We start from the raw sequence: 72,089 nt of genomic DNA on the forward strand, positions 1-72,089 counted from the left end.
CCTTTTGTACTGCTGCAGGAGCCTGCTCCAAGGACCTGGCTGGTATATTCAGGATGTAGCAATGTCCACGTTGCCTCACCTCTCTGCAGCCACAATCTGTTGCTGATTCCAATTCAGGTCAGTTGGTGGGCAGAAGCCAAGTCCTACAACATTCCAGAAATGCTGCTAATTCGATGTGCACAGCTGCAGACTGGGACCATAAGGTTTTCCTGAAAATGTAACCCAAAATTCCAACCTATTGCCTATTTTACACTAAATTTTCAGAAATCATCCTGAGGTGTCTAAACACAATGATGGTTTGTGAAATGAGAGGTGGCTAGGGCATGGGTGGGAAATAATTAGTGTCAGGGAGGAGGGGAAAGGACCACTATTGCTTTACAGAAAGAAGCAGAAAGATTTTAAAATGACCTGTATATTGGGATTTGGAGAAAAGATCCAGGTGAGAAAAGTCTGATGCCCAGTGGCAGAGAAAGGGAAGAGGGCTTTAGGGATGGCACTAAGAGCTCCATTTTGTCTGCATTAAGCTTACACTGATGGCTTCAAATGCATAATTGCTTCTAAAATAGTCAAAAAAATGCATTATGAATACATTATCTCCTGCATTTTGATCGCTTTTTCTGCTGACAATTCACAAAACAATCCAGATTTCTGCAAATGTACCCACTCAAAGCTTAGCAATTGGTCTAAAAACAGATCTTTACAGCACAAGGAGAAACCCCTCAGCCATCTATCAGATGGATAGATCTTCCATTAGACAGTCATTCTCTCTCACACACATACATGCACATAAGTCAGGACATACTATCCAGCTTCTATATTATGGCAGCCTCCTAAACGTTTCTCAGCTTACAAGAGCAATTGCCATGGAAATGTTGTGACAATCCCCTCAAGGCAAGTGAGTGGTCTACACAACAGCATTTCTGAGCTCAAGAGGTCCCTTTTCAAGGCTATGTTGAATTGAGTAAGTCACACCATTACTGAGGCAGTCTCAAGACTGGCAGTGCAAAACTATACAGTGATCTGCCAGCCTTAATCGCTTTTCAGCTCTATGCAGCAGCTCTCTGGAAGTCCTGAGACATGCTTTTCCAACACTTCCACACTATAACTGAAGCATCCATTGTTAAGGAGCTGTTTTCAATTTTTCTTAGCAGTCCCTTTTGTGGCAGGGTCAGCGCTTTTTAAGGACGGCTAGCACTCCTTTAGTGTCAAAAGGACCCCAGTTTCCAAGAAAAAGATCCCACAAATTAAAAAGAATTAAACAGATTATTTAAATAACCTAATACTGTATTATCACAGCTCAGATTATTTCTGTCCTCATTCTTCAGCACAGCTAACCTCCTCTATCATTTCATATAGCTTTCAGGTATGAGCCTTTTAGGGGTTTAGGATTTGCTTTATTCTTTCCATTCTTTACCTCTTTACATCTTTTCTTCGCTCAAGGTTTCTCTCTCCTGTCATTTGTGATACATAGGTGTTAAAAATTAGTGCATGCTGTGCACCATCATCTTCCCACTGCCCTACAGCTGTGGTAACCTACCCCAGATCAGAATATTTTCTTATGTCTTTTATATAAGAGAGACTTCAGTTTTCAGTTGTTGCTTCTAACCAATACTTCTTCCAGATCAAAGGTCAGGAGCACTTGAACTGGGGAAGGGGAGCATGCCAGATATATAGACCCAATTGCAAGATCTAAGGTCCTGTTTGCTTATGCTCCTATCTGGGGTCTGGTTCAGTGCCATCTCTCTCTGTAAGGGGAATAACTGCTCACTAGAATTGCAAGAATGACAATCTGGGAATTTAGGAGGCTTGCTCAGGGACAGAAATGACGTAGCATAAGAACAGGACAAGGACTTTAGTTCATGGTGTGTGTCAACACTGAGTTTGAGAAAACATACCCATAGGAGTAATAGACATTCACTCTTCCCTGATGTGTTTGCTGATGTGCCCAACAGTGCAAAGCACTACAGGGACAATGCTGATGTGGAGATAACCTTTCTTCTAAGAGCCAGGCTGAAAAATAATTCATTTCCCGTAAGCTGCCAAATGGCCTTTTCCACACTCACAGCCCATGGTATGTAGATGGAGGCTTTTGTATTCAATCTGCCCTTACAGACATCCTGCTCAGCCCTGTTAGAAATACATATTCTCTTAAGGAGAGGAATAATGATGATGACCACAAATGTGAGTAACCTGCCCACAAGGAATTGGTTCTCATAATTCACTCCTTGAACCTGCCTCCTGCACTGTCACCAGATCAGTCCCTCCTCACCAAAGGGCAACGACTTTCAACGTCATCGCCCAAGCAGAAGCTCCCTCCCTCTTAACAGTTATGCTCACCCCTCCAGTGTCTACACAGCTTGTGTTTACCCACCTCGAGATGGGCAGACCTGATCACAAGCTCCGTGATCCATGTGCCCTCCACCCCCACACACAGAGATGGTCTCAGCTCAGCATGTCCACCAGCACCCAAATCCAAGCATCCCTTATTTCTCCAAGCTGTCATATGCCTGGTCCCACTGTAGCCATACTCATGAGGAAGGTGCGGGTCCATCCTAAAGTCAGGAGCCTGCTCAGCTGTGCCTTCCCAGAGAAATGTATAGCTCTGCTTCCTAATTATAAATAACAGGCATGGAAAGGGAAGTGGAAACTTTTGTGACCAAACTTGGACCTGTTTCAAATTTGCCTTGCCTGCCCAAATGCAGTACTGTTTTTCTTGAAAGACTCATTGCTAATATTATAATTCACACTGGCAAATAAATGTACACATCTCATTGATTCTAGAATGAGTGAAATGAAATTACTTCCTCACGTCTTTCTGTCGTCTTTCTTATCTCTGCACATGTAATTTTCCACTCTATTGTACTTGCTCTGAACTCTGCTTTGAAGAGTTTTTCCATTTACTGAAATACTAAACAGTCACAACAATTTATTTGCACTTCTATTGTGCCTGCCTCCCCTCAGAGAATATCAACACAAATTACAAACATCAGTGATTTTAGCCTCCATCCAGCAATATAATCCCCAGCCTACAGATGAGGAAACTAAAGCGTGACTTGTCCAAAGTCATATAGGAAACTCACTCCAGAAATCCGTGGTGTCTTAAGGATGCTGGAGGCCATGGGTACTGTGAGCATGTGCATCAGAGACACTCTCTGTACGTGCAGTGAGACCAGCTCCCTGAGCAGGAGGTGTGGATTCACTCCATCTGAGTCTCCAGTCTTGCAGTTCTACTCCCCAGATAATCTGACCTTTTTGGGAGTCAGGCTGCTTTTGAAGGAGAGACACAAAATCTGGGCCTTATGGTATCATAATCTAAGAAATCACTGCTAAAAATAAGAACCTAGTTCTTGCACAGGTCCCTGCCTGCTGAAGTTTTAGGCCACACTTAAGAAAGTGATGTGCACATCAGCAGAAACTTCATTCCACTTTCTTTTCTTCCTGTAGGTGTCTATAGTCCTTCTATCCCTAACCCTCACCAGTGGTCTGGAAATAATGTCATTCAACAATTAGAACAGAATCCAGCTCAATGATCTTGGCTCCTATGTTGAGCTTTATGAGGCTTATGATGAGGCAGGTCTCCTAACTTAATTGTTTCAGTCCCTAAATAGCAAATATGGAAAAGTGAAGACTTCAATAGAGAGGTTTTGTTCCCAAATCAAGTGACCAAATATAGATGGACTACACAACTTTTTAGAGTTTTTCAAAAACATTTATCATTCCCAAACATCTACATAGAAGACAGCCTTATAAATACTTATGTAATTACTATAATAATAGTATTCTATTTTAAGCAGCAGCTTAAAATATAATCTAAAGTTAAATACATAAAGTAGAAAAACTAGACCTTATCTTCATCTTGTTTTTGTTTCCAATTCAAGCAAAAACACAGACAAAAATTATTTCCTTAGAAGTCAAAATTATTTCCTTAGAAATCAAAATTATTTTCCATTCATAATCTGTTCAGTAAAAATCATTATATAGCCAACCTTTTCAAAAAAATACCATTGGAGTTGAATTTTCAGTCATTCTTTTACAGCGTAGAGAGTCACAGGGAATAAGTTGTCATCTTCCTCTTACAAGTGAATTCACACTGTGCTAGTTTTTAAGTTGCTTGCTCACACATCAGACATGAATCTATCCTGAAAATATAGGTGAATAATAGATTTGATAAAATATGTTGTTTTCACATGATAGAAACTGTGTAAATTTGATTTGCATTTATTTGACATTTCATTTGAAAAAAACAGGAATCAACTTTCAAAATGGCACATTTCATTTCAACACTTTCAAAAGGAATCTTTTGCATTTTTTATTTCAAAATGGCTTTTTCATATCAAAATTGACCTCATTTAAAAATAAGAGGATTCAACTATATAGGAAGTTGGTGGTTTTAGTTAGCTACACATTTTCATTATGCCACTATGAAGCAAATCATACTGGTTTGGGGTCCTGCATCTTCCCCCCCAGTTTCATGTGAGTTGAGCTAGCTTTTTTTTCTCACAGTTTTTTGTCTCAACCTTGGGTCATATTCATCTCATTCAACTTAATTTCCCCCAAATGCAAGAGTGGAATGCAGATATTTGCGTGTAGATGTCCAGGGTGCAGGTCTCTGCATATGAGATGAGTTTCATCCAAGAGCTAAGGAGAGTAGAACCAACAGAAACTATGAAGGTACTGAGCACAACCCAGAGTAAACATGTACACCTGACTAGGAAGGAAATCTCCAATTTCATTGACCATGACAGCTGAGGGACATTTGTTCAGGTGTTCAGTTGTCCCACCCTGTAAGCACCTCGGGCAGTTTGAGGTGCCCTGAAAGAGGCATCTGTGACAGGGGCTATGGGAAATGCATCTCACTAGGCCAGATAGAGGCAAGGCAGTATACCCTAGGGCACTTCAAACTGCCCTAAAAATAACAGGGTGGGACACAGAATTAAAACCCACATGTTTAATCTAACCCACCTAACATGGAAAAACACTCCAGAGTGCTATCTGGCCTACCTATTTTGGCTATTTCATGTTTTCCTCAAGGACAAGGTCAATCAGTTGGGCAGTGTCTAGCTCTTTCTATGGATAGGGCCTATTCAACTAGCCTAGAGCAATACATGTTTTAGATTGATAAAGGGGTATAAAATAAATTTGTCTCCATTTGATTCATGTGGCTTTGCAGTACAATAACAAGTGTGAACTTTGAATATTCACAGCAAACTCATCACACTGAGAGGACCATGAATGTTGCTCAACTGGTCACAACAAGCACTTCATGAGCTATTCATTAATATTTAGCAAAGAGGAAAAGTGGGTTCGGTTTTATAATTAAAGCATCCATGCCAAACCATTTGTTGTATTGTAAGAAAACTACTCATTATAGAGTCATAACAGCACTTAGTTTCATTTGTGGACGCCTAGGCACTGTTCTAAGTGGCACTTGGGGGATTCATATTGCCAGCTTTAGGCATCCCAGTGAAGCACCTAAATTAGGGGGCCAGTTTCCCTGGGCTCCTTGCAAAATCCACAGAGAAAAAACAAATGGAACCAGTCTCCCTGTAGGACCTCAATCTCAAACACCAATCCATTCTGCAGGCTTTGGAGCCCTTCTAGCCCTATAGATGATTAAAATCGTTAATAAATTAGTTTGTGGTTATTCTCACGTGGGTATTTAGGACCTTGCAACATACCCTGGGGTGTCATGGCTCTCAGATAGGAAGCACAGACCCCTCTGGAATGGCTGTGGGGGCCAGGCACAGCATCTCAGACAGCTCTAGACCTAAACTACATTAAAGTCTAAGTGACTTCCCACTTCACCTCAAAATTCCAAGAAGTTTATCCTTAATTACTCATGCACACTAAAAAGGAACTCTGTTAGGAGACTAAGTATTTATTGACTGCCTAAAATTCTATTGCAGTCTGGGATTAGGAAGACAAGTGACATTCAGGAGACTAAGTCCCTTGGAAAAGCTCAGTGTATACTGGTCTGGCAGAAATTCTATGGGAAGCCAAATGTCCCTCTTGCTGAAAAGGCTCTTTGGTGGCAGATGAAAAAGTAAATGTAACGATTTAAAGGTAATATTTGAAATTCACTTCACTGTGTTTAGACTTGTTCCCTCCACAATCACCTCCCCCTTGTCTGGGCTGAACAATCCCCGTGATGTAACTATGGAGGTCCTTGAGATGTGCACCATATTTGGGACAAAACAATGCTATTATCATACAAATGATGCTGAGGAGCTGCCTCTTGTGCAGGCTACACTTAAAAATGAATGAAAAAAAGATTAGATTCTGTGAGATCCTTCCTTGCAGGAACAATGTATTGTAAAGCAGATCTGCTTCATTTCCTTCAAAATCCCTCCGATAATGCAGGACACGCTTTTCAATGGTTCCCACTATAAGCACTGCGTGTCTGAGTAAATGAGAACATGGTACACTTCAGAAATCATTGTAAAGAATTACTGTTTATCTGGATAAGGAAGGGTAGTCTTAAGACCTGATTATGCCTACTGATCCAAATGCATTGAAAACTGTTCTCATTTTCACATTCCTCAAGTAGCAAAACTTGACATCTGTGCAAAAACTGTCCCGCCAAACAAAAAATATGGCTGCTAGTGCAGCTAAAAGGGCTAGAGTTTGTTGCTAATGAAACTTTCACCACATTTCTATCTGTCCTTCAGAGGAGTTGTGGTTATTGTTTTTTTAAAGTTCCCACAGGAAATCTCTGCGGTTTTATCTGCACTTTGAGGGTCATGTAAAAGGTTGGGGCATGTTTGAATGCTGAAGAAATTATTTAGAATGCAGATTTGTAAACGAGGGTGGTTATTTACTCAGAACAATTGAGCCTGGGCATAAAAGCCAGGAAGCACATATACAGTGAGAGGGCTAGATGCCAGCTCTGTGTGCTCACTGTGGTTCTGAGCAGCACTGAGTATCTCTCAGTCAGTGACACTAATAAGGGATGAGGATTTTCAGCATCTCACAGGCTCTGACTGCTCCAGGGCTGTTTGCATGGACCATTCCAGGGTTTGCATGCCTGCTACAGTTCATGGGAATATGGCAGTGGGGATATATCAGCTTGCACCTGGACTTCTGCTCTAGCTTTAAACACATGGCACTGGTTCTGAATGCTGGTATTTGTTCATCTCTTTAACACTAGAACTGCCATAGTCACAGTTATCCTCTGTAACTTGATAGTATCCTGGCAACAGTTTTAATTAAAGTACATCACCAAGTATTCCTAAACAGTCTTTCCATCCTGTAAAACACAGCTGATATATCCCTGAAAGATTTGTATCTGTTTCATGGAGAGAAATGCTGAAATCAATCATTTGGTCATTTGTGTAGTGAAATCATTTGTCTACTGTAGTAGGGAAGCAGGCTGCAAACGGTGCTGATTTCATTATGCACAAAGAGCAGGTATTGAAATGATGCAGCATTCAGGCTCTCCCTCCTAAAGATTGCCCACCACACAAAGCAGAGTAATATAATTGTTAAAAACGGAGGGGTACATTTTCAGAGTGCTTTGCTCAGCAGTTTATTCTCCTGACTCTGATGAAAATTAATGGGAGTCATGCAGCTGAAACCCCATGGATTGCTCATGGTTTGATGACACAATACAGTTGCAAACGAAGGCAGGATTGTGAAGAGTCAGGTACAAAATGGCAATTTTTTCTCCATTTAACCATAATCTCTTTTCCAGCTCTCAGCACATTAACCACTTTTCTGCTGATCATGTCTAAACCAAGTGCTGCTCTTTAGAATGACCTATTTCATCAGTAAAACTGAGACCTTGTCAATACAGCCACTAGTACCTATGGTAACACCTATCTTGTTATTTGTTCCCCAAAGTAGAAGGAATTTTACTATGTGGATTGATACAGGATGCTTTTCACCCGGTTGCAGTCTGCTAATAATTCCTTACCAAGATACATGAAGGATTAACTCCTGGGAATGCTCCACAGGTGCTACTGCCTAATCCTGTTTAGTACATTGCTCAATTAACAGGATTTTTCACTTTATGAAATAAACTTGTGTGATTTGTGGATACAGAATAATTCTTGGCCAAAAGTACATTGTGAATGTTGTGAACAAGCTATAAACACACTATTTAAAGGTGAAATATGTGAAGACCTACTTGATAAAGTACTTAACTACCAGGATATTTTGGTTAAGCATTCTCTTGAAAACTGAAAGTCCAGAAACCCTGTGGTCTGTTCTTGTAATTTGTTCACCCCCAAAACTTTTTCAAAGCCAAATCATTCAAAGCCCTTCTTCCGATTTTGATAACAAACCTGTATCTTCCAGTTTCACTTTTGTCCTGCAAATATCATTTTCAGACTATCTTGGGCACACCACTTAGGATACTCAGCCCAAACCCCACCATAGGCTGGCAGTGGAAAAATTTCTTGTTCATGTTTTACAGACACATTTCATGTGGAACTCTGTTTCCCAAGCTGGGGAAAAAAAAAAAAAAGAAAAAGAAGAAGAAAAAAAATGTATCCATATGATCCATATGATATCCTGTGAGTCATAGAACTCCCAATGCTGGAAGCTGAAGCTATGCACTAACAGAAAATCTGTACTCGTAAATATCCAAGGATGAGGAACCATGCTGCACTGCTGATCATCCACACAGTGTTTCCTCACTCACTGTCTCTGCTCTCCAAGCAGATTTCTTCAAAAATTAGCTATGAAGGAGCTGGGATCTCTCACCAGTATATCAGTCTGTGTCACTGGGATTCAGCCCTATTCTTCTTGCAATATACATAGTGCCAATTTTTTTTCTGAGGGTTGCAAAAATGGATTTCTGTGATCTGCTTATGAATCCACCTCCATTCCCAGGAGGAATAAGTGCACTTAAAAACCCATCTATTTATGAATATAACTATACTCAAATGCTTTTAGGAAGGTTGCTTTGCAACACAAAGAAGTTCCTTGCTCATATTTCTCCATGTAGAAACATGAAGGACTAACACTGGATAAAAATAAAAATAAAAATAAAAATAAAAATAAAAATAAAAATAAAAATAAAAATAAAAATAAAAATAAAAATAAAAATAAAAATAAAAATAAAAATAAAAATAAAAATAAAATAAAAATAAAAATAAAAATAAAAATTAAAAAAAAAATAAAAATAAAATAAAAATAAAAATAAAAATCAAGAGCTGATTCTTTTGTCTTGAGGCTCTTATGCCATGACCATCACTCCAGATTCCAGACATCACTCCAGGGATCAGAATAAGAAAAACTATTGCCAACCTCCTTGAGCCTTTTTCTGTGCTACAGACGCACATCTGAATCTCTCTGGGCCGCTTCTCTTACAGCTGATACAAAGGGAAAAGCAGGAATTATTCTGAGCTACGGAAAAGAGAAAATACTTCCCATCTCCAGCAGAGAACAGACACACAGTTAAAGCCCCCGGGCCCTCAATAAGAAGACATCAAAGAATCACTTCCAAAACATAATCTGGTTGCCAAAGATTTGCACTAAGAAATCCCTGCAGGAGCTGGTGATGCCAGAAACAGTACCATTCCCCATCCTGGTTCCTGTCCTGAGTGGCAGAACATAGTGTGAAGCTGCACAGTCTGCACCCCCAAGTTTTTAAGGGAGTCATATTGGTCGAAGGGAAAAAAAATCTCAGTTGTCTGCAGACAAAAGCCCAGGTGCACATGCTTCTTTTGTCCTACAGAAACCTGGCTATCCTCCATTCTGGAAAGCTGCAGATTCTTCAAAGGAAGAAAAGCTATAAAAGGAATGTTTTTCAGATAAAGAGATCTTTCACAACTTCCAGCTGACTATTCCCTCCTTCCCCATTTTTAAAGGCATGGAATTTTGAATTAATATGAGGATTATTATTATATCTTCCCTTCCTCACATTGAGGTTTCCAAGTTAAATTACTGTTAGTGAAAGACTGGGTGGCCCACAGAGAAAAACCACTATATAAAGAGCTAACCATTATTATTCCCATTTAAAAATCCAAACTAATCTTTTCCTTTTTCCTAATCTTTAAAATAGACCAAAATGGAGATGCAGAAAATCTTAAATCAAGGTGCATTTTATCACTCCAAACTTTCCTGAGTTCCAAAGATTCGGCATCTTTAACATCACTGTTTCTTGGGGGTATTTTTCATCACAATAAAACAATTCAGCAGAGAATGTTTCCATTCAAAATGTTTCAAATTGCATTCCTGTCAAATGTATAAAATGTCCTGCATTATGCATAAGAAGGATTTGTACCTCAGCTTTGCTAACATAAAACAGTATTTCCAGCAGAGGCAACTAATAGAACAGGTTAATGCTCTGGGATCTATTCATAATACAGATGGTAATGATTTGAGCAGCTCGTGTATGTGCTTCCCACATAAACATCAAGAACCTGAGCTTTTTTTGTCAATCTTTCCAACAATGATCTTCCATCACACGGGCAATGGCAGCAATCTTCCATCACCTTGGTCTTTCCAGAATATTCTTTGGCCCTCCCTGATTACAGATCAGGAGCTAATTAATTCACACAGATGCATGTAAAATTAGCCAAGAACCCAGTAGGTTGACAAAACTACAGCTCGCTAGGTAAAGGCACAAAATCCATTCCCACACCCAGTTGCAGAGACTGAAGAAGCCTCCTGTCAATGTACCCATGGCACACTGCACTGAGGGGCTCGTCAGGAATTTCTAAACAAGCTGGGTCATTTCCATGGCAGAGTGCTTGCACTCTGGAAGCCAGTTAGCCACATTAGCATAGCCTGCTAGCCAAGTGCTCATGTTAGCATCTGCTAAAACAGCTATCCTGTTTTTCAGCTTCAAGAATATGTCTATACTGCCAAGTGAAAGACAGCAAAGAGGATTCTGTCCTTGGTCCAAGAGGCACTGGCAACTTTGCATCATCACAGCTTAGTGACTCAAGTGTCACTGTAAGGACTTGCACTGCAGGGTACAGGCAGATCCACAGTTCCCCACGTAATACTGTGAGAGACCTGAGCTTCTCAGAGGAGGATGCAGAACAACCAGCACACTGAGCCAGCCAGAAGGAAATGCCAAAGAATGAAATCTCCCAGTAAGCTGGCACTGCGACACTAGGAGTCAGAGCCAAACCCCATACAAATCCACATATCCTTCAACTCTCAGCACAGCAGGGAATAATATAGGGGCTGGGGTTTGGGTGCAAATTCTCCATTCCCCCTCTGAAAACTGTATAACCATGCAAGCAAGAGCACAATGTCCCTGGGCCCTAAGGGAGCATGACTGCCCAATTCCTCTGCGCTTCTCTGAGGAAGAAGTGCTAGGGCTGGTTCCTCTACAGGACAGCTTCTGCCTATCTCATGCACACCATTCATGAGCATCCAGTGCAGGAGGCAGGCCATGGGACTCTCCACGTTCAGGATGTTGCTTGGGCTAGGGTATTAACCCTATCTTCTTGTTTCTTCTCTTCGTGGCTCCTTAGTCCTTTCCTTTCAAACCAGATTGGGCTAAAACTCATCAGCAATAGAAAAGATTGTGCCAGTTCAAAGTGTTATACACTATGAGATTTACAGCTAACCAGTCCATCCTCCTGAAAGATGATTAAAGGAGTTGTAGGTCAACTGAAATGAGAGATCACCACAAATTTTATAAGGTTTAGAAAACTTGACCAAGGAGGAAGGGGCAGGAATATGAACTTTCTTTATCTAGAAAAAAGAAGGCATTGTAGCTGTATGAAAAGCATCATCCACTACACAAATGGTTCTTACACAGAAGAGAGTTAACTGTGCTTTGAATCCCTTGCAGACAGACCAACAAAACATTCCCAAACTTAAAGCTACAGAAGTCCAGTGGCAGGATTATCACTACATTGTTGTCCTGCTGCTACGTGTTTCTGTGAAGCCTCTGCTATCGGCCACAGCTATGTAGAGATGCTGGGGCAGCTGAGCCTTTGGTCTCAGCAACATAGTCATGCTTATCTACTTAAATCCACTTAATTTTCAGCAGACAAGGTTTATGAAAAATTTTCTACTTGTGAGGGTAGTGCCAAAAGTGCCAAAAGAGGCCACTAGGGAGACCGTGAAATCTCCATCATTAAAGATTTTAAAGAACAGATTTCACTAACAGCTGTCAAAGGCAGCTCAGACATACATGTTCCTGCCTTCAAACAGAGGGGTGGACAAGGAGACCTTCTGGGATCTGAGTCTAGGATTCTACCCCTCTTTTACACAGCTCCAGCCAAAAGCAGTATGCTTGGATATCTTCTTCCAGTGAGAGTTCCCATCATTGGTGGATCCACCAGCTGTATAGCACTGCTGTCCAACACCTCTCTCCAGCATAACACATGACCCAAGGCAGAGAGATGTATGTGGGATATGGCCATGTCCAGTTACTCTGTAGGAACCACACTCAGCAGGCTGAAGTTAAAGAAGTTTAGGAGCTGCAGAGCTGGATACTGGGCCACCAATTTCCAACCTCACTGCTGAGGAAGAGCAATGGTTTAAAGCCAGATTTGCCTTCACATATGTTCCAAGGACAAGTACAGCTGACCTGGCCAAACATACTGGAGAATGTAGGCCAGTGACAGGACCCATTCCCTGAAGGCCTGAAAGAAGGGTTGCCCATGCAGCTTCCTTCACTTCATTTGCTTCCCTGTACATGGCTGACAGCTTGCAAACTGGCAGCAACCCAGACAGCAGAGGGGAAGACGCACATTCACCCTCGCACGTGCTCACTTTTACAAACCGTCATGTGTGAGTCCTTAATTCTCATCTCTCCAAACTCAACTCACCAACAAAACAAGCATTTTGTACGATTAGGAGAACTCCTAGTCCTGCAGGATGACAGGTTGTTTGGCAGCATGAAACAGGTTGTGGCTGCAGACTGTACACATGGCTCGCATTTGTGCCATTGGTCTGTGGCTTTCAGGGAGCAACTGTTCTGCAGTGACAAAAACGCAAAGAAAGAAGGGAAATAAACCAAATATTTACAGGAGAAGAAGTGATTCTACCCCACATGGTACAAATTTAGGGATGCATTGTAGCTACATTATGTGCGTATAGCTACTGAAACAGTTTCCAACAGAATGTTTACACTGTTGTCTGGAAGCATATTGTTTGCCTACTTTTCAAAGCCAATTTATATGCAGCACACATCGCAGCATGCACGAAAATTCAGACAAAAACACAGATGCATGCAACAATCTGTGGCCAGCTCTTGTTGTTCCTTATTGCTTGTTTCTCAGAAGTACCTAGGAAAGAGGAGGAAGACAGCAGCCCATTATGCTGGGTGCTGTACTACCCTAAACTTAAAGACAGGTATTTCACTTGAGGAACATGCAGTCTCTGTTTAAGACAAGATACAACAAGTGAATGTAACAGAGAGTGAGGGAGTGACATACGGGAATGAATAATAAGAGAGTTTATGTGTGCCAGCTTCATGTGCTCATGTGCCAGCTAATTGAATACATGAAGAATATAAATACCAGTCTCCTACTGAAGGCAAAAACTTAACTGTAGCCAGCTAGCAATTTATCAGGAGCTTCACAGAGAAATAAGTGAGAAATCTGAAGGAGTCCAGGGAAGGGCATCCCAGAGAAAAGTGTCAGGTGGGATAGATAGAAGGGCATGTAACAAGGCAGCAGGAGGATGAAGGAGGTTGGCATTGTTGTGTTGTTTAGGCAGCAAAGCAAGGAGGCTTGGGTAGCTTGGTTGCTGAGAGGAAAGGATGTGAAAGTCCTGGATCAAAGAATAGAGGGTTTATATCTAACTTATTAAGGAAATAGTGGGACCAAGGAGGACTGCAAAAGGTGAAAGAGGATGTCATTGCACTTTGAATAGACCAGGCAGAACAAGGTCAATGAGTGTAGGAATGTCTGAGTGAAAAGTGTCAGAGTGCAACTTACGTCACTGCAGGCAAAAGCCCTCTGAAGAAACAGTGTAGAGCCACCAAACTACTAAGAGTCCATGCTGGGAAATGTAGGGTAAGGTCTTCTCCACATCCAAGGAGGAAGAAAAGGAGGGAACACTCCCCAGACAAAGCAGAGGTAGCACCAGCAACAGGAGAGGGGGCAGCAGGGACAGCAAGTGAAGCCCGCCCAAGGTTGTGTGCCATGGCCAGCTCAAGAACATGCTTTAATTTTAACAGACAGCTCTACTGAACCACCTTCAGCAAAGGCCTGAAAGGACAAGTCTGAGAAGTGAAAAGATGTATTACTCCCACTTCTTGAAGTGCTCCTTTGCAGAAGATCCCTCTCTCCCTACATGCCATCAAAGCATGGATCAGAGCCAAGTCTCCCACCTTAGGTGTCTTGAGATAGGTGGTGTGAAAACCACTCATCAGCAAAATTGCCTCAAAGTCCCTGTACTGCAGTTCCCTGTGTCACCACGCAGACAGATGTCCTCTCCACCTACCTCTGTGGCAGGAACTATTTATGTTCAATATTGTTTATAGACCCCAAAACCTCCATGGGGAGATGCCAAGTCAATAGGCTAAGAGCTGAAATAAAGTCATTTTGTGCCTTTATTTTTTCTGCTTTTAAAAAGACAGTGATCTTTTTTACAGTTCTGCAACCTCTTATTAACAGAACTGCCAGTGCCCCAGGGGCATTTATGTACCTCATTGCCCACTGTGCCCACCTGCTGTGGCTCCCCCCATTCTGCCCAGGACCCCATGTCAGCCCCCAGGGCCATCAGCCCCTAACCAGTGATGCCACATGCAACTCCCCACAGCCCTGACCAGCCATGAACCCCATGGAACCTGGCCCACTCATGGGCCCATGTCCCAACCCAGCCTTGGACTGTCCCCAGGGGGGTGCCCAATGCCTGGGGCTTCCCTGGTGCCCCCTGGCTGCCCTGATCCTAGCAGGGGCAGTGGGATGGTCTCTGGCTGCCAGGCCTGCCCTGACAGATCCATGGGGAGTCCCCCCTGCACACTGGCATCTGCTGCCTGAAAAATATTAGCACAGAATAAAAATCAAAGGACAAGCTCAGCCTTGCCAGCACTGAAACATCCTGACCCAGCCCCTCTACACGAGATATTTAAAAGTCTTGAAACTGCGGAGATGTTTCTGCTTTCCTTCTGGCACTGAGCTACCAAGGTCCAAACCGGTTGTGCTTTATCTTCTCTGCAGTGACATTGAGCCATTGACTGAAGAGATGGCTGCTGTCACAATCTTCCCACCTCAGTGGTCACAGCTGGAGCCTGGTGCCAAGTGACACAGGGTTCAGGCCACACCGCAATTGAACATGGTGGGCAGCCAGAGCATCCCCACCTCCCCTTCACCATAGAAGCCTCCAGTCCAGGACAAATGTGGTTTCCAAAGGGGAGAAATCTGTCCCCAGGAATCATAGAACTGTAGAAGCATAGAATGGTTTGGGTTGGAAGGGACTTTAAGATCCTCTAGTTCCAACCCCCCTGCCATGGGCAAGGACACCTTCTACTGGACAGCCTTGCTCAAAGCCCCATCTGACCTGGCCTGGAACACTGCCAGGGATGGGGCATCTACAGCTTTTCGGGGAAACCTGTACCAGTGTCTTACCACCCTCACATAAAGAATTTCTTCCTAGTACCTAACCTTAATCCATGCTTCTTCAGCTTAAAGCCATTGAAACATTAAAGACATTGAAGGAAGGACTCGAGAACTGCAGGCAATTCACCAGAATCTATTACTTTCATGCTAACATCAACTCCCTCCTAAAAGGTGGTGAGCTGAGGAGCCTCAAGGCCCATGCTGATGGCATTTCTTGATAACAAGTGGAGAGCTGCTCACCTTCCTTGACACACACACAGATGAAGAGGGAAAAAAAACTTTTGCAGTGTTTTCTTCTTCCTTTCTCAGCCAAATCCTTATTTGGTCTGTTGCAAATTATTCACACAACAGCCCTGCCTGTACTGCCTGATCTGATTACTGCACCAACACCTCCATGGCTTTCAAATTCATTTCACAGGTTTCCAAGAAACAGATGCTGATACCTGATAAGTGGCAGCACCTGGATCCAAAACATGTTATCAGTTCATCTGCTTCCAATATCTTGAGTAGCATCTCAGCTTGGTGGAGAAGTGTTGCCCTAACCAGCTAACATATTTCCGTGCAGGGAAATAAAGCTCCCCTTCTGTACTTGTTGACATACAGATTCACACCTTTGTGTTGTTCCTACTTAAGCACACAGAGTCCAAGTGAGTGCAGTGATCCTCTTTCAAATATTTGGTGCCCAGGCTTCCCATTGCATCCCAGAAGTTACCTATTTGACACAAGCAGCTTTAAATGGCTTTATAGAACAACTGAGATTCTTTCAATTTTTTTATTAAAACAAAAGCAATCATTTGCATACATGTTGATTTTGATTATCAGAGGACACAGACACAGTTGCATATGTAACAGAAGAAAATGAACCACATGAACTGCTTTCTTTGTCATTTCAGGGCTCTGAATTTCAGTTGTTTAGCTTGCTTTCTGACACGATGAAAATAAGGCATTGTTACAGTGCACATATTCAGAAACTATCACATAATACCCATTAAAAAAAAAATCAAAACCCTATCATATATTCAACTACTCTGACCAGACTCATGTTTTCCACAAGACCTCTTACCTTGCTGTAAGACAGAATTACCCAAGGAACAAATTGGAGCCTAGACTAACAAGGCTCCCAGGAATCTAATTACAGGATGGCAAAAATGTTGAAAAGAGGCACATCAAATAACAGATCTGTTATTCTATGGCAATGCATTATATACACCAAGAGCCACTCGTGGCCAAAAAAGTCAATGGGAGGATTTGCGTAAACTTAGAAGAGCATAAAGAAAAGGAAAACAGTGTTCTTTGCACTGCACTGGCTGGAAAATGGAGTACATAGCTAGATTGTAGTAAGACCATTCATAAGGCCAGGTTTAGGCACACAGAATTAATAGGGGAAGCAGAGTGGGACAGCAGGGAAAACTGATGAAAACCATACTGCCAGTTTTTCCCCCACAGGCACTCCAGTAAGGCAGCCTGGTAGTGTGGCAGCTTAGGAGAGGGTTGAACTGCTTAGAGGCAGCTACAGGTGGGGACCAGGGGCCACTGTCCCACTGCATCACTGCTGTCGAGGGCAGTGAGCCCTGTCCCTTCCACAATGCCTTCTCTTCCCTTCCTGTGGTAGGATTTACACAGCAAAGTGCATTTTTACCCTCCCTCCTGAAGCCTTGAGCCAGATACCACTGTTTCCAACTAACAAATGGATTGCTGTCTTCCAACCAAGTCTACTTCCTAATCTATTTTAATCCTTGAATTAATTTCTCTGAGGCCTCATTTCACTCTGATGAAGATCAGTAGAAATTCATTCTGTTTCTGAGTGCCTTGCCTGTGTTACTCTGACAAATGCAAATCAGTGGGTAATTAGCTTCTCAGTCACTAGATAGTCTGTGCCCAGCTATTTCTGCAAACAAAATGCACTAAATCTATGCACTGAATCTACCCCCAGAGACAGGACAACCGTAAAGCACCAAGCACCAATAAACACCGAGCAAAACCTAAAAAACCCCATAGCGCCAACTGCTGCCAGCAACATTAGTGGTCAGAGTGGCCAATCCCTTTGAAGAGTGTAAGTGTCTGTATGACAGCCCCACATACAGTACATCAGACCAGATGAACTCTGAACTGGCAGTAGCACTGTCTCAAGGCCTATTGGATCACTCATATTGGCTGCTGCCAGTTTTATCATATCCATATGTCCCTGAGGTACTAAGGCTGAAAGATCACATCATATCTTACAAGGTAACCATCACTGTAAACATACAGTTTCTGATCTGTGGGGCTATAATCAATACTCTGGATTGTATCTAACTTTTTATCCATAATGATACTGATCCTACCTTCTTGGCCAGTACTTGTGTCATACATGTAGAAGATCTCCTCTTTCTTAGTGTTCAATGGCCTTGTGGCGTAAAGAACACCACATAACATGAAAGCATTGGAAACAGATGGCTTGTACTGTCTCGTCTGCCAAGTATTTAGCACATCAAGTGTGGTCTCATTGAGTTTGCTAATCACAATGTTGCCCACGTTATTTTCAGTTGAATATATTACCCATAACCCACTTTCATCCACAGCAAAATCTATGTCCTGCCATGCTACGCCCGCATAAGAGAAGCGGTTACCAATAGCAGCACCTGGAAGCTCCTTCCTCAAAACCCCCGTGTTTGTTTTTATATCATGCTTCACCATATATCTCGAACCATAAGCATGATAGTACAAATAATTTTTATAAAGGGCAGCACCGCCTCCTTCCCCATATGTTATCCTCCTTTCATACGTGTATTTAAACAGCAGCAAATCATCAAAGGAACTATAAATTCTGAAGTATTCTAAGTATCTCCCATCTGTGTTCAATGGTGCAACCCAATAGACTTCCTTCTCTGGGTTAGAAGGATAGTAATCTCTACCCCAGGAGCCATATTTGTAGGAAAATCCTCTCCAGTTCAGCTTGGCAACATAGGGCTGGCTAACATTCATCGGTCCACGGTGAATGCAGGTACCTGTAATTAAAGAGAAAAAAAACAAAACAAACAGGTTTTCCAAATGTCATTATTAGGAGAGAGGTTTTGCAGACTGTAGCCTCTAGGCTGTGTTTAGTGAGGAACAGCTTCATGACCAAGCACAGACATAAATGCACAGCATCAAGTGGAAAAGGCTCATTTAGGGCTAAGGCCAGCAACTGGATGGCACCAAGTGTTCCAAGCTGACTCAAAAACATAGCAAAAAAAAAAAATAGGATACATATTATTACAGTTATTTGAAAGGGGAGGTGGGGGATTAATTCACAGAAAATCAGTACTCATTGTTCTGTTCCACACAAGGGAGAGATTTCTGTTTCTACCCATTTGAGGCAGGCCAGCCTAATGCATTAGGAAATCCCTTGGAAAACACAATTTCAGAAGCATTTTAGGTTATTTTCTACCTCAGTGGAACTGAAAGCATGGGACATGGGGGAAAAAAGAACGAGGAGCATCTGATTTCTGTGTATTTCACTGTGGAAGGGAAGAAAGGAGCAGCAGCAGCAGTAATTCCAGAGTCACATTTCAGATTAGCATTCTGCTGTCAGAATCACAGCTTTACAACTGTGTGTCACAGCCACATGGTGCCTTCCACCTCCGGCCCTCAAAGAAATCTGCAGACAGTAACAATCACAACCCAGGAAATGTAGACTGATATTACTCTGACTTCTCATGTGGGATGACTCTTTAGAAAATATGACTTCAAGCTGAATCAGAACAGCTCTGTTTTACACATATCCACAGCAAAACCATTTTCAGTATCATGGAAAAAATAATTTAAATACAATAAACAGTTTCCTTTTATTCATGCTGAATTAGTGACATTCCTGTTTCCTGATAAATTCTCAATATTGTAAGTCACTGGTAGGAAAAACCTTTCACTCAAAAATGTCCCTGGGCTTCTGATGAGTCTGAAGCAAAAACCAGCATGCACTTTTCTAAGTGTTAACATGAGCTTTTTGTATTACTGCCACAAAGTGTCCCAGATTTTTTTCTGTAGGGTTATCTTCACCTGAGGTAATGGAGACAGAGATACCAAGTGGCTGGCACCAGCTCACAAGCTTAGTGGTACTCCAATGCTTCCCAGTTCACTGGGGTGTTCTAGCCACTGGATAGTCTTCCTTATTAAAGATGGAGTATAGTATGAATAGACCCAAGTCTCATACATCGATTAGTGAATAAATTAATGGCCACAAAAGTTGGTTGCTAATAATACCTCCCTCAACACAGGAACTCCATGCACTGACAGCTATGGTGCTGATGAATGTCAAGATTATCTTTCGAGGTTTTAATAATTTGAGTGGGAACCATGTCATGATTTCTTGCAGCTTCTGTGACAAGAATGGATCATATGCTCAGTCATATGAAAGGATGTCTGGCATATAAATAACCTCTGTCTTAGCACAAAGAAGAAAGGAAATAACAGAGAAGGAATTTATCTTTTGCCCTCAAAGCTGACCATCCCTAATCATAGGCAGACAGTACTTATGGACATGAATTGGAAATTCCTGAAACCACTGACAGAAAAGTCTAGGAGACATTTTGTTCTCAAAGGCTTTGCAGTCTATCCCACAGAAAGAAGGAAAATTAGAGACAGACCAATCGGAAGTATTGTACTTGGAAAAAGACTGGGGAAAAAAGATAATTGGTGAAAAAAATGCACTGTTGCAAATGCGGAGAAATCTTTTTCTGATCTGCTTTGCCCAGGAGAAAGGTGCAGTACGTGTGAGACTAGAAACCTGTGTCCCAAATGTTAGTAGTGCACAAGCACTGACATTTGTGCCAATGTCTAAAGTCAATTTGGACAGTGAAGCTCTACATGTCTCCCCCTTTCTCAAAATGTATTATTTCTCTGCTTCTACTACACCACACCTTCACTCCTCACAGTTTTGCGCTGTCTTACGCTAGTGATTGTGACCTGAGGGACACGTGATGCACCTGCAGCCTCCTCTCAACATATGTGAGAAAGGCGGGGAGCAGTCTTATATTTAATATAAATCACTACACTGAGATAAATCCCTATGTCCCCAGGCCATGTTGGCAACTTCCTTGGGGTCAGTATTGCCCATGGCAGCAGCTCCTTATCACTGAGTCTCCATCTGATGGCAGAGAAGGTGGCACAAATTGTAAACAATCCCATCTCCTCCCCCAGACCTTTTTGTGGCCTGGGTTTCTTGCAGCTGAAACATGGCATGACCGTGGTTGAATGCTGCTTTCCTTCGTGCCACCAAGAATCCATTCGAATCAGCATTCCTGGCTCGGAGCAGATGAGCATTTAAGCATGCACTTAAGTGCTTTACAAAGGACGAGGCCCTGGAGCAGAAACCTCATTTCCAAATATAGCACACAAGGCAGGCACTGCTGTATGGCTGGCCAGGCAGCATCTCTGGAAATGGCACGTAGCATGTCTAGTAACATGGCCTCAGCACTTGGCACAGCTACCAGTATTTGGAGGTGCTCACACCTCAGCTCATGCAAAGGAAGAAAGCTAAGGCAGCCAGTGCAAAATGGCTTGCAGCCTGCCAACTTCATAAATCAATTTGAACTGCTTTTTTCTCATATCTCTATTATGTATTGCTACCTATGGCATGAGGATTTCTTTAAAGCTGGTGACATATTGAATATACTACTGTGCTTAAATCACAATAAACTTATCTCAGAATTAAATGGTTATTAAATGCTCTAAAACTCTTCATTTGTTTAAAAAAATACAGCACCAAAGCTTGCAGGTAGTGAAGCACTGCTAAGCTCATCTATATGCGACCTCAAATAATTTTTCATGTCATTAAGCAGAACACAATTCCAGATTTATTTTAATAATTCATACATTGTTTCATAAATAAAAAACAAACGTGTGTTCAGCAGAGAGACCTTTTTTTACAAAAGAAATAATAAATTATTATTTCTTCCCTTAAAGAGATCTCTCTGCTGAACACTTGTTTGGTTTTTATTTATGAAACAATGAATTATTAAAATAAAGTTACAAGCGTGTTCCGTTTTAATGACATCAAAAATTGTCTGAGGTTTCTATAGAGTATGTGCTTGATTTTTATTTCCTTGAAAACTCTCCCATAATTATTATTTTTTTTTACAAAAAACTCTCTGTGGTAGTCGGGGGTGATCTGTCTTTTGCACAGGTTCAGAAGAATTCATTGTTGTTTATTTAATCTAAACTTGCCTCCCTGTCTAGATCTTGTGGGAAAAAGAATTCACAAAGGAAGCAAAGTGTCATGTAATTTTGTAAATATTAGAAGGTACTTGAAATAAATCCAAATGCATTATTCAAACTTTCAAGTTTTTAACTCCTTTCTCCATTGTTTTGGGCCACTGATAAATGACATCCTGGTATTTCTGCCTTCTGCCTTCCTTTGTCTTGTGCTTATGTAGCAAACAGACAAGGGAAGGTCTAGCACAGGTCCATACACACATACTTGTCCCCACATAAAGAATCAGTCTCTCAGCTCAATTGTATACTAATCCTTCTGATTCACCAGAAAAAGAGCTGACACCTAATTGTCAGGACTGAAAGGAGCCGGACTTGCTTGGCTAACGGGCTGCAGAACTGAGCATGAGACACATCCTGCTGGATCTCCCTTTACTCACTTCACTCTGAAGCACTGGCAGAGCACATCAGCTTCTTACTCCAACAATAAAAAGAAACATTCCAGCAGCCTCCTCCCACCAAGCAGCTGCATCTGATTGCAGAAGACAAGGGACCACCCTTGGCCTATGCAGCCAAAGGTCACAAGACAAGGTGGGACCCACACTGAAAGGAACTCCCATGAGGGGCACGGACGCCACAAGCAGGCTGGTGCTACATTCTCACACGTGCTCCCAAGCACCAGATGTGCATCTTCCCCTCCCATCCAGATGTGGGAGCTGTTACCAGCCTTACTAGGGCTTGAGATATCGAAGACAGAGCTTTAAAGGAAAGGCTCATCCTGGCTTCTACTGTCTTACTGACACAGGAAGACCCACAAAGACACTCCAGTCTTCCACCAGTATCATGGGGGACAGACACCGGCTTAGAGCAGCGTAAAAGACAACCTATGCTGGCAACATTTAACAGGGGATGAGGTGGAGGGAGGGCTGGTTTTCATCTGACATGCCTTAAGGCAACTAAGCAACTGGGGTCCTTCAGCTCAGCTCCCTCCAATGCCACTAAATAGATGCATGTGTCTCCAGGGGCAGTTCAGGAAGTCCTGGGGAGGACAACTGGACAGTTCTTTTCAGGTGCCTCTAGACATATCTCTCTCTTTGTGTATGGATGCATTCAGTTCAAAACACAACCCAAAATATTCAGAAAACACAGACAGCTTGGGTCCATAGGAGGTAAAATATAGGCTGAGAGTGAAATCACTGTAAGACTCCAATAATATTGCCGGAGTTTCAGAATTAGGCTACTCCAGGTATTCCTCCTGCTGAGACCTACTCACCAGTAGCTTGAAATTCTTAATTTCTGAGTGTATAAAATCCAGGGGAAAAAGAACCCAACAACATTGTTCCTTTTTTTCTTCCTTTCTATTTTGCCTTTGAATTTCATCTGACTCACTTCTCCCTGCTTCCTCTCACAGATCATTTCAGTGAGATGTAACACAGAATCTGCTGCGGAAACCTCAAAGGACCATCCTGAGGTCTTTTTTCTCTATACCTACCCAATGCAGCCACATGAGATCAGCCCAAAGGAAAATGAATGAATAAATATTTCTTCCCACTGGAGTGGTAAGGAGAGAGATGCCATGAACCACTGCAGATAGGAAAGCCAGTGACAATGATGGGAATGACTACCTATGTATCAGACACTCAGATACCCACCTCTCCAGTCAGAGCGTAAGGCAGATGGAAACCAGTGATTTCTTTCTGCTATGTTGTTTGAGAACAGGCCTGCTCACTCTGAGAAATACAGCAGGAAAAGCCTTGGGGGACAGAGTCAGAGGGGCTGCGTACTACGGCAGTGCGATGCAAGAAGCTTTAATTAAACTTGCATTTAGACTCATGATCTTAGACAGCTTGGGGATTAGCCAAGCTCTCTCTAGTTCATGCTGCCTACCCAAAATATTCAGGAGAGAGGATGAAGGGGGAAAGAAAAAGCAATCTGAAAACAGGACAAAGAGTCAGTTTAATACAAACATTATAAATATAATATGAACTAAAATTAGGGCAAGGCCAAGAGGTCTGGCAGGAATTCAAGGCATTCAAGCTTGCAGAGAAAACATACGGAAATTGTATTCAAACACACAAATGGGTGCTAGAAAGCTCCAGAGGCCTAGGTGTGAGCGTCCATGCAGCACCTCCAAAATGGCCAGCTAGGAAATGCAGCTCTCTCAAATACTTGCTCCATCTTCCCAAGCAAAAACATCTTACTGCTTCTGTGTGTTTTCAGGTACAGTCTGCAGGACGTCTAATTGCTCTACAAAATCCTCTGCACAGGTGATAGTTGATCCCCACCAGTCATGCAAAGTCACAATATGCTAGTCCTGTGTGGATTAGCACAGATCTGAGCCTAAGCAACACTTGTGTTATCTGTAGAGCTGGCATCTCCCAACACAACAGTTTCTCTGCCAGTCCTTTGTGCCTTCCTCAGAGACCACATTCACCCTGAAGGAGACCATGTGATAATACACTCACAGACATCCTCCAACCCCTCCCACATTCCTACCTCTGGACAGAAAAACTCACAAACACAAGAGGTTGTCCTCAGCTGATGTCAGTGCTGGTAACTCTCTGGAAGTTGTTATACCAGGTAGGGTTTTGACCTCCTCCATTCCTTTCTGCTACAATGCAATGTTGCCATCTGCAAAGGTGCCTGAGCTATCTGGCACACCAGTCAGGAATAAGGCAATGCTAAAGCAATACCATTTTGGTACCAGATAAAGTCTATCCATCTCCCTACTGTGCCCTGAGAAACAATGCTGAATAAGTCTATTACAGTCACAATTCTATGCAATTACATTTAGCCATCCCAGAGCTACCATCCTGCTCTAGACATGACTTGCCTATCCCTGCACGGAGCTGCACTGTGAAGTGTAGTCTCTCCTTTCCTACGCACTGAAAGCTGCTATGTCACACAGACACACCAACCACCCAGATGTAAAAGCAGCCCTCTCCTCCATCCCTCATGGAAGGACACAGTACTTGTTCTGGAGCTCAGTACTTTCTCACCAAAACAAAAGCTTGCTGTAGGTTTGAAGAGAATGAGATTGCTCCTTTCCACACACCATTGCCCTCAATAAATCAGTGAAATGCCCGTCAAGTACTTCTAAAACATTGTGCAGTTTTTTTCATTGAAACATTTTAAGCCTTTCCTTAAGCAGCAGAGAAAGGCCTTGAGATTTTTTACTGCAGGTTTTTGTTTCAGATTTCTCTCCTGTCTGATTCCCAGACAAGGTGTTACTCATGTATTCTGTCAGAGAAACGCAGCAATTGCTTGCACTGCCATGAAGCTCTAAGGAGGGACTGCTCACCCTAAGGGAAGTTTGTGTTTCTGCCTCTCACCTTTCCAATGAGATGTTTGAATTAGCTGACCCCAAGGTGATGAGAGGTAAACGCTGGTAGGTGCAAATTTGTGGTCCTTGAAAGCAGGACACCACTCCTCCTTTATTATAGGCTCCTCTAGCTGATTGTTAACCAGCTTATGTGAAAAAGCAAGATTCTTCCCCTGGGTATTGTGTACAACACAGCACTTTTGCTCTTGCAATACTCTGCCTAAAGGAACCCTCTGTGTATAAAACACTTAGGGGACCAACACAGTTTTAGAAATCCTCCTGTCTGTTAGCAAGTAGGATTCTTGACCTGGCATTTCTAGTCTAGTGTTTCCTAAATGTTTTGCTCCAGTATATCATATCTGACTCTCAGAATTTCTCAGACTATGATTCACTCACAATGTGATTTTTCAAACTGAACACAATGTCAAGACAAAAGTTCTTTCAGTTATAAACTAATTACCACACACCCCATAACTCTTATCACCATTATATGAACTTCACTCTGGGAGCCACTGATCCAGGCACCAGAATATAACCTTTCCCAGTTAAGAAAACTATAAAATCTTAGTTCCACTGAAATCAGTAATACAGCTTCCCCTTATTTCCCTGAGACCAGAACTTTTCCCCAAGTCCCTCGACCACCTGTTTTAGAAACATCTTTTCCCTGTGAAGCAAAAATAATCTTGACACAAAGCTCCCTTCTGGAGTTTGCATATCAACAGCCTTAGTACATCAACAGTTGCTCATACATTTTTCAAGCAGCATTAGAGCAATATTGCCGTGACACAGGTCACTTTCACAGGAACTACTAAAAATCGAAGCTAGTCAGTAAAAAAAACATAGTTTCCCATATTTCATTGTTATGAAAAAAAAAAAGAGAGAAGAGGGATAGAGATTCACTTTTCACACTATAGGTAAGAGTAAGACTGCGACGATTTCTTCCAGCTGAAAACAGCTACTGTTTTTGAAAGAATTTGATTCCTGCCTTCCTTTTCCTTTTGAATCATTGATGAAACTTCAGGAGCTGTCTGCTCAATTTTTCAAGAGCTAAGGAGTTTCATTACAATTGTATTTAATATTAACAAAAGGAAATCTCTGCATTTACAGTTCTAACAATGTATTGTATTATTTCTTATGTATTATCCAACAGAAATACTTACCTGGTGAGAAATAAGGGGGTGGTGTAGTTTTGGTTGCGTTCTCTTCACACTCTTTCAATCGATTCTGCAGAGACACAATTTGGCGACGAATTGCAAGGACATTGTTTTTGTCCAGTGATTCCAGTTCATTTACCAGTATGGTCAGATTGGTGATCTAGAGGGGAAAAAAAGACAGCAAGTTTTAATGTCAATGTCGTTTTACAGATATTTGCAGTCAGCTTGATCAGGTCACAGAAGACACTTCAGAGAGAGGTTCTAAGAAATATCCCTAAGAGTAGGCCTTATCCTCCTGGCCTCAGCTTGACATTTCCAGCAGAGTATGTGACCACAAGGATAAGCTTTAAGACTAAGTTGTATAACAGGATGCAAAAAATAGTGTTATTTTATACATAGTGTAAAAATATCCAGTAGGTCTTAGGCAAGAACTAACTTAAATATAAAAAGTACTTATTCCAGCCTTACAAAAGTATCTGCAAATTTTATTTGCAAAGATAAAGAGTGTTTTTAATCACCTGCTTGATGATCTAGAGGACAATGGAGCAAATGATATTTCAGGTTCCATCTGAAGTAATTATTCTCTCTAGGTGAGTGATTAGCTACAATTTTGAAAATGTGATTTATAGTCTGCTGGGAAGGTGATAATCTTTCCTACTTCTTGATTTCATATTGATTGGGCCACTGCCTTAGCAACCAGCAGCTAATTTTTTAATTATCTAAATTAAAGCATAGAGACTTTCAAGCATGGGGGTCTGTAAATTAATATTTATTATAATAATTTAATCAGCTTCAGTGTTTAACACTATGAAAAACTTTTAACTTTCAGGCAGATATTTGTCAAAACCAGAGTGGTCTCCATTTGCTTTGGGGTTTCTTTGCTTTTCTGTGCTCTATATCAAGGAATAAGTTGTTAATACATTTAAGGTCAAACTTTCTTTTGATTTATGCTGATGAAATGCTAAAATAGTTCCACTGGCTGCAGTAGAGACAGACTGCATTTCCTCAGCCTAAAGAGAGAATAGACTATCTGTGTATTTGAACCCTCTGTGGCTAATTAAAACCTTGGCAATACCTCCAAATATATTTGCTCAACGATGGCATTGCTTCCAACAAGGCTGGGTTTCAGCTGAGTGACCAGTTTCTCTAGGTCACTGATTTCCACTTTCAGCAACTGGAAGTCCAATTCCGTGTAAGATACACCACCCGTCTCCACTTGCTGCACTCTGATGGTTAGATTGAGGATTTGCTGCTGATACAGTTCAATTCTTTTTGAGTACTCCCTAACCTGAAAGAAAGAAAAAAGAAATACATATTCAAGTCCAGGTTAGCAAATAAGACAAGCCTGTTTGACATCCTTGTTATATTTCTGAGTACCCTATGCATAGCTTCCACATACTTGCCATATATATTCTTCACATAAACAGCATAAATGAAATTCTCATCACATACATAAAAAAAATATGAAATTTAACCTTCATTTATTGTTAGCAGTTTTGCAAAATCCCCTCAGGAATGCCCGGGGACAACTGAAGGCAGAATTTTACTCACAGTCATCCATTTTTTTATTCTTTTCTAATATTGTCTCTGTGAGCTAATTTTATCCTCAGTATGCCAAGAACTTACATTGGTGAAAATTGTATTAGGAAATCTGCAGTGTAATGTCTCTCAAAAGCAACCAGAGAAGGCTGCAAAATGCAATAAAGAATTCCCAAGTTTTTCAACTTCATTTCCTATTAACTCTGAATCCAAATAGGACTTTACCCTGTGTACATTTGAATTGTGTCAAATGTTGGCAGAAGTGATTTGATGCTTGTCTTTGGGCAGGGGGAAAATATTTAAACAGAGTGTTAAAAATGAAATCTGGTTTAAGTGAAAGTGTTAAATATATGGCAGGCTTTAGCTGGAGTAATTTATATAGCAGCCTTTTCAGTCTTTGAACCATTAAATAGTTGTCCAGATAAATATATTTTCACACATATATCTGCTGAGGTAAAGGTCACAGCACAAGCACTGTGATGCTGAATGTTAAGAATATTATAAGGATTTGGGACTTCCCTTAGAAATGTTAGTTCCTTGAAATTTAATGCTTTGGTAAAGGGGCATAATTTCTCTCCCATATGCTTCATACAAGTCATGTCTCTTTTCCCTTAAATCAATATCATTATATCACAAAAGATAAGTAGGAATAAATATAAATAGTTTGTTGCACTATTAGCTTCATATTTATACCCTCAGATGGTATTTGTGCCTCTATCTGCAGCACTTTAATTTTCATGACTATTACTTCTTCAGCTGAAAGCCTTAGCCTACATCTTCTCAAGCATTCTTGCATTATCTGAACATTAAATAAAAGTCAGTACTTTTTCCCATTGTGTCTGAAATCCTGCCATGGTTTGAAGACCATGGACTCCCTGTTTTTCTGTTTTGACAGCAGCCCTTGAGACAGGGACCTAACAACACCCCACATTTATCAAATAATTCAATCTTAATTGAATCCCTTGTGTACTAAAGAGGAGGTGTGGGAGCTCCTGGCATGGAAATTCATGAAGAGGATCCTTTAAGATCATAAGTTATTTAGTGATGTGGATTAAGGAGGAGAAGCATAAGAGTAGATCCTCTGTTCAGAAGTATAATTATCAATAATGGCACACTGTAAATCTTAACCCACTACAAAAACCCTGCATGGACATACGTAGTATACACCAAAACCAGGATGCTGAGTTCCATGTATATAAATCTGAGTTTAAAACAGATCTTCTGTTCTAAATGTGTGCAGCCAGGCTTCGAGCTGCTCAAAACTGTCAAGTTTCCACAAGCTGTAGCAGAAGCACCCTGGCTCACAGCACTGGATGCTCTAGATCTCCCAGGTCAAGCCAGGATAATTTCAAGTTATTGATTACAATTAAGAATCAAAAAATAACAACCTACAAAGACCTAATTCCTTGTAACTGGCTGGAAACAGTGATTGCTGGGATCCCTTGTCCTGATGCCTTAGGTTTTAACTTTTATATTTTTTCAAATCCTGTCCTGCTTGGTGTATATCTCTGAAGTTTCTTGTAGCCTGTTAACTTCTGCTCTCTCATGCTAGGTAGACATAACAAAGCCTCTCCAGGCTTTGTCTTCAAGGACACCCAGACCATCCTAGGCCCAAAAAGTATAAACCAAAAGCCTTTGAGAGGGGGGCCAGCTGAGGGGAAATTACATCATTAACTGAAGATTTAATTGGAGAATTAACCCTGATATGCAAATGAACAGAACCTATAAAAGTGTGAAGAACTCGTGACCTGTCATCCATCTTGGGGTCCATCTTGGCAGTAGGCTCTGGCTCCCAAGGGTGTACCTTTGAAGGCCCTTCAAATAAATGCCTACCTTTATTCCCTTGCTCCTGTCTAGTCTCTGTGTTTTTATGTGGCCTCTCAAGGCACCAGTCCTAACTGCCACCATCATCTGGTAGGGAATAGTAGGAAGAACCAAACAGTGCTTTTGGAAAAGCCAGAGGTAGATGGACCTCACACTTACACTGATCACCAAAATCAGTTTGGAGTTGAAAGAGAATCTCAAAAAAAAGCCATCTGGAAAAATTATTCAAAGGTAAATGTTTAAACCGTGTGTTTAGAGTTTGCACAACAACAAAAAAAGAAAGAATATGTGATTACAGCCTGAGAAGTATGAAGCAAGTCCATTTTTGAGCAAAATTGCACTGCTGTGCGAAGCTATGTCTATCACAGAGGTATCTGGAAATTTGTCTACTTATTAATAACCTTTCTCACAGTAATACTGGTAATAATAATGCAATACAGACCAAATCTACAGATTTGGTAGAAATAAACAGGCTGCTGGAATTAGTGATGGCTACTCATTAGTGAGAAACCTGTGAATTTGAAGTTTTCTCCAGGGTTTTCAGAGCCTGGACAAAATGCTGAGGGCTGGAACAAGGCATGCATAGTTATTTCAGCCCTGACTGCAGAATGCTGCAAGACAGAGCCCTGAAATTCTCCTCCCATATTAGAGGATTTTCACTCAGTCAACCATCTAGGTCATTTAAGGACATGTCAACACCATCCAGCAGAGCATAGCTCAGCCTGAACTAGCACCATCACTCTGCAGTGCTCTGCACAGCCACACCAGCATCTCAGTGAACTTAAGCTAATAGCTCCCCTGGCGAATTATTGGACAAATAAAATTTTCTCAGCAGTACTGCACTAACAGGCCTATACTGCTCTTGCAGATAAATCCAGTACACATGTTAAGCATTGCAATGCTCTATGTGGAGATTCCCACCTGCTCAGTACTGGTTTAGGTGTTTCTGTGGATTAGAAATATCAGTTGAAAGAATACGATGTTGCTCTGTTGATTGGCAGGTAGATTTAAGCAGCTTGTAATCCTTGCTCTTCTACTGCATCTACCTGCTAGGGACTGGCTGTAGTCTTTTGACAGGCTGGCACAGAAATTCTGAGCATATCCTATATTTAGAGATACAGACCAATAACTAGTACTGATTGCTGCTGCATTTTTCATAAAAGCCTAAAGTAGGATATCATGAGTGCATAGAGCCTGGATTAGCCCTTTATGGGAAGAAAATGGAACCATGTGAGGTATATGTAAGGAAAAAATCCTCAGTTTCAGTTTTTCCTCCTTTCCAAGCGTTGTCACCTTCGTTTAATGAAAAGGGCAGGAAAAATATGCAATGCTCATTTATTGTGTCATTTACCTGCAGCTGGTATTTACCAAAACAGGTTTTGCAGCATGCAAGCAGACACTTCTCCAGCACACATTTAGAGAGTACAGAAGGGGGAACAAAGGTGCAAGATGAAGATGTAAAATAAAAAATGTGGGAGGAGTGAGGGAAGATAAGAAAGAAATTACAAAACCAGCAACTTTATAAAATCACAAAGCCAGGGCACTGGCTTTGGGCAGGCTTGACCTCTACAGAGCTGTAAGGAGCAAGGCTGGCAGTCTGCCTTCTGAGATGGAGAAGAATTACATTACAGGTTAACCTGTTTTGAAAAGCAGGGGGCTTTTTCACTCCTGTTTCTGTTACATGAGAATGTTGCGGCCATTGTGAGCCATGTTCTGAAAGGCACTTTCTCTCCCTGTGATCATATGCTGATCCACCCCTGCCATGTCCTCTCCCCTTTCCTATTGATAGGAACAGCCAATTCCCACTTTGCCTTAAAAGGTTAATTTTCTTCTGTAATCATAATTATGCTGGCAAAGGTTGATGTGACAGAGGAAAAATTAGTCTGATATTTTCAGCCTACAGTTTGTCTGAGTTGGCACATGAGAGCATCTCTTTATCTGCAAGCTTCCTTGCCTGCTGATTCTATAAAAGGACCCCCTTGCTTTTTGAATTAGCCAACAATCAGGCAAAAGGTTAATGATTCAATCAGGTTGTTTATCTGGCACTTCTAGCACATGGAAAGCATCCTTAAGAGGGTCCAATCCTGCAGCTCTTATCCAGGAAAAGTTCCCATGATCTTCAAAGGGTGTTTTAGAAGAGCAACAAAAGCATGGATTCCGAGAGTCAAAAAAGGAAGCATTCAGTAGAAATTCCCACTTCCATGGTGAGACTAGGTTATGTCTGAATGCAATTCCCCAGGAATTTGCTCAGGATTGTTTCTAATAATTATCAGTATTGAAACCTTGGGTTTCCTCCATTTTATTATTTCCTTGTCTCTGTAAGTATCATTTTGACTGAAGTAATATACAGGATTGCATAAGGATTTTTTCCACAATTGGAAAGGTAAAGAATTTTTGAGCACGGAGATTTATGCATCACAGGATCTCAGACTACTTAAGTTCAGATATCAATAGAGAAATGCTCAATAACTCTGTTCTTTCTACAAAAAAAATAGAACATTAGAAATGAGAAATCTTACACACATAAATTTACACCTAAATTCAATCTGTTCACTTCAATTTCTGACCTAAAGTGTCTCTTTTCCCATATCACACCAAAGTATATGTCACACTTCAACTAGATGCATTGTAACACTGTTTGGCTGATTGGTCTCGACAGGATGAAATTCAGTGAAGCCTGAGTTAGGTCAAGAATTTTCACTGTCTGAAGCGAGAGTTGCAAGTCGAGGTCAGTGTCTACACTGTGGTACACTGCTGGGCATGGGTGACAACAGTCACAGCAGCCCACACCAGCTGGCAACCTAGACATTAAAGTCTAGGGTGGGGACTCAGCTTGCCCTGAATTTAGAGGTGAGTTTCAGGTACAAATCTGGACACCTAATTTTAGGTATTTTTAGTAACCTGTGTCATTATATGAGCAAGATGTCTGAACTCATTGGAGATCTGAGGTTGTCCACACAGACAGGTCAAGCAGCACTTGAGATGCTCCACACATCTGCCTGGCATTAGCTTAAAGGAAACATGCACCATTCTGAGGAAAGCACCAGTAAGAGATAGGTTGCACCAGGGCAAGTGACTGGGAAAGGTGATAGACAAACACCTTGAAGAATCATGCCAATTTTTGTCTGGGACTCATGCCCCTCATCCTGTCCCAGTGCAGTTACCTTCAAATGCTGGCACTGACCACAGTGGGAACAGCATGGGGGCCTGAAATCTCAGTGATTTTCATGGCTCACTAACCCTGAGCTGTACTTCCATGCTCCAAGGGATCAGGTAACTCCTGTGCTTGGAGGCAGCAGGACTTATGTCAGTTTGCCTTTCACGTGCCTGCTGACAGCTGAATGGGTTTCACTGTTAGCTCCAGTTCTTTCAAAACAAACTATTTGAACTGAGAGATCTTGCAACAAGATCCTACGCCTGTTGTTGTGGGTTTTATGCACAACTTCTTATCTGTTCTTGATTATACCAGAGGAGGGCTATGAATATTTATGATTACAATTTATAATTTAATGCTTTGCCTTTTCTGCTGATTAATTCAAGGACACTTCATTTCTTAAGATGCTTGGTTTCCAAAGAAAACACTTTCTGCTGGACACCAAATCTGAATCCTGAATATTTATCCACTATAAAAAGTCAAAGGCAGATTCCTGTCTTCACAAGCAGCTTCACCCAGTGCACTTCAGCATGTGTAGGTTTGCCCCAGTTCCTCAAAAAACGGATCTCAATTCATGCAACAAGCAGCCAAAGCAATGTAAGGTGTGTTTGTCTTCAACAGAAATGCATAATTCAGCAGTCTCACTGCCACAGCTTCAGATGTTGACAAGAAAGATTTTTTTATTATTATTTATTTATTTTTCCTCTGTGAGAGCAGAAGCAGTGAAGGAGCAAATATTCACCTACTTCTTCACTCTGGGCTGTGGTGACCTTTCTCCTCTTTCCCTTCACTGCCTTCTCACAATCTGGCTGGTTTGATACAAATAATAACACATGAAAGAGCAGGAGGCTTGGCTTCCTGTAGCATCATGTAGCAATCCCAAACTAATAAAACTGAGCCAAAAGAGGAAAAACATAACCATTCTTCCAAAACATACCATATGCCTCTAGCTGAAAAGGCCTAGAAAAGAGACCTGAGAATATTCAAATGTATGATATGCTATTACAATGTCAAAGATCAGAGGTTTAATCACCTTTCTCCTTGTTCTTACAGAGCCCTCTTTCCAACTGTTTGAAAGAGAGACCACAATTAAGTGCTAATTGCTGTACTTTTTCATAGGCAACCATTTTTCCAAAAAGATGCAAGTGTTGTTTTTAAGACAAAAGAACACCTTACTTTAGAAAGCTCTGTCTCAAACTTCTCCGAGAGTGTTGTCACTAGAATTTCCAATTGCTCAGCCTTCTGCACTGGAAAGGTGGTATCCGGCAAGTACACAGAGCACTGACAGGTTCCCTCATCATTCACAGAGCCAGACACATTGGCAAAGAGCTGCAAAAATAAATTGGTAAGAAAAAAAGTGTTAACATTCTTCTCTAGAATCAGCACCTAATAATTTCTGGAAATAATATGAGTTGTGCCAATCACAAAATCAACAATTTCTTTACTAGTCATCTTCCACCTTCTTCTTCCAAGGAAGTCAAAATATCTAGCAATTTCTATGACTCATCCTTACAAATCTCTCTAAAAATAGTTAAATATTGCTTTAAAGATTTTACCATTGGAAAAACAGAGGCATATAATAGTCCTTGCTTTCCCAATCTTGTGGACAATGTTCCTAAGATAATGAAATAGCTTTTCCAGCAGATAGAAAAGCAGGCAATAGCAGAAAAATAATAATGTAGTAAGTTAGGTCTTACAGCTACTATTCTGTTCATCTAAATTGGTCAAATCATTTAGTCATTTACATCCAAAGAGAGGAAAGCACTGAAATAGAACTAGTAACAGGGAACATTTTGAAAAGAAAAATCTTTCATTTGAAGATTTGCAGCCAGCCACAGCAAACAGACGTGCATTTAATTATACACCACTGAAAGGTGATAAATTAAATAGGCAGGTTTGGCCTAGGGTAGAGATTCTTATTTTGCTACAAAATATTGCTCATAAGACCCGCACATCACAGCCCACCCATCCATCCTTGTGGATAGTTGGCAAAGCTCTTGCCCATGAATTGCCTGTCCCACTTGTCTGCATGCTCACAGCATCATCACTGAGCAATGTGCATGAGGTACAGAAAGGTCAGGGCTGGCACCTCCTGATCTCACCATAATTTACAGCCAAGGCACACTGCATTCTATAAACACCAGGCTGAATACTGAGTGTGTTCGGAGCAGTTCTTTTCTGTTTGTACACAAAATGTTTCCAATTCATAAACCTATCAGGAATTTATTAATAAAGATATTTGATGTTACTTTAAAATATTCTGGCACACACTTCAATGCAGCTGCATATTTTAAAGCTGCAGACTTGCTCTTTAAACTCACTTCTTTCTATAATCTCTTTTCCTGCCTTGCAGAAATCCCAGTGTTATTCATGTGTTCTCTCTTTTTCTTCCCTTCTTGAAAATAAACAAGCAAACAACAAAACAATGTCCTGAGACCTGGCATTTCAGCACTTCTTCCCTTACTTTTCCACAGTGGATTCAACTAATGTCCTCGCTGAAAAACCAGCCCAGGACACACAGTGATGGCCAGCAGCAAAGCTGTCTTGATCTGTGAGCCCAAAAAAGGAGCAGCAAGCAGGAATGATCCCAGTTCACACTTCTGGCAACCTCTTTACTGCAGCCACAACAAACAGCATGCATCTCATTTTGAAAGAAAGCGTAGAAAGTCATTTTATCTGTGTTGTTCAAGTACCATGGGCCTTAAAACTTCACTCAGACTGCTGAAGACATTTAACATGAAAGGAAGCAGAGAAGTATCTCATGGCATTCCAGAATGTCCCAGCACATAACTTCCATTGATTTCTCTGCCAGGCAGGTTACCAAAGCACTTTCGAAAATCCCACTGAGAACACATTATGTCTAAGTTTCCAAGTATTTTTGAAGATATGGCTATCAGCATGTAAATTACTATGAAAAATAAGTTCCTAAATCACTTAGATATTTTCTACTCCTCTGAGTCCTCAGCACATGGGCATGGTTGGGATGGCAAGTCAAGTTGCTCAGCAATAAAATACAAATGGATGGGAGAGACCAAAAGAATAAATAAATGTGGCTTAATGAGTATATGGGAGCTTCTCTGAGACTGTTGCACACTGGCATGCTAATTTTTGCGTGGAAGGTATTGTGCTCTGCTCTTTCTGTGCATAACACAAACAGGAGTACATGTATACAAGAGAGAGTATGCTATACATTGTACAGCATAGTGTCTGCTATACCTCTGTATGCATTATACACTCTGCTGTAAGCTACAGTCTTGACTGTATATACCAATCAGTTCTCTAGACTTACCATGCCTATTGTGCTAAAAAAATTCATAAATGTATTCAGGTATCTCCCAAAAAACCCACAACTCGTGGCTTTTAACCTCCCTATGAAAAACAATCATTATATTTTAACATTTGAGTTAGGAAGGAGCTTTGAGTTGAAGGAAGAGATTCACTGCAGTAAGCGCAGCTTATATTGAAGCCAACAGGCAGTTTCCCCAAAAGAGTAGACAGCCTGGGCAGACAGGACTGCTTCCATTCTTCCATTGACATTACAAACATTGGGATCATGATGTTGACAAGACCAATAAGCATTGTTTAGTTAAAAGCCCCTTGGGTCAATAAGTGCTTCAATCAAAATATAATACCAGCCAAATTACAACCATGTAACAAAAATGTCTTCTGTCATCCTGTAGAAAAATGCATGAGATGGACTGCTACTTTTGATGGAGTTGTATGGTTCTTAAAGTTTAATAATTTATACAGAATGCTTAAAAGAGACCAAACTGTCCTAGCCTACAGCAAGGACTTGACAGCAACATTTCACTCTGCAAAATTAAGCTGTTACATATACATATTTGAAGCTATGAGAAATGCTCTTTCTCCACATCCCTTCAAACTAAGAAAGGGAGTAGGAGCGAGCAGTTACTCAATTTTCTGAAAACCAGGAAATTTGTCACTGTAGCCTAGTGACTTTCACAGGTCTGAATCAGCTATTTGCTCATCCTAACACAGAGATCCACAGAAAGCACACGACAGGGCCACAGCAGGGGCAGAAGCCACCTCAGCTGGGCAAGGAGGTGGATGACGTTTGGGTCCTGCTAATCAGACTCTCAGAAAAAGAATCTTGACTCAACTTTTGAAATGCTCTGCTGGAGCCAGAGACTCAACTCTGTCTCAGAAGAGGTCCCTTCACACATCCCATATGCCCCACTGGGCTTGCCTGGACGCACAAAAGATCTGCTGTGAAGCTGTCTACCACTGCCAGCCTAATCTGGACCTGTGCTTTGGATGAACTCTGTTTTTGACTATAATTTGGAAGACTATACAGAGCAAGTGTGACCCATTGAATCTGCTCCAAAGCAAATATGTTATTAAACAGTCACTGATAGAGAGAGAGAAGGAAACCAAACCCTAAAATCTGCAGACTATGGACTTAAGCACTCTACCAGAAGGCACAGAAATAAGATTCATGTCCTTCTACCATCAAATAGCTGATAATGTTTTAACTAGGTAGAACAGGGAGAATCAAGATATTCTCACTCCCAGCAACCACAAGTGGGCACTCCTCAGAAGATACTTTCAAGGCTCTGTTCTAGTTTAGGAGCGAAGACTTCCTCCAGGAAGGCTGGAACCACCAAACTGTTTGTCATACTGGCAACAAATCCCTAGGGTCCCATCTGTTTCATGTCTGGGCTCCAGTTCAGTAGTTACAAGGTTAATGCTAAAGTTTTGGATTTGACTTAAGGCACTGAATGACATGGCAACAGTAGTGATGATTTTGGAGATTCACTACTTCCTAAAGTACTGGATACACAACACATAAATGCTTTTTCCAGGCAGCACAACTGGTTTACCTGTGTTAGAGTCAAGTCACTAAGTGACTGTGTAGCATCTAAAGAATGGGACAGAAGTTCCTAAATTTGGTCTTTTCTGAACAATATTGAAGACTAGTAATGGTTATACCTTTGGGGTAGTCTGCAGTTTGCCATTCATATTCCTAGGCTGCGTCAGATATGGAAGCACCGTACTGAGATGAGCAGTCTGAAAAGCAAAGGAAAGACTTTTTTAGTGTGATTTCCTGCATAAGGCACCATCCCTTCCCCACCAGTTAGCCCCCAATCCTCCAGCTCTGACTTTGATTTTATTATGGGAGCTATCCTGAGCAACTGTAAAATTTCTGGTCTGCTGCTGAGGTGACAGTTTCCCTGGGCACAATGTCACTTCACAGACACCTCTTCTTGAAAAAAGGCTCTGTGTGACCAGAGCAAGGCAGGGGACACTCAGCCTGTCCCGGAGGTGTGAGCTGAGGCTGTGACAGGCAGCCCTGGCAGATTGCATGGCAGTCTAAAAGGACAGTGCCGTGCCCCTCTGCCCTAAATCCAGAGAATAATGTCCTCCCAGCAGGGATGTCCCCTCCTCACCACCCAGCTCATGCTCCAGCCTCTAAGCAGAGGACTCACAGCCCCTTTCACAGCAAGCTATCAGGCTGTGAGCTGTGATGGCTGGGGAACATGTCCCACTCTGCTACTAGCACCATGGAAGTGACAGCATCCAGCTGTGGAGAGGGAGCACTGGGAGAAGACACCACACTGCCAAGGATACAGCTAGATCCACCTTGGGAGCCTTTTGTGTAGTAAGACTATATACATCCCCTTTAACTTCCATCTGTGGCTGCCACCTGCCTTCCTGCCACAGCAAGGACAGTGACTGTAACCCTGGCACCGTCCTGGGGGTTACCACGTTCCCACACAGTGTGAAGAGCACGGTGCTTTCCCATGATGCAGCACAGTCACCCATAATGGGATCTCACCAAAACCAGTGGCAAACTGGGAACTGGAGCAAGACACCCTCAAAGTCAAATGGTCTAACAGACAGAGCATCAAATGGGCTTCCCCTGCAACACGACACTCACAGCTGGGTCTTCCTGCATTTCCCAAATCCCAGCTGGAACCCTACTCCTGAGCCAGGGAATGGTGGGGAAATCCAAATGGCCAGCAAAGGGCAGGTCTGTTAAGTGGCACAGTGTAAACAAGCTTTGTGGGACAATTTGTCAAATAAACCCTCTTGAACAGGCACTTGTGTGCTCATACAATTACACTGATCGTGATGGGCAGCTGGTAGCAATTAACAGTGTTAGGCCAGAGAGCATCACAAATTGTGCAAATTACACAAACTGAAGACTAGCTTAAAGCTAAGCAGACTAAGGAGGAATTTCTCCCCTATTGAGCTTTCTACCCTCAGCTTATCAATATATATTTACACCTCCATCTTGAATTTTGCAACTTTTCATTCCTTGAGCAGATAAAGGCAGCTTCCCAGGAGGTGTTAACTTCACTGCCTGCATCCACAACACTCCTAAACTCCAAAAAATGTAACTAGGGGCACACAGGAATTTTCTGGTTGGTGACTAAACCAGATAAATCAGAAAGAATTATTGGGAGCCAAAATGCTTTTTTCCCAAATTTTAATTAATAAATACCAAAAGGCAGTCATTTTCAGTCAAACAAAACCAAAATGCTTTGCTTCATTTGAAAAAGTTCATAACCTATTAACAAACTTTTTTTCTAAAAATTTGAACCCCCATTTTTAATTTAAAAAAATTAAAAATACAGTACAAAATCAAAACTATCTTTCACTAATATAATTTTTTGCTTAAAAAAAATATTTTTCAAAGTTTTCTCCCTTCCCCCCTGAATTTGATGTAGCTTTTGTTTGGGGGTTATTGTGGGTTTTCTTCTGATTTGGTCTGCTTTGAATTTCTCTCTTGCCCAACCAGATACAGTTTTTTAGGGAAGAGGGAGAGTACCCAACAATAACCAACTGATACGGCTTTCATGTGCCTGGTCACAGAGTATGACAGCAATCATGCAGCTGGGAAAGCTCCCACCTCCCAACTCCTTCCACATCAAAGATGTGGATCTGTTCCTGCTATAAGCCCTTGCTAACTAATTAGAAGCTACACAGAGCATTTAATATCCACTCAGATCCTCACTGGGAGTTGCACTCATCTAACCAAAGGCAGAATTTGACTCTGACTTTAAACCTGTGCCTCAATTTGACATTTATTACCCAGTCCCTATACATTAGTTGGGGGGAGGATGGAGGAATTCTTTAAACTTTCTCCATGCAGAGATCTCAACATTTGTCTAATCATTTTCCAGTAACCTTAAAAGAATTTTCAGCAATCTAAACTATGTGAGATGACAAGATGGCACCAAAGCTCAGGTTATGAGACCCTCATCTTACCTCTTCTGCAGCTGCTGTCGTCATCCCAGCCAGAGCACTCATGCTCTGCATGAGGAGAAGCACAGCCACCTGTGTGTGCTTCATCTTCTCAGCCAGCAGATGTGACAGCAAAGGGAGAAAGGATGTATTTTATAGTAGAGTCTGGGGATTTCCCCAACCAACCCTTAAGGAACTTGCATGATATTTTTACAGGTTTTGGGTAAGTGATGTCATAAACTCATATAATAACCAAATTACTAACGCACAAAGAAAACATAAGTTACCATCATAAATTAACTGTGTCCAGTTTTCTAACAGGAAACCTTTCCCATGGGGTACAGTATCTGATCTTAATCTTGGTTCTACAGAACATCAGGTGCTTATTTGATATGAGAGGCAAACAGGCATTTTCCTTACAGTGGCTCAATCATAAAAATTCTTGTAGATTCTTTGAAGATTCCATCAAAGTTATGAAGACAATACAGGTCTTTGTGGTATTTATTACTTCTTATACATACAGAGAAGAGCAGATGAAGCTAGACTGCTCACACACCAGAACCACATTTCCTTTTTCCCAAAGGCCAATGGACCTTTGCCAGTGAGTAAAATACACAGAGGTCTCTACAGTTTTTCAGTTCCCTTGATTCTCACATAGCGCAGGTGGGACACAGACTACCTCCCATTTCATTTCCAGCAGCTTTGTGTGTCATATATTAATACTATGTGCCCATTAATGCTTACTCGTGCATTAACACTGTGCACCTATCAAGGCTTACTCACCTGCTCTCTTTTCATGGAGCTGCATTCCACCTGACCACAATGATTGACTCTCCTGTCTCTAGAGCACTGATCCATAGAAATGAAAAAAGGTCACATGTAATTAGTGTGGCCCCCACACTCCCCAGCTGTGCCACACCACCGTATGAGAGGCAGTGAGCTGCCTGCAGTTCCCACGGCACCCAACCCACCATGGGAATTCTCTACTCCCAACAAGCTACTGCCTTGGTAGAGTCAGCTGCAAGCCTCCAATTGTGCAGAAGAAATTACAATTTCTCTCCCAAGTTCTTTGGATCACTGGGAAAATGAGCTTGTGTTTGGAAGAAACGTTCTAGTCGGGACTAAGGGAATGGCTATATCTATGCACTTGTAAAAGTCAAAAAGTCCCTAGACCAAAACATGACCATGATGAAAACATTATTTTCCTTTTTCTCCTTCATTCTGTCGGGCTTAATTCTTCTACTGAGCCAGCAACAAAAGGCTGTTGCTGTGCCTAAGTGAAGAAAGCAATCAGGAGACCCTTATTCCTTTCTGGTGTTGGTGGGCAGAGGTCAGGGCAGGAGCAGCAGTACTTCTGAGCAACAGTGCTGCCTCATATGAAACTCATCTCCCTGGTGAGGAACTCTTAAGGCTTCCTTGTATTACCATGGCACTGTCAGCTCCAGGTGGCAAAGGGAAAGCCGAGGCTTAGGGCAAATCCATACTAGAAAACTCTTGAGAGAAGTCATGTCCATTGGGGTAACATGTTTTTAACCACAGCTTTGCATAAGCATAAGCTTCCAGACATATTCACAAGGCTGGCAGCAGCATCTTGCAGGGTAAGGATATAATAATTTCTTGCAAAGATATTTTTTCACAGCAGAAGCTGCATCTCTACTGGAGGATTTCATGGCTAATAATTCAATGTGAGATAGACAAGACCTGGAAGGCATGTGATAATGTGTAAGCAAAAAGAACCAGAGCCATGCTGGTACAGCAAGAAAATGAATCCAGGCTTCTTCCTCTCAGGTTACAGTGGTGTGCTTTCCCGGGTAAATCACAGTGCTGTCAAGGGAATGGAGAGACTGATGCTGTTAAGTACAGCCAGGGCTAAAGCCCTGAGCTCCAAGAGAAGCAGACTGGCCCCTGTCAGAGCAGCTGACAGCTGTGAAATATCCTTTGCACTATAAGAAAAACTCTTTGGCCGCACCAAAGCAGACTTCAGGTACAAACCGGCACATACATGTTGCAGACAACTGGTAAGCCTATGCTGGCCAAGTGACCTCTACTCTCAGTCTGTGATATCCTGATACTGCATAATTGTCACTTCCTTCCCAGACCTTTTTTTTTTTTTTTTTGGTGAACAAAATGATCTCCATACAAAACCGAGGGAAATCCTGGAAACAAATCACTCCCAAAATGTGTCATGGATGAGGGTTTGTTCCTCATCAGCCCAGCCTAGTCCTAACCAGCCCTCCAATTCCAGACATAAGCCCTTCTATCACATCTCTTGTTATGGAAATACCACCCTGGTAGGCTTCAATCCATGCCTCAGGTTATTTCTGATGCTCCAAACAAAAAGAAAGCTGAACACCCAAAAGACCTACACAAACTCACATAGAAAAGTAATGGTCACATCTTAACACCAAAGGCCCCAGAAGAGATCTAAAAGGACAAGTATTTAATCATGTGAATACATGGGAAACCACCAGGCTGTTGTAAGGGAACAAGCTCTGAGCAGCATACAAACAGACCACTTTTCCTGAGGGCCAGGCATTATTCCCAGGGGTGAATGCATTTAGCTGGATAGATGAAGCAGCAAGGGAAAGCACAACACAGAGATACAGGTAAATTGAGCTGACGGTACAAATGCATCTGTATATATGAAGACTCCAGATGAGTAGCATGCTCCATGCCCCATGCATACAACAACTCCTTGGCAGCCTGAAAACTGCCAGAAGGCAGATGCCCAGGGCACCTACAGACCCACTGGCCTTGCTAAGGCACCACGAGTCCTGCTGGCTACAGAGAGGGCAACTCTGCAGCACATGTGGCCACACTCGCATGCCCCACTGTGTAGCAAGAAAGTGAAATTTTGTAGGCAGCTTTGTGCTGTCAGCACAGACAGCCTCTGAGTTTGGAGCCTGATATCTAATCAGAAGAAAAACCTGTTTTCTGAGCATAAGAGTGAGTCTCTGTTCCTTCCAGAGGCTGGGTTTACAAATCACCCATGAAGCATAAAAGTTTCTCAACGGTTTTTCTTTTATGTTTAAAAAGCAGTTCCGAGATAGGAAGCAAATATTAGCCAAGTAATGATAGTTAATCGCTTGCTTTGGCATAGCTCAGTAATCATAGTTGATCAGTTGCTTTGGCATTTTCTGCACTGTGTTTGCACATGACCTCACAGAGACAATGGGGATCTATATTTTTGTTCCTAATCAAAGCATAATTAATGCTAAATAAAAATACTTTCTCTGGATCTATGTAGAACTCTTAATCTGAAAAAATAAAATAGATGCATTTTCTACATTTTAGAGGCGAGAAACTTTATTTATATGTCATACAGGAAAGTTGCACTTACTTAAGAATTTCCTCTTGGGAAAACAGGGAAATACAAGGATTGGTTTTGTAGAGCTTCACTCTCATCAGTACTTCCTCGTTTGCAACAGTCCTAGTGGGCAATTCAGGGCAAAGTCCCTTCTTTTGCAACAGACCTTGTCTTTGATTTCAGTGGGACCTATACAACAAAGTGCCTTTGCAAAAAGCACACTAATGTCTCTCAGACACCTGTTCAGCAGAGCCCTTCTCAAACCCAGCCTAACTTAATGACTGGTTTTATCACAGCAGAGATTATCATGATTATTATTCAACAGAGAGATAGGTGATTCATATAATCTGCTCTGAAGCTGGTGGTTTGATCCAAAGTCACAGGAGTTGAATATAACTTGATCATGCATGGTGATATGAACATAACCTTTTACATCTCAGTTTCCCACCAACATTTGGAAAATATAGTATTTCGCTGCCTCAGAGCCATGTTTTGCAATTGTATGCATTAACAAGAATAAGAGGCATTCAACTATGGGAGAACAGGGACCACATTAAACGTGCAAAAATACAAACAAAAAAAAAATATATAACTTGTCGCAGTTTAGTAGGCCAACAACAGGATGAATGTAGGTTATGTGGTTCTATCTATCAAGTAATCATACACAAATATATTTATCCTAGCTGATGTCACAACCTCAAATTCTCTCTGAATCATTCCATACAGTCCCAGGACAGGTGTATAACCTGCACTTTCTTACAAGAAGAAAATAAAAATCAGTGGATCCAAAGTGGGATATAGTACCTCACCATGCTAACTTGACAGAATGGTTCAGACAGAAAGTACTGCATTGCACATTACATTTTGCAAGTCTAATGTAAAAGCATTTCTACTGTTTGCCTGCAGACGCGATAAGACTCCGAGCCTGGTGGAATCAGCATTTCAGTGCATGTCGTCCAGTACCCTCTATACTGTGGATTTAGCAAAGCTTGCCTAAAGCTTGTTAAATCCCTCCTCCCACCAAACTACATATTCCTGAAGTAAAGCCAAAAATATGGAGAAAACATTAATTCATATTCATCCTATGATACAAGAACATAGCAGCTAATATTCCTTTTTATTTTCTGAAGATGCTTCTTTCTGAAAATAATGAGTCTGGTCTTCTTTGATTATAGGATCATCCTGTAGTGAAATAAGGAGGTTAGGAGGGTCAGCTTTCTTTGGTAAGGTGCTGTGGAACAACTGTCATCATGAAATCCATCTATTTCATGATACCAATGTTCAACATAGACCTGTTCTACTCTGCTAATCCCTTTAGAAATTGCTTGCACTTTTTCCCTCTCCAAGTGATTCATATTCTTATGCAATATATTTTGGTGTCATCTATCATAAAGCTCATCTATTTGGAAGACATTATGCAAATACTTTCATTTAATCCCTTTATCAGTAGAATGTCAGGTTAGTGTTTTAAAAAACATCCCTCTGGGCCATGTTCAAAATAAGAAAGTGTATGGGAAATATTAACACCTAGTTTAAAAATTATGTTAGTAAGGGTGAGCCTCAATTTTCTGAGACTGTAGGAAAGCGACATCTTCCTGGAGCAGAATGAGAAACTGAGTAGAATTTGCAGAAAGGGTGAAATTTCCTTTACACCCTTAAAAATGCCACTGACACCAACTCGACTGATTCAGCCACCAAAAATGAAAGAAAAAAAAATTATCTGTAATGTCAGAAAAGAAAGACCTTCACTAAGGAAGACATAAGACCAAGACAACAGCAGCTGATGTACCACCAGCCAGAAGGATGAGAGATTATTAGTCACAGATTCCATGGCTTGGCAGAAGAGCTTGTTACCCTGAAACAAAGCAATCCAGAAACTCTTGGACAAATGAATTGAGTCTAACCATAATCTGCCTGAGTTAAAAGCCAAAAGATATCAAGAAAGAATAGTCCTGGTCTGGAAGAACAGGAAGAAAACAGGTGGAAGGGAGAGTGGATGGCAAAATGAGAAGTGCATACATGAAAACTGGAACATTTTGTTAGAGAACATCAAAATGCACAAAAAGCAAAATCTAGAAGAGAAGCACAAGGGTGTATATATGAAACACTGACAGCACTATGAAAATATGCTGGGGTGGTGAGTGAGAATCAATTCCCATTCAAAGACACTTAAGAAAGAACTACTTCCTTAAAAGAAACAAGAGCAAACCCAGGGAACAGCATATATTCATACAGCATGGCAAAGGAAGGCAGAAGAAAACATCCAGGGGAAGGAGCGTTAGAGGACAGTTTGGTTATGAAAGAAGTACACTGCTGCCTTGGGATTATGACAGATTTTCATGGACAGCTAGCCACATGTATAAAGGCAGGAGAAACCTGCATGCAAATTTTTTTAAAGAAGAAGGAATAATTGCTTAACAATAACCCGGGGCAATGACAAGGCAGGGGACATGTTATTGCTGACAAGAGAAAACTTCTCCTTCAAAAGGCATCTTGGAAACCAAGCCAGCATGACATTGAAAGAAATTATTTACTTTGGTACTATATTGTGGATAAATAATTTTCAGAAGTAAAAGTTGATGCACAATTAGGAAAGACCTCAAACTTATAATGGGTGTCTTCTCATCTGAGCAGCTCTTTGTTTAGCACTTTAGTACACTGCAGTTCAAACTCTCAGAGTCTTGCATTTATTTCTGTCCCTTCCCCCTAAAAGTGTATCCAGTGATGAGAATACTTACTCCCTCAGAAAAACTTGCCCTTCATACACATGTCCCAGTCCCAAGGAACAGAGGAACATGGCCTGGATATGGTCCGAGTTATTAATATGAACGCAAACACTTACAGACACCTATATAATAAAGACTTAATACAGAAAGGTCCTTGAAACATCTGTTCCACATACCACCATATCACAAGTCCCAACAAAAATAAGATCTTTATTAAAATAGCAAAAACCACTTCTCTAATGCCTGCACATGCCTGTGGCTGGTGAATATAAATACAGCCACTCGGCCAGAGGGAAAAGGCTCCCAGATGCTTTTTATGGCTTTGCACATTGCAGACAAACTGCTTGCTGCCTCTGCCAAGTTGCAGAGCAGCAGCCTTATGCACCAGCAGTGCTGGCTGCTCTGTGAACAAAGAATGTGGCTAGCCCAGCCTATAGATAGCAAGTATTTACTAATCCCTTGATTAAAAGTGCACACACCTCAATGTGCAGAGTTAAGGGACAAGAAAGAAAAAGGATCTTCTTCCCCACAATAATCCCACATTGGAAAGTTGTGACCCTCTCCTTCTTCCTCTTTCTACCCATTTTGAATCTCAGATCAGGGTTGTCTTGACCAGCATAAGGAGGTAATGAGAGAAATGTGTTTTCATGATAGTTTTATGAATACTTTCTTTCTCACAGATGCAAAGAGAATCTCTTCCCTCTTTGTGGACCAAACAATGTAAAGTGTTCAATCACACTAAAAACACTGATGGCCACTTTCTCTTCAATTGACAAAATTTTCTGGGCTTGGCACAGATGCAAAAAAAGGTCCTCCTTCAGGTGTTCATCTTCAACCAGATGTCACAATGAAGAGCACATGGAAAATGTCTGAGCTGGAATAAGAGATGAGGAAACCTATAGACTATCAGCAGGATACAGCTGCAGCTTTATTTAGCCTTTAGCATTGTGAATATTTTCACATTAATATTGGATAACCCTAAAGAGGCCTGTAGCCTGTATTTCAAAGGCCTCATTGATCCCAGGCAAGGAGAATATTCTCGTTCCTTCTCAGAAGAAGGAGAGGGTCACAACTTTCCTTTCCTGTGGCATGCACACAAAAGTTAAACCTATCCTACACCTACTCACTCAGCCTCCTTGGAGCATTGCATCCACAGCATTATTACATCCAGGATCAAAGTGTGGCCATTGTATCTTTGAACTGCCCAACACTGTGTGGCACAGACCTGATCCACTCATGTCACGCAGGCTGTACAAGGGCTTGGCTGTGACCAAATAGACCAGACCAGCAGCTATTCACTTGAGTAGTCCCTTCATTTCAGCCACATTCATCACTCAGGGAAAAGAAAGCCCACACCCAGATAACACTTGACCCTGGAAAAGAAAGTCATCATTTGGTTTTATAAGCTATTCAAATGTTCTATTTTGCAGTACCTGTAGACATGGACAGGTGTGCTTTGGGCTTTGCAATGGACACAATGATCCATTCTGACCAGATAAATAATTTGCATAATGGTAACTGCCAGCAATGCCAAAGCATCCCTGGTCTCCCACAAATAAATAGATGGACCACACAAGAATGTGCTTATTGGGCAGCAGAGAGGGGAGTCATGCTCAGAGACATTCTCTGCAGCTGATTGACCCGAACTGTAAATACAGTGGCATGCCAGATTTCTGCAAACCTCAGGATGGGATAGGCACTGCATCACCTGCAGCTGTTATTATGCAACTCAGAATGCTTCTCAGAACAAATTAACATACCAGCTCTCAACTTTTCAGACAACTGAAGTAAATAGAGTTGCCCAAGCAGCCCTGGAGACCCTTAAGCAAGGCAAGCTTTCCTCCAATAATGCTCACACTATAACACACACCCTGATTGCTTTCTCCACTGTTGACTTCTGCAGACTTTCTATAGGCTCCAGAGTTTATTAGTCCAATCCATCCTCAGCTGCAGTGGGCTTAATCCAGTCACAGAGAGAACACAGGTAATGACCCCTTTATTAAGACATTTACTAGGGCAAATGTCTCATTTTCAGTCCTTTGTAATATAGCCAAATTTCAAGTGTCTGAGCTCAGTGCCTGCCTTAATGTTTTTTTAAGACTCCAGGGGACCAGAACAATTTTTTTGTTGCTGTTGCTTTGAGAACAAGGTTAAAGGAGACCAGGCAGTTCTTCTGAAAGCTATTTTTTGGCAGAATTCTGAACAGCCTCACTGGCATTCAGAGGAATCTGATACTCAAATGAACCTAGAGGAGGGGCTGAAAAACCTTGCTTGTTGACCCCAAGAAAAACGTGATTCCTTTGTAGAAAAATATCAAAGACACTGTGAAAGATCACTTCTACAAGGATGGGGAAAACAACATGAGTCTATAATGCCCAGACCGCACGTGAGGTACTGAGCCACACCACCTCTCAGGCATCTGCTGACAAAGATGCCTGACAAAGCACTGCTGACAAAGCACTGCACCTTGTTAATCTCACCCCAGCAGAGCTATGTTGCTTCCATCTGCTGCAACAGTTTAGCAACCCCAAAACAAGAGCCAAAGAAACAGAACTGCACCCTTAATCACATTCCAGTTCACAGTCCAGTGCAATTCATGAGTGAATCCAGGTTTGTGCTAAGACAGTGCACTTCTCACTGGAACTTGAATGAGCTGATGTTCCAGTCTGCTATCTGCCACCCTGGCAGGAACTTCTAACAGACCGACTGTGATAAATAGCAAAAAAGGTGGGGAAGTGATAACATCTTGAATTGCTGTAGGTTGAATTGCACATGAACATGAGTTGGAGTACTCACAAGAGCTTGTAAATGTAATTCAAAACACATGGTATGCTCTCTCGGGCTTGTTTACACCACAAAGTGTGTTTAAACTGAGATAGTGTCAACTTTAAAGAAAAATAAGGTTTTCCTCAATTTTTGGATACACTCTCTTATTTCAAAATAGGCTTAGTCTGAATTAGTTTAAATCCACACCGACTGGAGTTAAGCTAACTCAAAAAGAAGACACTCAATCAGTGCATCTGCCGAGAAAATGAATCGCTGTTAATAGATCCCTATGAAGACAAGTCCAAAAAAATTTCTCAAAACACATATCAAAAACAGGTAAGAGTGTAGCACCAGATGAAGCTATGGCCAAAAGGAAAGAGAACTAGGGAGAAAATCCAAGTTTAAAAAAAAAAGTAAAAAGTAATTATAATGTTCACTTATTTAGCCATTAAGTTCTGGAAATGCACTTTTTCACACACATTTCTGAATAGTCAAGAGCAATATCTGCAAAAAAAAATGCTGGGGTTTTTTCCACAGATCCTGCCTCTGGAACCTGTTTTTCTTTACAGTCTAGATTTCAGCTTCTTCCTGAAGGTAAATGAGTGTCACATCATAAACTTGACAAGGACCCATCTGCATGTCTATGTATTAAAAACTCAGTCCTCTTCTCATAAGACTCCCAATGACTGTTTTAGCAACTAATTTCCAATAGCCTGTGGAAGTTTGCCATTGGGTTTGAAATTTCCTGCCAGGCTGATTTCTGCCAGTTTGTGACAGTATTTGTGAAGCTTTATCATTATGATCTCACCAGGAGTCTGAAGCAATGGTAAAATGTATTTACACACAAACAGACTTTACCTTGTTTCCGCAAAATTACACAATGTTATATCAGAATAATTTCATTTGCCCACAAGAAAATTATTAAATCCTCTATCATGAATGACTCTGTGCATTCCTTTAAAATAATCATAAATTAATCCTCTATATTTTTCAGTAGCAGTTTTTAAAGAACAGTATTAGCATCCGAGTCAACTAGGATCTCAGTTCTGATCTCTTCAGTTGTTTAATTAAAAAGTAGATCTTCACCCTTCTTATATATTATGTTATAGACTCAAAAATGAAAGTAGAAAGACTGCCCCTCCTTTAAAATGCAATTAAACTTTCTCAACTCATTAGATTTCATTTTAATTGAAGTAACATTGCTCCCTGGGTTGCTGAAAAACTGGAGTGAAACATCCATCCATCTTCTTATACCACTTGTTCAGTTTCTGCCCATCTGGACTCTATTCTCATTATCAGAGACATGTCAAAAGAGCTTCCTCAGTGCAAGTCTGAGGAGAAAGACAAAAAACTCTGCCATCTTTACACACCAAGACAACTGAAATCTCTGAGAGGCAAGTTGTGGCCATTCTTGGCATGACACTTTTAGAGGTTTCTGCCTCCAACTGTCCCTCACACCACTGTGCTGGCAGTACCACATGGTAACGCAGCAGAAGGTGTGACACTCTCCAAGCCTTCTCTGCTCACACCTCAGCACCTCAGCTTAAGTGGTTGGAGGAGGCAAAGTCTGCATGCAGGATGTATTATCCTTTTCTTGCTTCCTCTTTGGCTGGGAGGGGCGAAGGAGAACAAGAGGCAGGATCAGCAGTGAAGGACTGGCGAGGACTGCAACACCTCCCACATGGCTGAAAGCAACGGCCCCAAGATTTCAAGAAACAGGGTGTGCGAGATGGAACGGAAGCACCTGAGGCAACACAGCTCTCAGAAGAACAAAGCATGGTGTGAAATGAGTCTCAGAAGGGGACTCACTTCCCCAACAGGTTCAGCTGAACACAGCTGCCCAACCTGAGCCAGGGTGAGGTCACCTCTCCAAGCCCAGTAACACTGCTATCTGATGGCAGAGCAAGTGACAGGTCTCAGACCACAACATGGGAAAACCATAGCTGAGAGATGCTTCCTGTTTCCCTGCTACACTCACACCAAATGTGCTATAGATATTATACAAGCAGCCTCCCTTCTGTTGGATTTGCTTGCACCTGTTATAATCTAATTAGGAGGAAATTGGACTTCCTGTGCTAGCATCATAAACAGAGGCAACATAAACATATAAATCTTTCACTTAAATTCCTTTTTCTTCTTTTTTGAAATGCCAGAAGACTGCCCTGTGAACCCAATGTGCAATTCTCTTTTGCATAGCATGTTGAATAATGGATCAAGCTTATGTCTACCACAGATGAAAATCATGCTTTTTCTGAAATCCATTCACTGCTTCACGGACCCCAAATCCTCTAGGTGCTATACCTTTCAGCTGTCATAAATCCATGTAATGTTCCTGTGTATGACACTATTCATTTAGACCACCAATTTAGTTAAATTGACAGATGTGAAAAAAACACATGTAACCAAACAACTCCCCAGTGATCACACAGCTGCTGATGCTGAAGGGACTGTGTGTTTTATTCAGCGATAGTCAGGCACTTCCATCCACATTTGCCACCTGCTGTCAATATAACATCAGGTGGAGCTGTGCAGTTCTCACTAAGCTTACCTCTATTCAAGACATTGTCCTTAAGGCTTTTGCAAGCAAATTAAGTGCAGTAGCTGGGATCCTGCGCCCACTTCCCCTGTGGCTTGTAAGAATCTCCCTACTGGTTTGATCAGGGCCCAAAGACCAGCTCTTAAAGATGAGGAAAACTAGCATCTGGTCCTCATTTCACTTTCTTTGCAAAACGCTCTTGTGCACATCAAGAAATAATTCAATGAAAAAACAGATAACACGCTGAACAAAGGGTATTTATTACCCTTATCTTTGAAGTCTAGATCCTGCCACTCACACTGCAGTTCAACAGTGCTTACTCTCTATGGAGTCCTGGGCATTCTCAAAGTAGTTTGGGGACCTTCTCAAATTCAGGCAGACAAGGTACAGAAAATCAGGCTATTACACCCCTATTCAGCAGTGTGTTTAAGCAAATCCTTATGACCCCTTAATGTAAGTAGCCGAGAGCTTTGGTGATTCACATCTTCAAACAGCAAGGAAGCCACATTTCAAAGTGGCACCAAGTACCTCTAAAATGAGCATATGGCTCCTAATGTTTTCTGAAAGGTTTTTGCTTTACAATATGCATCAATTTATTGCGGAGTATCCAGATTTCCACAATTTTTAGCATAATGAAAGTCATCGGGAAAAACTAAGTTTGCTTTTCTATAGAATGAGCAAAATGTGTTCAGATTATATTTCTCTTTGGCATACAACAAAGAACAACCAGAGGATGTGCTTTCTTCACACAGAATTCACCATTGTCTCAATATGAAATGGGAGAAATGCATGCTTTTCTGTTCAAATCACTATAAATCAGCTTTCATAGTGAACTTTCTACATAAAATTAGCCTGCCCAACCATGTAAACAAATAAATGAATCAACGTTAGCATTGTTTGTATATGGCATACTGTCATCATTCATTAGTAATCTAATTCTGCATGTGTTCTGCAGTTTGATAGACAAGTTGTGCATGGGGAAAAAAAACAACATTCTTAAGACTTTGGCACCTACAGCAAAGCTATTAAATTCATACTAATGCGTCAAAATAAGTAATCAGCAACTCTGAAAATCAGGTCACTCATTTTTGTGCCTAAATATAGACCTAGATTATTAACTTTAGGCATTCACAGTTGAAAAATGTTCATCCAAATGTGTCATCAGGGAGGGCTGAATAGATTTCTAGAAGAAACACTTGAGAGAAAAATTCTAAACGATAACAATTTAGATGATAAACAGTATTATAATTTATTATTCATATAGTTCTATTGGTGTGCCTGGCATTCTAAAGGCAAGAGAAGAAATACAGCTAAATATGTTATTCTAAATATACTTTAAAGGCTAGAACTAAGGCTATAAAGATTTAGAACACAATTGCTGGTGTTCAGCTGATTGTATTATTTTTCAAAGGAAAGGATTTAAACAGAGATTTTTCTCCTCTGCCCTGTGAAAAGGTAAGATAATACTTGTGAACTTAAACTTCATAAAACAAAATTTTCCAGCTTTGACCTATATCCATTAAGATATTTAGATGCTTAATTTCTAGTCAGCATCCAGTTTCACATTGATATCAGGGGATAAACAATGGGAAACAGGGATGGGATTCATCTCTAAAATAAGTAGACAGCAAAGTAATTCCAAGGAATGGCATACATCACACCAAGCTAAGTATCTTGGAAAGATTTATAATATTGCTCTCCTTCTGTTAATTAGAGAGGAAGACAGCTAGTTTCAACTGGACATCTGACTTTCAGAGGTGAAATAAATCCTTTTATTGGTGCCTACATCAAAGTTGGTTTTCTTTTACAAAGATTTATTTCTTTTGGATTGAAGCATGCAAAAATCCCAGCATTGCTAGATGCCAACATTTAGGAACATTCAGCATTTAAAAATCCTATGGCTTTGCGTAAAAATTCATGATCTCTCACGGCCAAGAATGAAGTATTTTAGCAGAGACTTTAAAAGTGCCAACAAACTTTTTCAAAGGGAGCAGTCACACTCTTGACAAAGCAAAAAGCAAGTGTTCACTTGAACAGAGGGGAACAGGTATCAGCACCAAGAAAATATGTGCTCCTTCTCAAAGATGTGTTAAACCACTCATGCTTTCCTGGTGAATCCTACTCCTGGCAGGCAGTACAGTAAGCAGATAGTGACCATTTGAGTTTCACTCTGTGCCAGCTTCTGAGTCTGGCACCCCAGCCAGTGAGTACAATGGATTGCTCTTCCTAAGGATCTAACAGCACTAATGAAGAGGTACTGAACACGACTAAATGCAAAAGAAAATGCATTGTAGCAGGGGCATTCACATAAATAACTTAATAATAACTGCCCATTTTGCAAAGAGGAAGATGGATGTTGTTTAACAGGGTCCTTTTGTCAGTAAAACATTTCATTTCTATCCTTCCAGTGAAATGTGTCACCATGTGTTACAGAGAACTCATTCCTTTTGTGTCTGGGGACAAAACAGTTGCCATGTAAAAATTTCCCGTGAAGACAGTAATGAGGCCAGAACCTGGAAAGCACTTTAAATGTGCTCACCTGGATTACAGATAAGAAGAAATGTTTACAGATTCAAGTTCACCCGTGTTACCGCTCCCTGAGATGACAATGGCAGCAAACCACCTCTTAAGTCTACCTTCACCAGTGACACTCGATTTCTTGTGGAGTGTTGCAGTGATGGACAGTATGCATTTTCAGTCAGGACATATGGCAAAGCTGAGGCTCAGGAATCTGTTAACTACCAATGATGTAGCCACCAAATCCTTTCATAAAGGGTGGAAGCATGAGCTGGTTCAGAGAGGGTCGTCTGTATAAAACAGGCTAGCTGGATCAACTCTCTCGCTCCCCCCACTGGCAGTGGAGTCTAGAGCCAAGCTATCTAATTATAGGCTAGACACCTAATTTTTAGACATTAATATTGAGGTAAGACCAATGCAGGAAATAGCCTGCAGCATCTTTAAGTTGACGATTAGGGTATATTAAGGGTATGTTTTGCTGAAACAAAAGTAATTCTTATAATCTTCTTTTCGAAGCAAGGAAAGTGATAAAACTACAAGCAAACCTCGAGCAGTAGCAGAGCAAAGCAGAAGCACACACTTAGTACATCACCACAAAACAGCATGTAAAGGCCTGCTACCCTCAGAGTACAGCTGAACAAGCCATGCATCATCTGGTTACCAAATCTGAAAAGCATAAGCTGTCAGTGCTTTCCTGACAGCTCTCAGCTTCTGCACCACTCCTCCCATGCCTGCAGTGCCTGTGTTTGTACAGTGCATTTCCCACCAGCAGGTCATACAGCAGTACAGTTGGGAGGGTGCAATGGATACAATGCCAGCTCCTGATCACCCCTGTCACCAAAAAAATTGACTACCTTTCCAGTGCTCCCAAGAAGTCTCTGATGAGGACCTCCTACCAGGAGTTGTCATTTTGATAGAAGGCATCAATGACCCACTTTCTCCAACTGACACCTCTGGCAGAGGTCCCACTCTTCCTTCCATTGTCTTGCACATCTTTGATGAGAATTATTAAACTCTCACAACCTCAGAGTCTGTCTCACTCAGGCCCTTCTTGCAGCAGGGTGAAATAGCAGTAGTGAGACTGAATAAATCTGATGCAGTGAATATCACTTTTCTTAGGTCTGGTCTGGAGCAAAAATAAAAAATATTTTTGCATCTGTCATCTCCATAAATCTCATTATTTGGGCCCAGCTTATCTAGGCCTAGGACAAACATTTTGTGTCGGATTAGGCAAAGCATCCTCTCCACGATAAAATCAATGTGATAAACAACTGATCTTAGAAAGCATTGTTACAAAATTGTATTATATTTTTACAGTAACTCTATGACAGAGAGCATAGAGAAGTCATATTTAATTATTCTATATGTTTTAAACAATTTTTATTAACTTTTGTCATTTTTATGGACTTGAAAAATTTTGGCCACTTACAAAGGCAAATATTCTTTTTTAATCTAGTTAGTGTTGATGGGAAAACAAAATAAAGAGGATGTTTGCAGTTTATGGGTACATCTGGTGATGCTGCAGCTCATGAGCCAAATTGGTATTGTTTAACTGACTGTCATCTACCACCAGTTAAATATAATCCTTACAGTTCCCATGTTAAAGAGCTTGAAACTGGGCATATTTGAATCAGGGTTTTAAATTTTGTCCTTCTTGTCTTTCCAGACATTTAAAAAGGAAACTGTAATTTATAACCATAATGGGTTATTCTGCTGCCAAGCCACGAGGATGAAAAGGAAGAAGTCTTCCTACTTGCAGGGCCTTCACATAGTTAAGAGCATGTAACCCCAGTGACCTGCAACAACAAATGAGAAAACACAAGCTCAGTCTTTCAGCTTTTAGCTTTATGCACTTTGAATCTGCAATTAACTCAGTTCTGAGCATCTGGTCTTTTTAACCTCTAACATTCAAAGGTCATTTGATCTTTTAGCAGTCAAGATTTGCTGATATGACAAACATCATTTCATACTTATTAAAAATGGAGACAAGTTAGTGACATGTAAAATTGGCTATAGCAGAGTTATATGTTTTTCTGATCCTTCCATTTATTTGCAATTACATTGAAATTCTAAAAATAAAAAATAAAAAAATTAATTCTGTCTATTTGCATGACACCTCTTCTAGCAAACATGCAATGGTGCATGGCAAAGTTTACACACTGATCAGTTACCAATTTACAAGTAGCTCCAGCCATCTTTTGTCTTTCTCTCAAGCATCTCTCATGGAGGTTAGCTTGGAGTGACTGGTTTGGTTTGAGCCACCGCTGCTTTTCTAACTCCATTAGGTTCTGGCAGAGACAAAGTAGGTCTCTGCTGCCACTGGAGGCAGTAGCAGAGTTCTGAGGTCTATACTACAAATAATTGGCTGAGAGATAGTCATGGTTCTATATTTTCATCCTAATATTCAACCACTATCAGGTATATTGCAACTGCTTGGATCTCAGATCAATATGAGTGAAAAAAAAAAAAAAAAACAACAGGTTTCTCTCACAGAATTTTCAAATACAATGCTTTTAAAACAAAGTCTGAGAGTCTTAGTGTTTGAGATTCATTTGAGACATATCCTTAATTCTCCAGTAGTATGAAAATATTTTTGTGACTGCTTCAAACAGTAAATGAGTCAATTTGAACATCCATTCATCTTGCTCAGAAATGAACTCTTCCTTTTGTACTATACAGCTGGTAACTATAAAAGATCCATCACTCTTACAAATATTTAGGTTTTGTCAAACTAGCTCATTGAAGTCAATCAGACTATTAGGTGCACACCTTGAAGCACTTGAGTTCAGCACCTTATTTAGAAGGCTGTGAAAGAGATGAGGAAAAAAGAATCAATTTCACTTAATTTGAGACAACTCACTGAGGTAAAAACATAATAAATAGGGAATTCAATAATCTTAAATGATTTTATGCAATGGATAAAGCAAAGACAGTATCTCCATAGAACAATTCTTGTAAATCACTCTTAACTGGCATTGTCACACCCCCAGCCCAATACTTCAATGCAGGATTCATAAATAATACCAGAATCAAGCCATCTTTTTCAGCTGCTTCTAGATTACCATTCATACCAGAATTAGAATATCAAGGTAGGAAGAAATGCATGAATATTTATTATCTCCATTTCTACATGGAAGCTTAAATGAAGAATTTGCAAGAATATGAGGGGCAGACCTACGAATATTATTTATATGTTTAAGCAAAACCTTTGAGCTAAAATTCTGATGGCACAGTAATGACTTTGAAGGAGTGAAAAAGCTGTGTCTGTGAGCATGTTATTTCTGTGAGATATCACTGAAATAATGACAACAATTACTCTAATTGGCTGTACTGACAATGAGTGCAATTCATGGAGCCCTGGAAAATAGGCAGCTAGGAAACAAGGGGAAGAGCACAGCTGAAGGCAGCTGAACTATGGCAGTGCACATAAGCCAGGCGACGCTTTGGCACAATGAGCGCACTCCCAGTCCTTTCTCCTTTTCACCCTTCAAACTTCCAGTGGCAAAATTTCCAACCACTGCCCAGTAGCTCCTTCTCATTGCCAAGGCCTCCTTCCCCCTCACCAGTCACTGCCCTGAGGACCACAGGGAAGGCTCTACCAGGGTCCAACCTGCTGTCAACAACCATCAGACTTTCCATGGAGAGGTTTAGGGTAGAAACCATCCTGTCTCCACTTTTTCCCCTGCTAGATGTCAGATAGCCATGGATAACCATACACACTGTCTCAATATCATGTCATTCTTGAATTCTCAGCCATTCTTGTATCTTAGAAAAGACTGGGAAATCTGATGTACCACTGTGAGACTCCATTCATTTTCTTGAACAAAGAGAGGAACATCTATTATCCAGGGGGGTTACAGATGTGCCCACCTTTCTCAGGTATCCTCATTTCTACATTGATTAGAAAGAAGGTGTTCCCTGCAGAGAGACAGGATTATCCCTTCCTCCCAGGTATAGGTAGCAAAAACACAGAAACATTTGCACTCAGGTTAGGCAAATACCATAGTAATAGTAAATCCCACCTCTAAATACTACACAGGGGAACAATAATGTTTTATTGCATCATTTATGATTGTCCCATCGCAGAAAATCCCCAGCTGATTCCCGCATTTTGCCTAGTAACCTGTCAATGGACTAAAAATAATGTTCTGTATTCTTCATATCAGAGCAGCTGGTCCACCTCAGACCAAGCAGCATCTGTTTTGGTTTCAGTAGTGGAGAGAGCATGAGAAAAGGGAGCTTTGCAGGAAGGAGAAAGGAGGGTAGGATAGGGAACATAGACAGGAAAAACAGAACAAGGAGGGGGAGATGAGAAAGAGCATCACTGAAAGCAACTTTTACTGCAGTTTAAGATTAATGACTGCTCATCCACAAGCACTCTACAATCTGAAGTAAGTGGAAGAAACTGGAGCTGCTACTCAATAGCCAGTGTAGCCCTTTACAGACATAAAAAGCACACGCTGATGTTCCCACTCAGACATATAAAACCAATGTGATGTATGTAGCTTTTAAGTGTTGGTGCAGCATAAAAGTTTTATTGCTGCTTTGGCTTGAAGAAAGCTTCAAACCTCAGTTTAGGCATTGCAAGCTCCTGTAAAAATGGTTATGAAAGGCATTTTTCCTAATCACGTTAGCAAACCCTTCTCTCCATTTTCCTTCTCATTAAAAAGCTTAAATATTTTACAACTATAGTGTGCAGGCTTATGTCCAGATTACCCTTCATTAAATGACTTTTACAGTAACTGGATACAAGCCTTTTCTATTATTACACAGCAGCTAATTATGTCTCCTTTGTTTTCATTTCATCATTTTAAACAAAGCTTTTAGGGACCCAGCTACTCTGTGAGAGGTGTTGCCAAGCTGAACACATTTCCAGCAAATCCCAGCTGGGCTGCATTCATTTCATCTGATGATCTTTGCAACATGAAGTAGCTTTTTGGAAAAGAGAAAAAAGAAAAAAAAAAAAAAAATAAGAGGTAGACAGGAAGGAAGGAGAAGAAAAATATCAACATCCAACCTATAGTGCTCTTGCATTGCTTTAGTGCAAAGACAACTTCTCACTGGGGAAAAATCCATCAGGATGTTAGTGAGGAATGAAAAATGATGTACAGCAATTCCAAACATCATAGCTAAGCTATGTGAATGATCAGTTCTATCGGGCATTTTCTGAATTCTGACAGCATTGCTGTTTTCAGATTGCCGCAGTAATGTTTCCAAAGTGTATTATTACATTCACGGCAAGAAAAGAAGGGGAGGAGGCCTGAAAATTACTTCCCTTCTGGCAATGAATTGTCATTTATGTCCCACATTGAGCCAGCTCCTCACATTGCCTGGGAAGCCAAGGGAACCAACAAAAAGATATGATTTCCCCAGAGCTAGGGAGCCAAGGGAAATGATCAGGCATCTGAAAACTCCCCAGGGTGCAAAGAGCAATAGCAAAAGGCTTTGCTAAAGAGAGACACTTTTCAGTATCTATGCAAATAAAATCTACATTTAGACTTTATTTTAATTGCTCATTCTCATCTATGATACACTGGATAATCAAAGTAATCATATAAGAAATGATAGCAAGATTTGTTATGTATGTTTCCATGTACAAGGCAGTATATTGTGCCTTCTGAACAGTGTGCAAGATGGCTGGCCCTTGCTCCACAGAGCCTTAACAGCCCACAAGCGTACGAGCCTTCTTTTCTCCTCCTTTCCTCATGGGCATTTCACTGCACTCCTTTAACTTTTTTTGCATTGTTCTTCCATCCTTTTAAGTCTTCCTTGACCTGGTAGCTTTCTAGCCCTTCTTGAGCATACAGTATTCAACCAGCCCTCGAGGGGAAGTCTTGCATCTTCCTGCTATCAGTATTCTTTGGGCTTGTGAGTCCCACCCTTTACTTGCTATATGTTTGCAGTTTGGGTCACATGTAAAGCTTTCTAGGATTTAGGGGGTATAAAATCCCAAAAGACAGTAAATCTGAAGATCTTCTATTGTTATGAGTCTAGAAGTTTATAGGACTCTTAAGGGACTGTTAACCTTTCCAAAAGATTTCAAAAAGATGTCACTGTAAGGAATTCAGTTGGAAACTGAAAAGACTGAACACTTGACCTTATCTCTACAGAGCAGAGTAGATGGTTCACAAAATATGTGATGCTTTTCAATGACTTACAGTGCCACCATGTATTCTCACTACATACCAACAGGGAACCAATCCTTCTTTGCCTCCTGAACACTTTCTCACGTAGACAGGGGAAAAAATGAGTTGCCAAAGGCAGTAGATATGACAGCCTTTCTTCAACCTTCACAGCTTATAAAGAGGGTAGGCATGGATGGTTTTGTTCATGTTTTCCCATCTCAGTTCTAGGTCTTTCTTCAGCTAAATAGGAGCCAGGCTAGCCACTTTTCCCAAAAATCAGCTCTAGCTGCCTAAATAGTCCACTATTGCCCTTCGTCCCAAATATTGCCAGAGCAGTATGACCAGTACGCTCTCCACGCTCTTGACCCACTCTTCTTCTTAATACCAAACATCATGGATTCTTTCAGAAAGACCCGTGAAGAGAGAAGGCACCTTTATCTCTCACTGACAGAAGGCAGGAAGCCTCTTCTATTCTATTAACCACAGACCTCCAGCCCCATTTGCCTTATACAAAAGCAAAAAGTAAAGCATAATTCCCTCCCCTTGTTTCAGGTGCAGGAAATGAAATAGGAAAATGAAAAATGGTTTAGCAAAAATGTAGCTCTGCAAGACCCTTAGCCAAGTTACGTTTCCAAATCATGCTTGTTTTACAGAGATATTTGTTCATAGAATAGAGAAATACAGAAAACAACCCATCTGCCCACGTAGGTGTGGCCTTCATTTTCCTCTTAAAAACCCCTAACATTTCTCTCCCTTTTCAGCCCAAGAGGAGAGGGCTAATCACATAAGTGGACCCCCAAAAGCCTGTCTCCTTGTCGCTGTTCCATAGCACGGGCTTTGGCAGAAACACAGCAGGGGTCCGATGCAGCTGTTGGAGAGTCTGCCCTGCCTGCCCGGCTTTGCCTCTGCTCCTGCTATTTTGCTACTATATATGCAATATAAATACCAAAAAGAAAAGCCTGTCAGGCAGACCATTTCCCATTATTTGGAAATTAGCAAGCTTTGTGCTGTTTCTAAAACTAATTGTTTCCATTATCAGAACACTGCAATGTTGTATGCATCCACAAGAAATCATCACACAAATGTATTTCTTTCTTTAATATACTGGGCTTTTTTCTTTTTCTGTGAACAGTTTTCCTCCCTTTTTTTCTGAGATTCCATTCAAGAGAAATATAATAAAAACTCAGGTACAAACAGACTGTTGGCAATTATTTTCTTGTGCCTTTCAGTACCAGAAAATTTGTTCTCCTTAATTTCAAAAGGGAGCAACAATTAATTTAGCTAATGAGAATTACAGAAAAAAAAAAAAAAGAAAAAACAAACAAAAACAAACAAGTACTTCAAACGATTTCTAACCTGTGAAAAAAAAATCTTGTTTTGGTCCTGATCCAAAAAAAAATCTTTGCATAAATAGTCTTACTGAAGCTTTATCCTTTAAAACTTATTCCCAGGATTGTGGATTTGGCAAATGCAGGCTTCAAATTGTTGTTGTGTTGATGAATCGATTTGCTTGCAAAGTCCTTTCTTAAGGGAGGATATTATTACCAAGCTGGAAGCTAAGACATAAGCCCAGGACGCTACCCAGGAGCAAATGGGGCAAACGTTTGTATTTTTTGACAACAGCACACATACTTAGACTTTTTGACTGTCACTTTACTAAGGAGAAGAAGAAAAAAGAAGTGCATTCACTGGTTCAAACATCCCCCTTAGCAGAAAAAGGCCTGCGGGGAAAAGAAAACATATAAAAATGCACTGAAGCAAAGTAATGCTCCTTGAAGCTGGCTGTGCCCCTAAACTATGCTCCTGAGATTATATCCCGAGGCGGCAGGGGGCATGGTTAAGAGCAGTTCTACCCGGCTCCGAAAGAATGAAAGCAAGTGTCAGCACTGCCATAAAATCAATGCATGGATGATTGCTCCCAGGATGACTCAAAGCAGCAGTGACATGAGTCTGGACATGGTGCTGGTGAGGAATCAGCTCTAATGGCTTTCCATCTGATCCCTGGCTGCAGGGGTCAGTTCAGCTGCACAGGGCTGAAAAGCGAGGTCACAGATCTGACGTGTCAGCGTGCAGCCAGCTCGTGACACTTGTTGCGCTGTAAAGAGGAGATTGCCAAATGGGATGGTGGAGCTTAGGATACAACACAAATCTGGCAGGCTTCCTTGTACCCTGTTAATCCACTGTTCCTATACCTTATAGAGCTCTATTTAGTGGGATTTTCCCGGTTTTGAGGTCTGAATTACAGCTTGTTCATCAGTTAGGTGCTGTTAAGAAGGGACAGATTAACGTGTACCATCATAATATAAGGGAGACTTTTAACCTTTATATTATGGTAATTATATTATGGTGTCTGATACTCTTTCCAGGACGTGCTAGCCTGGTCTAGAAAGCATGGACCAGAGTTACACACCACTAATGACATCTCTCTCCTTACCACCAAGGTGACTGTGTGCTTGCTCACAAAATTTGCACTGGTGTAATTAAAATTGGTTTTCAAATTGACTCAGCCTTTAGCTAGCACAGCATCTTTGCACAGGGGCACTTTCATCAGCTTACCATCAGGTTAGAGTAGATTGCACAGGCTTCAGTCCCATGAAGCATTCAAGACTGCCCTGCTCACCAGTTGCCATCTGTCAGCTGAACCATGACAACAGATTATAAACCCGTTCATGGCCTGCCTCTAGTGTCTAATAAAATGCTGTTAAAAGCCCCACTCTCACTCCTCTGACCGGCTTTTCAAGACCACACAAGACCCTGGGGATGTCAAGCATAGCTGGGTCTTTTCAGAGCAGCTCCCCTCATTCCACCAACAAGCTTAGTGTCTTCAGCTCTTTTCCTCTTCATTGCACTATGCAACACACCTGGAAATCAAGCCTTTGATGGATACCAGTGACTATTAGGAGTGAATGAGAGTTCTAATTACAAGCACTCACATTGTGAATGGGGTTAATTTCCCTATACTCCCTGAAGGACATCAGGAGGTGAAAGACGGGAGACATATGTCCTGAAATCCCAAACCGGCAAAACAATTCCCTTTCTCCATTGTATTCTGCCACTACTCATGAAAGAGATGACAAGAATAGTATGATCACTGGTCCAAACAAACTTCTGCACTCGGCAGCACAAGAAGGATAGTGAGAGATGGATATTTACACCAGATGTGTAAGCAGGAGATGTCCTATGGCTGGGTAACAAGGCTTCTAGCCTTCTGGTACTGCCATATTTTGGTATTTTTCACTCTTCAGCTTCTTGCATGTTCCTCTGGCCACTCAGAGCAGTTCAATCGCAGGCAGCAGCAGAAGCAACAGAGTCCAAAGGGGAGTATCAGAGACGAGGGCGAGGCTGTTTGGGACAGGCAGTTTGCACCATTTCTTTGTCATATATCAAAATTTGCAGCACCTGGAGCCACCTCTGACATCCCAGCCTGCTGCCCACACAGCAGCAGGAGCCAGAGGGAGTGCTGGACAGCAGACAGGAGCAGGCAGCAACAGGACAGTGGCAGCAGTACTCAGCAAGAAGAAGCACAGCCCACGTGTGTGCAGGCTGAAGCAGATCTCAAATTTCAGCCACAGCAGCCCACAGCTGCACAGAGAGCACCTGCCACAGGATGATGCCACACAGGTACTGCAAGGCTATCTGCTGTCTACCAGCCGCACTCCATGGCTGCAATGGAGACTTCGGAATCTTCCCGAAAGTGCTCTGAAAAGTACCAACACCAAACTAGAAAGTTCATCCTGGTACACAAGGGATTATACTGAGGAAGGATCTCTAGTGGGATCATAACATGATATCAGTGAAAATCAACTGAGACTTATTTTTATTTAAACAGTAGTAAGCACGGCTTAGATGCTGCGAGAAGTGAAACAGTCCAATGGGTTTTACTCACACTGGACCCCCAGTCCCATGGGGCTGGAAGGTCACATTTCCCATGCAAATCAGCAGCAACTTTTCCATTAATTTTATCTGTAATTTTTAAATAGCAGTACCTACAGACTAAGAACAGAATTCCTCCCACTGTCCTGGGTTGAGGTGTATTCTATTACCATCCTCATGAGCTGTGGAAATCAGGTGGGGCAGTGTTTTCCTTGCCTCCTCCCCCCAGACTATCTTGCTGTTAATGGCCCATCATTGTCCTGCTGCATGACTCAGAGATAACTCCCTCCAGACTATCTTCTGTTAACGAGCCTAATCAACACTTGGCCTCATGACTCATTACCCCATTGTGAGATGCTCCACCCAGAGGGAGGAACCAGGCATCTCATTGTGGATATAATCTGGGACTCTGAACACCAGAGACACTCTTTCCACTGGATTTCCAGAGGATAGGAGCTACACAGCCACCACTGGACTTTCTGAGGAAGAGCAGACCTCTTCTACCACAGGATCACCACTTCAGAGGATTGCAGCCACCGTTCCACCAGACTGCTACCCCTACCCTGCCTAATAGGGACTCAGGTTGTATCTTGACTCTGTCAGTGTTTTCTTTTACTTTCTTTTCCTTTCCTTTAATTTCCATTAAATTGTTATTCTGACTTGGTGCCTCCCACTGGTTTGCTTTCAAACTAGCACACCCACTTAATGCTGAATGTCTAAACCCAAGGTGTCTAGTCTGAGCTCACTGCTCCAGGCTAGCCTATTCAGTGGGAAGAGTTAAGCACTTGCAGTTGGGCGAGTCATCTCTCATGGAGCAGGTGTTGAAGACATGCCCTTTAGTAGTGCTAGCTCACAAATAGACATAATTTAAACTGCACACCTCTAGAGGCAGGTGAGATTAATCCTATGCCATACTTTTAAATAACTGGGCCTGAATTCTTTGAAAGCTACCCCTGTAGTATCAAACCTTTCCATTTTGATTGTCCAAAAGGACAATCTAAATATTAATGCTAAATAATTTACCTGGGGAATTAGGTCAAGGTGTTCAACATTTTTGAAATGAAAGAGGTTTACAGAGCAGCCACATCTACAGTATGTCCCACCTCAGTCCTACCCAAATGGCTTCTCTCAGAGATGCTGCAAGCCTCTACCTTTGGCAAGTAGGACAGCATACCACATTTCCTTGCTTGTGACAGTAGGGTGCCTTAGGTGCCCTAGACTGCACTTACAGGATCACAGCTCCTCTTTGCAGCCAAGCACCCCTGAACCCATTTCTGATATCACATCCAGACATGACACATGAATGCTGAACAACAAATTACTGTGATGCACCATGACCATTCCCTAAAAGGCATAAACGTTTCCTTCCAGGAATGCCAGAGACAGCACTCACTTTACCAAATCTACATCTAACAATCTACATCTGGTCTACTAGAACCACCAGCTGAAGTGTTTTTCCCTTTCACAGACATGCAACAGCACCATAATGGGAGAGCTTTAACTCAGCTAACTCTAGCTGCCAAGGAATGAATCACCTGATGTAAGCCAGTTGCTTCCTGGGCTTCCTCCTCCACAGTCACTGTGGAGATATATTTCTTGGTGCTCACCACAGGTCAGCTGGGTGAAATGAATCTCACCTGAAATTTGCAAAGCAATTCAGCAAGATCTACTAGAAGACCAGGAATAAATATGACATTTATTATACTGTGTTCACTCATCTCCATATTAAAAGGACAAACCAATGTTCTCTCAAGGTCACAGAAAGTGGAGACCTTAAATAGGAATATAAAATGTTACATGAATACTTCAGACTACTATGTTTCTGCCTATTTTACTTAGTCACTCATCATAAGATGTAATACTCAGAAATTCTCACTCTATTCCCTGCATATGTCTGTATTTGTTTTCATAGCCTTTCAGGAACAGGAGGCTTTTCCAAGCAAATGATTACTACAGGAAAAAAAAAAAAAAAAAGTTATTGCTAGGATGCTAGATTAAATTTTCAGAGGCAATCTAATGTACTTAAGAGAAATAATGCTTTTACTATGTTGGAGGGGAAATTCTGATGCAAGTCCCTTTTTAGGTCACAGTTTAAAGACCTGCAAGATAAGGAAAGTTACACCAGGCAAGACACAACCCAGCCTACCTGAATTTGCATTCTCTTCCGGTCACCTAACCCCATTCTCCTTAGAGAGAGAATCTGCAGATCTGAGCCAGCCTGCAGTGCTACTAGCCTAACTGCAGAAGTTGGTCTCCTTCAGTATGAACCAAGATGAACCAAGCCACACTGAGCCCAGTGCTGCTGCCACTAGGCCAACACAAATCAGCCATTTCAAAGGCAATGTAGGTCAAATTAGATGTTTCAAAGGTAACTTAGGTATAGCAAAGGTACTTATTTGATGCCAACAAGCAATAAGAACATTGTTGGTGTTGCATTAAAAATCTTATTCCTCTCAGTTACCTTTCCAGCTGGAGCTCACTAGCCAGAATCTAGCCCCTGATTAATTAATCCAATTAATTCCTTAAAATTGTTGAATTGTTTTTAGCTTTACCAAGTTTGAGGACTTTCAAAGGACATCAAGCTCCCGCTTGCCTTCTATTTTTAATTAGATTAGAGGTAATTTTTGCATTCAAATGAAGAGCAACAGATGTAGATCTGCCTGGTAATGCTGAATCAGAAAGTAATCTTCTAGTAAACAGTTAGGCTTTTTACCAGCGTTGACTGTTCAAATCGAATAACAATACGTGCATTACTAAATTTCATTGCCTAGTCCTCTTCTCTTTCACTTGAATGTAAATATTGATCATGGATACTTAGACCATTTAGCTTTTGATATTTTGGCTGATTTTAAAATCTAATGGAACTAGAAAAATTCACCTTTTAACGCAATGAGTAATATTTTCCTTATTTTTCATTGAATTTTTGGATAATGGTTGTAATTAGGTGTTTGCACCTCATCTATGATTTTATTCAATTTTGGATCCAGTCCACTTCCAGGGTATTTAATTCCACACCAAGTTCTCTCCCAAGAAGCCTGCAACTGGAGTTTGGCAAGTTTTTGCCTGAAAAATACATATAAACAAAGGCATTTGAATCCTTCTGTGTATGCTTGTTGAAGCACCAGACATTTAAATGGCACCCAGAATATACAGCACAATCTGCAGGAAGAAATACATTATCCTACTTTGTTTTCTGAGAGTAATAGGTTTGTAGACAATACCATGAGTATGCTCTGAAAGGGACTTTGATCAGATTCCATGAGTTAATTGAAGCAAATGGAATTGCATAGATGGGGATTGAGGAGCAACCACAGTTTTACTCCCAAGTCTCCTTAAAACTCTTACCAAGTTTCTTCTATTTATGGACTTGTTCCAAAGCTTGTTATAGCCAGTCAAAAAACTTCCACTTTCAGAGAATTCAAGAGAGAACCTAAATACACAGGTTACCGTCTGCAAGGGATGTAAGCACACGCTTGACTTTAAGTAAGAAAGTAGTGCCACTGCAGTCAGTAGCATTACTGAGAAACTTGAAGACTGACTTGTATTTTTATGCCTGACTGAATCAGGTCATCATTTCTAATTATGATCCTGATTATATTCTGAACTGAAGTCAGAGGGAATAAGAGCAGGAAAGTATGTCTCTGAAGGGTCACATTGACATAAGAATTAAATCAATACCAGCTCCATTCCAATGAAATCACTGGAGTTAACACCAGTAAAGACTGAAAGTGTACACTGGTAAATCAGATCCAGAGCTCGTTACGTGGTTTTGACACATCTTTCAGTTTTATCAGAAATCCAAACACAAAACTTAGACCTCTGAAACATCAGTGGATTTTAGACACTCCCTGAAGGGCTTTGAGTACTGAAATCAATGAACGGATTGAAAAGGACTGACCTATAAATGTAGTTTTTCAGCTGTGACAAATGAAATATTGATAATGGTCTTCATTTTGCTTAACTCTTTCTCACTCTTTCAAAACCTCATGTGTAATAGACCATAGCAGAATGGAAATTACTTATAAAAATGTGGCAGGGTTTCACAGAAAGCAACAATGATTTTTATTTCCCGGAGAATCATGTCACATACCAAGAAATGCAAAAATATATACTGCAAGAGACTGCAGCAATGATTGGGCCAGGATACAGAATACTGATGGGTTGTATCGATGCTAGCATATCTAATTAGGTTGAATTTAATGAATTTGGGGATTCATTATGATGGTGAATATATGAGCCTTATCTATTCCTAAGAGTTCTCTTACCTGGATGCCCCCCAGGGTCAGCATGGCTTTACAGAGGGAGGCCCACAAAACAATGGGGGCCTTCCAGAAACATAAGTGCTATCAGTTGAGCCACTAAGGACTTGCCTAACTCCCAAATAATCTAAGATCCTTAAGCATTCAAAGCTTGTCATAAACAACTCCATATGTGTGCAAATGAACCCTCTCCAGGCATGGGCTTCACAGCTGAATGGCCAAACTCAAGCTTTTTTGATCCCAAAGTCCCGCTGCTGCTGAACATGACAACAGTACATCTTTGCAGACATCCTCCTGAGGGATCTGTCCAAGACCATTCTTACTAGATTCCAGAGGCATCTGGGGGATGAAGGAAATCTCATGTTTCTCAGAAGAGAAATAACCATGAAAATCCATCATACCAGGTATTAGGAAGTGCACTCTGGATTGTTTAGTCCACCCAAAATATAAGGTAAGAAACACCTAACCACATCTAGACACTGTAGGCAAGATGTAGAGACAAGTTCATAACCACAGTTTCAGAGGGAAAGAATAGCAAGTCTGGGGCATTGCCAAAATGCTGGTATCTGAGAAAAATAAGGTTGAATTTACAAGTTAACCAGGCAGACCTTCAAAATCATAAAATGGAATCTGTCGTTACAAATTACCAGGCTATCTCACACAACTATAACTCTCCTTCCACAGTCCATATCTCTAATTCTTTCAAAACAACTGGGCTAAGAAATCAGGAAATTTGAATAAAATAAATAAAAACCTTGCAAAACTCATTCCAATCATTTTCAAATGTATTCCATACACCTCTCCTTAACCCTTCATAATAAAGTTTCATTGCTATCTCTCCACAATATAAAAAGAATCACCAGACATAAAGCAGCATAAGTGAAGTGGACAATTAGTGAAGAGCTGGCATGTTCTGAACCCCTATTCATTTATTGGCATGGATCTTTTCCTTTTTCCTTTTTTTTTTTTTTTTTTCTTTTCTGGAATTGGCTTTCAAAACGTTTCCATGGAAAACGGAGAGGAAGGCAGCTATCACAAGCAACAACAGAGCCTACCCAGCAATGTGCTTTTTGGACTCTCCTTGTTCTCCCCCTCTTTTTTTTTTTTTTTTTCCCCTCCTTTTCTTAAACTCGTCCAGGCTTAAGTTGAACAGTTTGCACCAGCATATGGCAAAGGTTGAGGTCAGACAGATAAAACGTTTCATTGCACCAAAGAATGGTTAACAACACGTGAATGTAAATTCTAACACATCGTAAAACTGTTGCAGAGCAGGCTGAAAGGGGTCTTTAGTTATGGCAGGAAATCTGCTTCCCAGCCCCACCCCATCCCTTCCAGTTCATTTCAGGTATTGTGGAGCCCGGAGGGCCTTTGGAGTCCCCTCCGCTGGCAATCTGCGCCCGGCCCCGCCAACAGATTTCTAATGACTTTCTGATGAAGATTTAGGAGGTTTTGTGTCCTGGAGCTGTGAAGGATTTCAGCCGGGCACCCCTCTCCGGCAACCAGCCCCAGCCACCTCTTTTGTCCCCTCCTCGCTCCACTGCACCCCTGGCCCCGTGGCTTCCCTGCAGACCGTCCAAGCGGGAGGGGACCCCTCCCCACAGCCCCGCGCTCTCCCTCTCCGGGCCCGCAGCCACGGCAATTTGTAGCCATGCTGGTGGCAGGACCACCCCGCCAGGGGCCCGGGCCCCGCCAGGGCCGTGGGACACAGCCTCGCCCCCTCAGCGGCCGCCGCAGGGCCCCCGGGCTTCCCCCGCTCCCTCAGTCTCCCCTCCTGGCCAGGACCCGAAATGCCCTCTCGGCCTTGCTCCCCTCGGATGTGGGGTGCAGCCCGCTCCCCAGCTCGGTTTTCCTCACTTAAACCAAAAACAAGGAGGGGCAGCGACGGCCCCACCTCTGCGGGGACCGTTCCTCCGTCTCCGCCGTCGCTGCTTTCTTTTTTCCCTTGCGTTTATGTTCATTCTTCCCCCCCCGCACCCCCGCCCCATTCCCACATTTTGTCACCATTATTACAATAAATACAAAGGTTCTGCGCCTAAGAAGAGACTACAAAAACATAAATGAATAAATAAATACTTAAATATCGAATGACATGTTTGTGTCAGACATTAGCGCAGGCTCTGGCTTGATGTTTTCGTTTATCGTTTGCTCTAAGTTCCTGCAGCTGAAAAAGATAAACCCCGGCTATTCAAAAAAGAAATGTATAAATCAGAACAAAGCACCCAGTTTAAAAGCGCTTTTCAATTTTTATTTTTTTTTTTACTTCTCCAGAGATAAGCCACAGAAGCACAGTGCTCAATTTTGTGAAACTATTGAGGTGGTGGTAGATCATATATATTGCCGCAATTATTACAGAGTTTGTTGTTTGTTTGTGATACAGACAGGGACACACACTAACACGTGCACAGAGACACTGATCACCTTAATTCCCCATTCCTCTCTAAACTGCACCGGATGTCCTACTTCCCTCTTCAGAGCTGCTCCAAACCGAGAGTGATTAATGCTCTTTTTTTAATCTAGGAAGATGTTAAAAGTGTGAGGGACATTGAGTTCAATTATGAAATACGAAATGCTGAGAGGGTCAAGTCTACTCAAGTCCCGCAATGGAAGAAACACTCCCAGGAGACTTTGATATTTGGTCGGATGACTGATCATCATGTCCTCAGAAAGAATTAAATTTTATTACTGGCTTTTTGGCAGCATTTAGAGTTTAACGTGGCTAGAATTAAAGAGTGCTTTGTCTGATTTTGATTTCTTCCCCTTCCCTTTTTGTTCAAAAGCTACTCTATTTTTCTCACTGACTTGGAGGTGCCTATTAGAGAAATGCAGGTGGCAAGTTATCTCTGGAGGGGTTGTACTGCCAGGATGTTATTCACAGTTCATATTTGCATAATCTCTTGTCTCCTCTTAAATCTTCTGTTTTATTCTCCTTCCCTTCTTATTCCCTCAAGAAGTTCTCACAACAATCTGGCTTAGATTTCTTTCCTTCCACATGCCTCAGTAACACTGATTGTTCTTATCGAGGGGTTGCAAGGCAGTGATCAGTCACACCTTCCTTCCATTGAGAGAGGCAACAAACACTGCAGATTTTGTTTACTTTTAACATCTGCCAAGACTTTTAATGTCACAGTGCAAGGAAAGCCCCAAAGACAAATCCAAAAATGAGCATATTAATAATGGTTGGCAACCAGGATCCTGCAGGGAACCATCGCTTTACCTTTTGGTGCTGTTTGCCCTTCCTTAAAGTTCTTTCTTGCCCTACCTTATGAAAAGACTTCTGCTGGCTAAGAAGAAACTCACTGGTGTCATTGAGAAACCTGGTAGTAAATGTTAAAATGCTCTGTTTACAGAGAACATTAGTGAAAAATCAGCAGAAGGTTTGGGGCTAAGCAGAAGGAATTCACATGCCCATTGCACAGGGAAGCCTTTACTTGGCAAGGAAAGTTACACTCTTAGTTGATTTCTTTTTAGTTTAAATATGCATAATTCTGTTTGCTTTTCAAGATTCTGGAGTCTGTTCTAAAGTATGTGACTGCAGTAACAAAATTAAACAAATGCAGCAGAAAATCAGAGAAAGACAAGAGGGGACAAAGAAAGGAGAGGAGAGAAAGTTATCAAGGTTATGACTTTGGATTCACTGCTCTCCTTGCCTGGGATCCAATCCAGTTGCCAAAATATAGGTAGCCTGTGTTTTCTAAGTTACCCTCATGTCTGCTGAAACCCCAGCTGCTCCTTCAGAAGAGAGCAGGTTTTCTGCAAGTCCTGTGCCCTATCTGCCTGCCCCTGCAGATTTCCCACTGGCCTCTCAAATGGGACAAGACACTTCTCTGAGCCATCTGAGTCAAACCCTCATGGGCTACGCAATTAATTAACTCAGAGTACAGTGAGATTCCAGTGTTAACATCTAAATTGAGGTGTCTAAAAGTAGGTGTCTGTTCATTACAGTTAGTGGAGACTGATCAAATGCTCATATTTACATTTGGCTGAGCTGGATACTCTGTGGAATATAACGGGAGACAAAACACTTAACACTCTTCTGGAAATCCAAACCTACAGTCTAGACCTGGGACTCCCAGACAGAGAAACTGGAATTAATCTGTGAATTCGCTCACTTTGGTCCTTTACCACCTCAGG

At 41.4% G+C, this 72,089-nt stretch overlaps 1 protein-coding gene across 1 annotated transcript; it reads right to left on the reverse strand.

Annotated features, from left to right (window-relative positions):
- Positions 1-16,307: 16,307 nt before the first annotated feature.
- Positions 16,308-37,664, reverse strand: OLFM4 (olfactomedin 4). The gene is made up of 5 exons (XM_069029986.1): positions 37,591-37,664; positions 33,817-33,969; positions 27,199-27,411; positions 26,130-26,283; positions 16,308-18,466 (listed from the first exon to the last, which is right to left on the reverse strand). The coding sequence occupies exons 1-5, from the start codon at positions 37,618-37,620 to the stop codon at positions 17,673-17,675; spliced, it is 1,344 nt and encodes a 447-aa protein (XP_068886087.1). The 5' UTR covers positions 37,621-37,664; the 3' UTR covers positions 16,308-17,672.
- Positions 37,665-72,089: the final 34,425 nt, after the last annotated feature.

Source organism: Aphelocoma coerulescens, chromosome 1, assembly GCF_041296385.1.
Source record: "Aphelocoma coerulescens isolate FSJ_1873_10779 chromosome 1, UR_Acoe_1.0, whole genome shotgun sequence".
NCBI lineage: Eukaryota > Metazoa > Chordata > Aves > Passeriformes > Corvidae > Aphelocoma > Aphelocoma coerulescens.

Bases quoted from the DNA above. Each gene is read 5' to 3' on its own strand.
- OLFM4 (XM_069029986.1), bottom strand. From the start codon at position 37,620: ATGAATGGCAAACTGCAGACTACCCCAAAG. The intron at 33,970-37,590 runs GTATAACCATTA...TTATTTTTGCAG, and splicing joins AACTGCAGACTACCCCAAAG to CTCTTTGCCAATGTGTCTGG. The intron at 26,284-27,198 runs GTATTGCCAAGG...TTTCCCCTCTAG, and splicing joins TTGAGCAAATATATTTGGAG to ATCACCAATCTGACCATACT.